Below are 69,641 nucleotides of genomic sequence, written 5' to 3' on the forward strand. Positions count from 1 at the left end.
CAATAACTGGATGGATTGAGATAATATGTTGTACTGACATTCATGGTCCCCAGAGGATGAAGCCTACTTTAGGGATCCCCTGGCTGTTTCTCCAGTGCCACCAGCAGGTTGACATGTTTGGCTCTTACTAAAATATCTCAAGAAGTATTAGATGGAGTTCCATTAAAGGTATAATATGTGTTATCCTAAAAAAAACAATGTATAGACTAATTCAAAAAATAAGCCCTCTCAATCATCACTTATGACCCACTAGAAGTCAGTGGTGGTGTCAGTATCTGCAGAGACCCTGACTTCTTTCTCTTCTATCTTGCATAACCTTGTTTTGGTCTTTCTCTTGCTTCAACTTTTCTGTTCTCTTATTGTTCTCTCCTTCCCTCCTCCCTTAGCACTCCTGTAAACACACAGCAGCTATTTCCCAGGCAGCATGTTCACTATAAGTAAATACAGAGGGCGACGAAATATGCAGAGTACATGAGAGACAGAGTGTACCCAGAGGCTAGAGGGGATGTTTATGGAAAAATGATTACATTAAGGATTATTAAATAGTTCTACATTTACCCAGTGGCCACAGGAATAAAAAAAAAATGCACCAACAAGCAACAATGTCAACCCAGGAACTACTCAACCTAGGAACTACACTCACATCAGCAATAGTTGTTATCAGTTTTTCATTGTATCTCTAAAATTCAGTGGAGCTGTTGGAAAACACTCAGGGACAAGCTGACATATCTTGCCTGAGAGAGATTCAGACTGTGGGAAGTATTCCTGTACTGATAGGACGCTAAGATTTGGATCAATACTTCTAAAACAAAAGAGGATTTGATCAAAAATAAGAAAAAGATGAGAATATTATTTGGCATAAATAGAAATGTAGATACCATGGGCTAGTTGCACATACAATACACTGATTTAATTTAATTTTTTTATTTTATTGGTTTGTTTGATAGGGACCATGCATATTTATGAACATTGTTGTATAAAAACACCATGTAAATATGCCAGAATTAGTTAAAATAACTACTTTCCATCTGCAGTCCCTATGCAGGTGACATAAGACTAACAGAGACAACCAGCAGTCATAGAGCGCTCATTCACTATACATTAAAAGGTACACATAATAGTGACAGTGACAAAACAAACAAGCTAAACAAAACAAAAATACATGATGCATGATACATGACAAAGACGTTATTCATCCACCTCTATACTACATTCGATTTACCAGTGAAAGTATATCGGTAAAGAAATGTGTGACTGTTAAAAGTGAGTGCATCTCTGGTTTTCTAGAAGCCACTGCTTTAAATGAGTTTTAAAAGTGTTGAATGTAGGACTCTCTCTTATTGGGAGGGGCAAGCTATTCCAGAGTTTACCTCCTATTATTGACAATACGTTTTGTCCAAAAGTGGTGCGTCTAAATGGTATCACACAGTCCCCTTTTACAGAGGCCCGTGTACTTCCTCCGCTTTCAAGTCTCCGAATGAAGCCATGCATTCTGAAATGAAGAAACAGTAAACTATAGAAATAAAAGAGTGACTACAGTATATCTGCTCTGCTGTGAGGACACCTGCTGGACAAATGGCTTAACTACCCCCTTTTAATGCAGCTTCACCCAGAACACAAATGCCTGTGTGTGTGTGTGTGTGTGTGTATGTGCATTTTGTCAGTAAAGGTGTCTTTAAATATGTCAGGGTTTTTATTGTCAGAAATTTAAAAACATGCAGTGAGTTTCAGGTAATTTTGGTCTGGTAAGATTGTTACCTACATATACAACAAAATATATATTATTTATATTTGCATGAAGTTATTAAACTGACAGACTACTACTACAGTTTAGTTTACTCATCACAAGGAGTACAGCTACAGTTGTATAATGTCCTTTGTGGCTCTGGAGGGACCTCTCTGATGATGTCATAGTGATGACATCAGGGTTATCTCAGTTTGGGTTTGAGATTAAAGTATTTAGCAGGAAGCCGGTTTTACAAACTGAAGACGGAGGTTTGAAAGAAGTAGGCATTGAGAAGGCAGGATCGATGGATTAAAAGAAGCTGATGAGTTGCATTATGGGAAATGTAGTATCCACAGTTTTTGCAAGGGACTAAAAGTCATAGAGGAATTGTTTTACTTTCTTTTTACTATTAGTATTTAGTTCACATCAATATTTAAATATAATCTGGACCGGTAAGAACTTTTTAATTTTAATTTTTGCCATTTCTTAATTTCCACTATCTTAAAGGTCACTTTATGAGGTTTTTTAACAATAATGTGAGTTCCCCTAGCCTGCCTATGGTCCCCCAGTGGCTAGAAATGGTGATAGGTGCAAACCGAGCCCTGGGTATCCTGCTCTGCCTTTGAGAAAATGAAAACTCAGATGGGCCGATCAGGAATCTCCCCCTTATGATGTCATAAGGAGGAAGGTTACCTCCCCTTTCTCTGCTTTGCCCGTCCAGAGAATTTGGCCCGCCCATGAGAAAGAGAGAGAGACATCATGGCTTGCAAACAAATGAAGCATGGCAGTTGGTCAAGGCCACACCCCCACCCTGCCCCCCCTCTCTCCTCCTCAATAGCATTTAAAGCTACAGACACAGAAATGGCACATCCTAAGTAAAGGTCATTGTGGGACTGGCTCTAGTGGCTGTAATTCTGCACCAAGGCTGAATTTTGGGAAAGAGACTTCAGATACAGTATTAGGGGACCACTAAGGCCTATATAAAAGAGACTTCAGATACAGTATTAGGGGACCACTAAGGCCTATATAAAAGAGACTTCAGATACAGTATTAGGGGACCAATAAGGTCTATATAAAAGAGACTTCAGATACAGTATTAGGGGACCACTAAGGCCTATATAAAAGAGACTTCAGATACAGTATTAGAGGACCACTAAGGCCTATATAAAAGAGACTTCAGATACAGTATTAGAGGACCACTAAGGCCTATATAAAAGAGACTTCAGATACAGTATTAGAGGACCACTAAGGTCTATATAAAAGAGACTTCAGATACAGTATTAGAGGACCACTAAGGTCTATATAAAAGCATCCAAAAAGCAGCATGTCATTAAGTTGAATGATGTGTGATATGTGCCTTTTTTCCCATATGTGTGTATGAGGACTCTACTGCGAACAAAATCTACCTCTGGGTACAAATATCAGTCCCTCCAGAAAAACATGATTATGCGATTGCATAATTCAATGCATAATCAGCCAAAGTCCGCATATTTATGCGGGGGCCGCACTTTTTCAAATACGGCGCACTTTTGCCACATAAATTGCCGATTTCCGCGCAAAATATAATTTCAGATTTCATAATCCCCGCATTTTCATTGCAAAAAAGTCACATATAGCTTAGCAGAAAGTTGAAAAATGTTGCATTTACTTCACACAAGAGCAGCCATTTTCCCCTGTTGCCATGGGAATGTTATGAAGTGACGTAATTACGCAACGTGAACATCATCGAAAAAGCTGCAAACCCCGCGATGAAGTTTTTGCAAGTTCCCGCAATTTTTGCAAGTTCCTGCAATTTCATCGCATAAAATTGCATAAATATCCTGCATATTCCATCGCATTTTTTAAGAAAACGTTCCACATAATCAAGGATTTTTGCCCACAACAATCACAAAAAAAAAAAAATTCTGGAAGGACTGAAATAAAGTAACTTGAACTTGAATAATGAACCACATAACGGGCTGATACATTCATGTTGTGTCACTCTAGGTTTATGCTAACTTTGGGGTGCCAGTTTTCTCAGTAACTGACTGAGATTTGGAGATTTGATAAAACTGTGTGTGTCTGCAGGTGAACAGAGAAATTGTTGCTGGCTTGCGGTACCATCAAGTGACCTCCAGAAAAGGAATTAAAGGTAAGAATTGAACAAATTCTGGTCTGGAGGGCTCACTTTCTTTAAACTCTACACCCCCAGATTTGTTTGTAATAGTTTGTTCACTTGAGGCAATTTATTAGACTTCACACAGCTCCCTTTGGAGCCGCAAATAGCTTTATAGAACTTATTATTATTATTATTATTATTATTATTATTATTATTATCATTATTTTTACATTAGTTTGTAGTATTCCCCAAGTGTCCATTGTGTATCTTCCTGTAGTGAACAAGGCGACGTGCATGGTGGGAAGTTACGGCCCAAAGAAAGAGGAGCACGAGTTTATTTGCCCGAATGATGAGGCACCCAAAGGCCTGATGTCACGTGGCTACTATCAGGTCAAGTCCTGCTTCATTGACGACGACAAGAACGCCTACTTGGAATGGGAGTGGAACTTCAACATCACTAAGGACTGGAAGGAATAGATAAAGAGAGAGAGTGAGAGAGATGATGCTACTCTTCCCTTCTTTCACTCCTATTCTTCACCTCCCTCTTTTTTCCCCCTTTCACCCTCCTCCATCTCGTCCTGTGAGAGCAGCCTTGCAATGGCCTGAGACGGGAAGCTCTACTTCTCCTTCCCTTCATCCCTATTCTCCTCTTCTACCTTTTCTTCCTTGTCTGATGAATGCAGGTGTCCGGTTTGGGACTTTACGAGAAAGAATCCCCCCCCCCCCCCTCTCTGCCTTCTATCCCTGCATTTATATTCTTCTTCCAGATTCTTCTACATCTATATCCCATCCACCCAGAGTAGTCCAGATGACGATGACAAGTCTCCTTTTCCTTTTAGCTACATGCCTACCCTGCCTCCATAAAGCAGCAGTGGCGCCTCTACAAAAGCAGGTAATTAAGGGAAGTCAGTTTGTGGCACAAAGGGCAATACTTGCCTGAGGATCATCATGTTTTTAAGTTTTCTCCTATCAAAGTAATCCAGTATTGGTTGTCCAATCCATGGGTACACTGCAAACAGGAACTGCTAACAGCTAATTTGGCATATTTTAAACAATTCCATAGGCTAAAAAAATGAGGCTCAAGTTGTAGTCCACCAGATAACTCACTGAATCAATTGCAACAGTATACTTCCTGTTTACATCCCTCAGGACATTATGAGAGCATGATTATCCCCCAAATAGAGGTATGAATAACACATACAAATAATAATAATAATAGGATTGAAAAAATCCAGTTGTCTCTGTTTTGTCCGTCTTAGAATAAATTAGGAAAAGATAAGAAGATGCAGTTGGAGATATTTCATCTGCTTTCTCATTTTTCTGTTGCGTCTTTCTCCACATTTTTCGGGAGTTAGAAATGTAACTGTAGGTGTCAGTTAGCTCATGTATTTTCTTTATGTATTTCTTTAGTCAAAGCATATATTTTTTATCATATGTCAAAGGGTATTGAGTAATAGCATACATCATTCAACATCAATTCTACAGGAAGTAAAGGAATGTTTTAGAATCCTATAAAAAGATTACCCTTTAATTCTCCAAATATTGTCTTTTCAAATCATTAATAAACTGGGATGAACAGATGGATCACCTCTTCTCACAAAGTGCACAACATGCATCTTTGACTTGTGTTTTGTCAAACTTAGACATGGTGTATTTTAACATTGCAGTTTGCTTTCAAAGCGTTAGTTTTCTCGAGTCTTTGTGGAGCGTTTCGAAAGAGCAGACCAATTATTGACTGTAACTGAACTGTGCATATTTTAGAAAGAGATGCATGTACTATTCATTCAGTAAAAATGAACAAAATTTGCCCTTTCAAAACCTCTCTCATATACTAAGGACACAAGATGTGAATACAATTCTGCTTTGAATAATAATAAAACATTTGAAGATGGTAGCTGAAAGAGTACTGTCTGAGAAGTATATAAAGGGATGAATTAATTCCCCTTAAAAAATAAGAAATATCATTATTGTGTTAAGTATTTGGATATGATATTGTCATCGTTGCTGAACATATTGAAGATTGAAATACCATTTGAAATTGTTGTGATCTAAGACTAACTGTAAATGTTGGCTTGTTGGGTGTTGCATGGTTTAGCAAGTTTCTCTCTTCCTTTTTTACGACTTTATTGTAAAATTTAATGTGATAAAAAAAAGAGATACTGACGCAATATCCAGATGTCAATGGTTGCCATATACATACTGCAGATACAGTATTTACAGGGATATTTTTGAAGGCACAGACATCTGAAAACATTTGTCTGTGTTTAATTCCCCAGCCTGTAACGAACAAGTGCTACATCCTCAAATATTGGTGTCAAATCTAGTATCCTGTATCTTTTAATAAAGGCAATTCAAGCAACCAATAAGATGTGTTTTTTAAAAAAAAATATTAGTCCTGCATGCACATAAAGCAATAGAAGTGCGTATTCACTTTCTTGCCACTTGTTGGATGAGAGCATCGATACCACTCTCATGTTTGTAAGTTGAAGATAGCTATGTTAGCTTAGTTAGCATAGTTAGTTAGGCTACTTAGTTAGCATAAAGGAAAGAGGGGGAAACAGCTAGTCTGGCTCTCTCTGCAGGAAACAAAATCCACCTACCAGCATCTCTAGTTTTGGTCTTGTCTCAGTCTCGATACACTCTGGTCTTGGTAATGACTTGGTCTTGGTTTAGGGGGTCTTGACTACAACACTGGCTCCCAGTCAAGAAATAGTCTGGCGGCTGGCACATAACCCCTCGTAAAATGGTGAACTGTTGTTTTTAAACAAGGAAGATATAAAATGTTCATTAGTGAGCTTTACATGTGCTGGCAGGTGGATTTTGTTACTTTTGGACAGAGCTAGGCTAGCTGTTTCCATCTTTATGCTAAGCTAACCAGCTACTGGCAGTAGCTTCATATTGTCCAGACATGACAGCAGTATCAATCTCCTCAACTAACAAAATGTTACTAATGAAAGCAAAGTGCATTCCCCAAAATGTCAAACTTTTCCTTTGAAAATCGAACAGGGAATTTCAGCTTTCCATTAACTAATTAATTAAAGTGATACTTAATAAAGTAGTCCACTTAATAGATATTTTATGAACATATTTTACTATAACACATGATTCAGTTGGTTTAAAACCAACCACATAATGCTGTACTTAACTACACTGTACAAATATTAAAGGTGCTGTAGGTAGGATTGTGAAGATCCAGGACTTAGCCAAAAGATTTGAACATCGACAACTTCTCAGTCCCTCCCCCCCTTTCTGATAAAGCCCAAAACGGTCTCCTAAGCCCCTCCCCCCACAAGGGAGAATGAATGCGTGTGCATGAGCAGTGATTGACACGCAGTTAGACACCCCCCCCCCCCAGCTCTGATTGGTGCATCTGAATAGGGAGCGGTGGATCGCACTACCATATCGTAATCGTAGGTGGTTCCAGAGGAGCCGGAGTTCTTTTTTTAATTACCTGCTTCATGTAGTTCTACTGGAACATAGGGTCAGTTTCAGCAAATATGTTTTATTTTATGTTATATAGTTTTATAAGGCTTAACTACTGCACCTTTAGGTAAAATGTTACACACATAAATGTCCTTGGTGACCATTTCAAATTTTTTTGGGATCTGGCAATCAAGAAATGTACATGAGATGGTTTTGTAAATCCTTTGCCAAGGCATGTAAAGAAAACAACACCCCACAGCAAAATGAATACTGTAACACTTTTTTCTCATTGTCTGCAACACTGTGGTGTTAGTGCTTCTGTGACCAGTTTAATGACTCACTGTGCCTTCTTAGTCCACAGTCAAATAACACTAAAGGTGTAACTTTGGTTTGAAAGGGGGGGGGGGGGGGGCACAAAACAGTGGGTGTGGGGGTCCTCCGCCAAAAAAATGTTTTCAATTGGAATCCCATTACCTGCATTTCTACATACATTTATATGGAATATGATGAAACAAAATCCAGGAAATAATTCAGTTGATCATAATGACAAATTCTTCCAGAAAGAATTAAAATAAACTATGTAAAAGAAAAAGATGTCTTACTTTCTTTATTGTTTAAGTTAGGGGACGCTCACTGAGATTTATAAATAAAATAATGAACGAAAGTGGGGGGGGGACACACACAAACAGGATTTTTAAAAGTGGGGGTGACCCCCTGTCCCCAGTGGAAATTTCGCCCTAGACTAAAGGTATTATCATTATAGAATCAAAGTTATACAACACACTTATTCTCACTCGGTTTTCAAATCAAATTAAGGGAGTTTGTGAAAAGTTTGAAATGTTTAGGTGATACATATAGATTAATAAAGATATAAAACATCTGCCAGTCACCACTCAGCAAAATAACTGATACAAGGAAAATAACTGATACAAGGAAAAAAACAAAAAGCAAAATCCTAGTATTACTATATTTTTATTTTATAACATTTTTATCCCCCATAGGTTTTGTCCTTTGATGCCATTCAGTCACTTGCAGTTCATGAAGAGTAGTTGAAAATGCGTTGACGTATGAGGATGGGTTTGGGAGTCCAGGTAATCCAAAGTGCCCTCTGAATCAGTTAGTTTTGCAGATCAATTCAATCTGCTTTAAATTGTCATGTTGTCCTACAGGACAGCAAAACAATACTTGAGAGCAAGGTAATCCACACAATCTAGCCAAGGGCAGTGTCTTTGACCGCTCTGATGTCACATGTCCATTGATAAAGCTCTTTGTCTATCTGTCAGTGTTTCCATCTGTCCTACTCATCTGTGAGCCAGTCCTCTTTGCCGGGCGTGGTCCCTGCAGTGGTTGTGTTGTTGCTGCTGAGCGCCTGCTCCAGCAAGGCTCGCTGGGCGGTAGCTGGCAAGTAGAGGAAGGCATAAAGCAGCGCCAGCAGCAGCAGAGCCAGCAGCAGAGGAAGGCCCCAGTCTGATGTCATTATAGGCTCATTACAGCGAGCCTGCAGGAATGACTTATTCTCCATCGTGTGCAGACAGATCTGAATGTGGCAAGGTGAAAGAGAAATGTCTAAGAAAAGTTTGAAAACGCAGAAAGCCAGACGAGCTTGTCTTGTAAACTCACACTTGCAGTGATCAGCTCAGGTCCTGTTTTCCTCCTCAAAATTGGAAGAAAACACTGTATCCAGACACACAAGTACTCACACCTGTAGAGGAAACTAGTTTCAGAAAAGACCTGAACTGGTATTTTAGGCACGTTTAGTGGTCTGGTTCCAGTTCCGCACCAAGCTTTTAAATTCCTCAAAAGATCCAAAGATTATAAAGGGTAAATCCTAGAAAGTCACCTTGGACAACATGGAGTCAGCAAAATCCAGAGAAATACAATATCCAGGCCGGTAATCATTCACAAATCCCAAAACAAAAGATGAAACACTGACATTTGGCAATATTTCCAGGTAATTGTTGCAATTTACAGTAATAGTTAGAAGAACAAGAGAATATCCAGTTTTGGATCAAGGGAAAATAATAGATCCTTGTTGTTGAAAGAGATCATCATGGATGTCTTGAATGTCTGTCAGAGAAGCGTCTCTCTTCTTCGTCTTTTCTGTTATCTGACTGAATCGTTGTATTTGATTTCCACTGAATCTGCGTAGTGCCCCCTGCATCTCCTTGTGTGTGTCTGTCTGTGTGTGTGTGTGTGTGTGTGTGTGTGTGTGTGTGTGTGTGAGATGTTGTCATAGTGCATGCAGGTAAACATGCAAATCTGCCACTCGTTACGTAACAATAACCAGAAACCCAACAGACACAACGCCACCTTTGAATCCTATTCAGTAAAACCTTCATCTCATTTACCGCACACACACACACACACACACACACACACACACACACACAGTGGGAAGCAGATTAGGTTATGAAATTCCAATTATATAATAATTCTTTATCTTCTAAAGCAGATAAAAAACAGCATGTTTAAGGCACAGTATGTAAAACAATCAGAACTTTACTAATCATTTGTTAAATGACCTCTTATGAGGTCATAGCGTGACAGAATTAGCATGGAGAAATTATTAGTATTTGGAACATGCTGAAAATATGGATGCACAGCATGGAAGATGATTATAATGTAGGAATGGTTTGCGAAGTTTCTACTGACATTTCAATACTCTTTTTTTGCTTTGACTGAACCTGTAGATTATGTAGACAACTGCATTGATAGCTGTGAAAATTAAAAACTATGTGAGCACTGACTGACCCAGTTTGTGCATAAGTCATGTGCATAATTCAACATTTTAATAAGGTCTGAGTTATACATTTGTCATATCTTTTAGTGTTTTTTTGAAGAAATAGTGCAGCTGAAATAGCGGAAAAATATTTGGCATACTGTAGAAGTGATATCAGTGATGAACCATGAAACTGAGTTTACGTAAACATAGCAGAATTTTATCATCATTTACTGGTCAAACTAAAGTTTCCGGGCTGCTACATCTTCTATATGACAATAAGTCCTCAATATAAGGTCTATGCACTGTGGCACAAAACTGAAAACACAACAGCATTTCATTATCTCAAATACCACATGCTCTCAATGCTGGATGGAGTGAGTCATCAGTCTCAGGTCACAATACCAGGGGCCCTGCAACTGCATGGGGTATCTCAATGCAATGCAGGCAAAATAATGTTGTTGTAACACCTATGCTACTTTTTGGATGCTTTTATATAGGCCTTAGTGGTCCCCTAATACTGTATCTGAAGTCTCTTTTATATAGGCCTTAGTGGTCCCCTAATACTGTATCTGAAGTCTCTTTTATATAGGCCTTAGTGGTCCCCTAATACTGTATCTGAAGTCTCTTTTATATAGGCCTTAGTGGTCCCCTAATACTGTATCTGAAGTCTCTTTTATATAGGCCTTAGTGGTCCCCTAATACTGTATCTGAAGTCTCTTTTATATAGACCTTAGTGGTCCCCCTAATACTGTATCTGAAGTCTCTTTTATATAGACCTTAGTGGTCCCCTAATACTGTATCTGAAGTCTCTTTTATATAGGCCTTAGTGGTCCCCTAATACTGTATCTGAAGTCTCTTTTATATAGACCTTAGTGGTCCTCTAATACTGTATCTGAAGTCTCTTTTATATAGGCCTTAGTGGTCCCCTAATACTGTATCTGAAGTCTCTTTTATATAGGCCTTAGTGGTCCCCTAATCGGCCCGTCTGAGTTTTCATTTTCTCAAAGGCAGAGCAGGATACCCAGGGCTCGGTTTACACCCATCACCATTTCTAGCCACTGGGGGGAACTCACATTAATGTTAAAAAACCTCATAAAGTGAAATTTTCATGCCATGGGACCTTTAAACAAAGTATAGTGTATTGTTCTTTGTTAGCCTTATCCCAATCTTTTATCCAAGTGAAACAATCTGAGAGGGTGGAACTGCCCACAACACACTGACATATGAAACATGTCATTCTAAGTGATTATGGGGTAAATTATTAGGCAACTACAACTAGAGGATACTTACAAGCACAAACTGACCAGAGCTAACCATATGAGGACAAATAATGGAGATGGTTATTTCGTTATTTTCGTGGTCTATTACCAAGAAGCAGATTTATTGAATTACTGAATCATTTTTTTTAGATCAAAACCCGCAAATCCCCGCAAATCTGTAACATTGACTGATGAGGTTTTACTCAACAAAGTTATACAATACTGTAACTGAATAATTCAACTTCTTGAATAGACACCAACTAGGACACAGAACCACCACCAAAACTTCACACAGATAAGTAGGCTATAAGTGTGATCTAATATTCTACAAAATAACTCAAGAAATGAGTGTTATCAATTACTATTTTAGTATCTTAGACAAATATGATTGAGAAGATATAAGTGTATTTATTTATTATTATTGTAAATAAACAGTAGATATTGTGAGCCACACTCCATACCAGTTGGTGGCGTTAATGCACTAAATCGTTGTTTGCCAACCGCCAATAACCTCAAAGAAAAAGAAGAGGAAGCAGAAGAAGAAGAGGAGGAAGAGGAAGAAGAAGAGGCTCCGCAGCCCTCTGCAGCCCTCTGCCCAATCAGTGGTTTTGTTTACATTTGTGTTTCCTTATAGATGTACGCTTATATTCGGTATGTTGAAAAAAAAATCCACATATTAGTCTTGGCTGGTTGTTGTTCGAGGTAAGTTTTTGAGACAGTCGCACTACTATGACGCTAACATGTAACGTTATAGCTAGTTATCTTATGGTATACAGTAGCTACTAGCAAACCAACAGTGCTTGCAACCAGTGCATAAGTTGCTGCTACCTAACCAAAAAGTTGTTTTCCAGACTAATTGAAGAACTGGTAGCTGGGGTGGTGGTCGCTACAGGGTATTAGGGCTTTACGGCATAAGACACTTATTATTAGACAGGAAGACTACCTAACCTCAGGCACAAGAGAGGCTACTACCAGCTAACGTTACCTGTTCCTCTCACAGTCTTTAACGTGTTAATGTTTCGCAGCACTGTGGTTAAGACACTTAAACAGACTTTGTTTGTCAGTGTTTTGTTGTCAGTTATCAGAGCTGTTGCCAGCCTTTTGATTTTTTTTAACCCCATCCACTGCGTGATTCCACTAGTGGAAACTAAGTACATTTATACAAGTACTATACTAACGTTATACATTTAAAAACTTGCACATTATTAGAGTGTTTACATTTTATGCTTCTTCTATTCAACATGTCAGAGGGAAATATTGTAGGTTTTACTCTTCTAACAGCTACATTTGTTTAAACCTCTTTACTCTGCATATCAAAATTGAACATTATTAGTTTAAAAAATATGACACATTGTGACAGTAACATATCCAACAGGATATGAAGTAATTCAACTTAGCTTTATGTTTACTAGCTACAACATGAAATGCTGCCTACACATTAAGGCATCAGTAATAGTAATGCAATATATATCAGATTGAAAGAGAATATTCTCCATAATAAACACATGTACTTGTCCCCCCCCCCAAGTGCATTTTGCTGAAAATATAATAAATATATATATATTTTTTTTTTTAAAGATTATTTTTTTGGGGGCTTTTCCCTTTATTAGATAGTGACAGTGGCTAGACAGGAAGGGGGATGACACGCAGCAAAGGGCCGTAGGTCAGCTTCGAACCCGCGCCACTGCAAAGGCCTCAGCCTACATGGGGCGAATGCTCTTACTGGGTGATCTAGAGGCTGCCCCAAATTTTTTTTACTTTTAATAGTGCTTTTACATTGTTGTATTTATACTCCCAAGTTTTTTGAATGCTAATTGTAATTGCATCACTGTCTGATTCAGTTATCTGCAGGGCTGAGTGAGTTGTGTCAGTTAAACGCTGCACATGATGACCTCAGAGTCTGCCAGCCTGGAGAGCCTGCGCGTGCTGTTTCAGAGCGATGACTACATCGTGGTGGACAAGCACTGGGACATCCGCATCGACAGCAAGATGTGGTACGAGAAACACACCGTGCAGGCGCAACTTCGGCACCGCTTCCCACAGCTGGCAGACCCTAGCACCTACTATGGATTCAGGTCGGAATCGCACTTATTATACAAACTACATCACATACATCACGCTCATAAAGAGTGATAGTCTCATCATGTTTCTCTCCCCTCAACAGGTTCTGTCATCAGTTGGATTTCTCCACGAGTGGGGCTCTTTGTGTCGCCCTCAATAAGGCTGCTGCCGGCCGGGCTTACCGCTGCTTCAAGGACCGCACCGTCACCAAAGCCTACCTCGCCGTGGTATGGAACACAAACGCATTTGACACACATGCACACAACAGAGTTATTACCATATATCTGTGGGTCTGTCTTTTTCTCTTTTGTTTGAGAATTCAAAAGGAAATAATGTATGTGAATTGTTTTGCTTCTTAGGTACGTGGCTTGGTAGAAAAAGAGACACAAACTTTGGACTTCTCCATTGGCAAGAACTCCTCAGAGGGAAAAACACACATGATGTGTATTGAGGGAACAGAAGGTGTGTCTGTGTGTGTGTACAGTGTATATATACAGTTCAAGATGATTAGCAGTGATGGAAATGAATTGTTGAATACTTGATGATGCAGGCTTGGCATAATTGAACTATATTTCTTTACTTGCTGATCTCCCCCCCCATCCTTGTCCCGTCAGGTTGTGAGAACCCCAAGCCTTGCCAAACTGAGCTGATGGTTTTGGAGTATGGGTTCTATGATGGAGACCCTGTCACCAAGGTGCTACTGCAGCCACTCACTGGTAACAAAACTCATTTACTTCTTTTCATATAAGTGAAATTACACGTCTTCTTTTCACCTCATTTAGAAAAAAAATCGTAAAAGTTAGTATTTCCGGAAAACGGTCATCAAGTTTTTAAGTTGAAAGATTGCAAATGAAGAGTCAAACACTGGAATATATAACGGACGTGCTGCTCGATTGGGGAGCAGTGGCACTTGTGTGTAGAGTGTCAAACACATGGCATTTCTGGAATTTAAGCTCATGTTGCATAGAAAGATATTCAGCATATTGCTGGTGTTCCCACCCTTACTTGAAATGATCATTTTACAGACATCAACTTCATCAATTCTGTCATCTTTCTTTGTGAAATAAAGCCACGTTTTTGACTGTTTGTTCCTCTCCGCCATGACTCCTTCTTGTTGCAAGTTTCCAGCAGTGAAGATGCATGACTTTGACGTCATTGTCATTGTCACTGTTGGATAAACATGCCGACATTGATAAAAGAAATTGATGAGCTTCCCTCCTACCCCCCTTTTCCCCCAGGCCGAACCCACCAGTTAAGGGTGCACTGCAGCGCAATAGGCCACCCTATCGTTGGGGACTTTACCTACAGCTTGGGAGCGGACGACTCAACCTACCGGATGATGCTGCACGCCCACCTCCTCCACATTCCCCTGGAACCTGAGCCCCTGCTCGTCTCTGCTGGAGACCCCTTTCTCCCCGCGGTGGATCCCAAGTGGCTCCCACAGCGCTCATTACGGACACTGACGGCCACTGTGGAGGCGCTGCTGGACCACAGGGTGGAGGAAGACAGGAAGATCAAAGAGGAGAAGAAAGAGAGGACGAGAAGGGAGGAGGAGAAGAGGAAAGGACGCAGGGAACAGAGGATTGAGGAGGAGAGTGAGGAGCAGAGGATGCAGTGTCAGCAGTGGCTGAGTGAATGGGCTGGAGACTGATGTATTATTTTAATTGATTTAAGTTGTTTACTAAGCAAGGCCACGTTGAGCACGCATGCTCCATCTCACTGACCACTCGCGTTTGCATTGAGATGGCATACATGGAAGTGAACCCGTACCTTAATTCCCTCACAAAGCAGTTACAAACATTATGTTAGAAAACAATAGTGTCAGCATGTGTGCTGCTGCTTTCTTAAACAATTCAAACAACTGGGAGTTGCCGACTATAACCAGAGCCACAGAGCAGTTCCACAGCAGTAGCTGAGAAATAAGTGCTTTGCTCAAGTTTATGTTGACATGTAAGGGGTTGGGTTGATGCCTTACATTTATTGTAATATACATGGTGACATTTTTTTGTCACACGTCTGTGCTGTATATGGTCAGATGAACATACAATATGTCATTTTCTGCCACTATGGGATATCAATCAAAAATCACAAAAGACCGAGCAATGCTGTCATTGCAGTCAGTTTCTCCCGGTTAGGAATTCTTCTTTTCAAAAAATATGGACCCGGTGATTTAAACCAGTAAAACACTGAATAAAGCAGTTTCAAATTAAAAATCAGTGTTCAGTGTCTCCGATGCAGTTTGGCTCGTCAGCAGAGAACTACCACAGTTTGCTCAGCTTGTTTCTTTGATAACTTAAGATCCAGGGTTAGGTATAGGTATAGTCTGAAAAACGATCAAGATCTAGTGGCTTAAAACTGGATAAAAAGTAAATTTATGACAGCCTCTGGCAGACAACCACAATGCTGATGCATGCCCAAATTGGATATGACACTATTGACACGCACCGTGTACTTGATTAAAATTACAGATTTCTCTGGGTTTGAATATTGTTGGAAAGATTTTGGGTAATGTAAGTACACAACTTGACAAATATACAACATAGGTCTAGTCATTTTTAGACATTTTAATGCGGCCATTCTAGCTATTATATTTTTAACTCTGATTGCGGACCCTCAGCAGCAGCAAATGTTTTTTGTCAATGTCCAAATGCTGGTAAGTTCATGTGTGTTGTCACATACATACGCTGCATGGCTGTAACCTGTAACATACATGGAATCTACCCTGGATGTTTCTGTGCCTTTTGTTGTTTGTTGATTATTTTACAGCTTTAAATTAAACTGTTTACCTTAAAAAAAAATTTAACAACAAATGTCTACAATTTATTATTACTTTGTTCAGTACTAATATAAAAAGCTAAATAAATGGTTGAACAAGAATTAACCCTCTCTCTTAAATATTACTATTTCATCCAATTGGACTGAGTATCCTTTGGAGTACACATTATACTGCCTACATACAGTATGGTTGTTGAGCCCTGAGGCACACATAGCTCATCATTATTCCAGTGGCACACCTGTGCCGCTTCAATCCTGCATTACAAGTTGATGTCCTCTTGTTCTGTTGCAGCACCATGAGACAACTATTGTGCTAATTGAATCTGACAGAAATGTGTTGAAATCACACAGAAAACAATAATGAAAAAGACTGAACAGCGCATCTCTCTGCTTCTAAAATAAGTACAGTCTACACTGCATTGATCTGGATTGAATATGACATAAAATGTGTAGTTTGCTGTTGAGATTGTTGGCCTCAGGGGGTTAATAACACAGAATCCTTGTTAATGCTGTATGTCATCCAACTTCTATTAGGACATTGTTACTGAATTTCTGCTTGGGTTGATCCTGCAAATATTCCTAAAAGTTAAAATAACAATGACTGAAAGATATTTTAACTAAGCCCATGGAGTAGCGAGAACTAGACAGCAATGCTCATATGCTGTCTTTTTTAAACTTTATTCTTGCACTGCTATAGTTTTTATATTACCATGTTTACATTATTCTCTTATATTGTCCATATTTAATGCTGGTCTCTACACTTTATCCTTGCACTATTGGACTTATTTGCCCTACCACCATGACACACACTGTCATACTGAATCACAGGGTCAGTTTCTGCCCTGTCACTGAAGCGTCTCATTATTATACATCCCTTAGTACATTCATGTGGATTTTTTATTTTTTATCCCATGCTATTCATGTGGATTAGCTTTTTTATCATCCTGTTTGTGATGTATGTGAATGTTGTGTGTGATGTCTTAAGCTATTGGGACCTTGAATTTCCCCTTGGGATCAATAAAGTATCGATCTAGAACTACATTACCCATAATGCCCGGTGCTCTGTAGAAAAACGTCTGCAGGTTACCGCGTTCTATTTACCTCGCAACTCGGTGTAACACGCCCCCTGACCTCGGATTAACGAGCTCGGAACTCGTACAACCTCACAGTAGCCCGAGTTCAAAATCCAACATGGCAGCCCCCCTGTATCAATAGTTGCGAAAAGCTGCAGTAACATAAAGTTATAAGCACTTCTGTCTTATTTGTGTCACTAAATCAGTCGTTCACACAGGCATGTTCAACTTCTATCTGTGGACATGTTGTTACGCTGTTTGCATGCACAAAAAACGGCGTAATGCGTTGTTATCAACTGGTATTGCTACCAATATCTAACCGGGCTAGAGCTAATGAAAACAATGAAAATCCGACTTTTAAATAGAACGCGTTCAACTCGGGTATGACGTCATTCCCAGCTCCGGCTTCCGAGTTCCGAGGTAAATAGAACGCGGCATTAGCCACAAGGAAGCGAAGCACTGTCTATGGTAGCAGAGTGAGGGAATACCAGCTGTTTTATTTTACAAACCGGAGTTTAAAAAAGTGCTCTTTAGGTTTATTTTAGACGTGCAAAAGGTTGGAAGCATAACATAACCTCGTTCAAAATGAGCTTCTCGGTTTTCTCGTATGATAGTTTGGTTCATGCTGTATCAGGAGCAGTGGTAAGTTAGCTTTAACGTAACGTACGTTACTTTCACTATTAATGTAAGTGATTGTGTAATGGCAATGGCTATAGCTATATGGTTAGTGCTCGTACGCTTTAAATCTCCCACACAGCATGTTTTAGACCTGATAGCGCGACATACCACTATAAATAGACTTAAGATTTTTTAAATCTTGAAATGTTTAGACAAACATTTCCATTTGGCAATATATGGCAATACATTTAACGAATTTAATAGTGTTTTATGGTAATTCAGAAAATACAGTATATATTCGATGTTAGTGCGTGTTTTGTGCTATACATACTTTAAATTATTAGATTTCTCAATGGAGTTTGATGTAAGTTTTCTTCCATATTGAACAAAAATGCAATGCATACTGTGCCTCTTCCCTGAAAACTGATTGTAGCCTGTTTTAGGGAAGTGTGACTGCCATGTCAGTATTCTTCCCTCTTGATACTGCCAGACTGAGGCTACAAGGTAAGAAATTTGCAGTTAATATAGTTATTAATGTAATGTAGTTACTCAAAACTAGTTGTCTTTTCTTTGTGTTCAGTGGATGAAAATAGGAAGGCCCAATCAACTCCAGCCATTCTGGCAGAAATTGTCAAAGAGGAAGGACTGTGAGTACAAATGTTAGACCAGATTTGATGTAGTTTCTCACCAGTAAATTCTTGATTCTAGCTCAGTTCAGATATGAAAAAAATATATGAACACACACACACACACACATCACAAGCACCTCTCACATTTCCAGCTGACTCGAAAAAGGTGCAAAGAAAAGCAAGAGTAGGACATGCTCCTGTGCTTGCTCTGCAGACTAGCTCCATACAGAGGCTGGTTCCCGGTCATTTGCAGCCTGTGCTGCTCCAACTTTGTCTACTTCTACTGCTTCCACGGCCTCAAGGCTAGCTGGCTGAAGGGAAAGCAGTCGGCTCCAAGCACTGACTTAATCATAGGCATTGCTGCAGGTAAGAGGGTCATGTTTATCATAAAAGCCTTGTTTTAGTGGCTCGGGACAAGAAAGTCCATCCAATTTTAGTTTTGAGTCCACATCCATTTCTTAATGACTTTATTTGCATCTGCCTTCTTGTCTCTAGGTGTTGTTAACGTACTGCTGACCACTCCTTTGTGGGTGGTCAACACCAGGCTGAAGCTTCAGGGTTCCAGGTTTCGCAATGCAGACATACGGCCCACCAACTACTCTGGCATTCTGGGTAAATGGTTAATGTCTGAAAATGCTTATATGTTCTTATAAGATACTCTCATTCAGTATTTATCACCACATATAGTATGTAACATTTAGTGCCATACCTGGATGCTTTTTGGTTAAGACCTCTCTTTCTCTATTTTTTTTTTTAAATTAATGGTTGATTTGCTCTTGTTTTTCGCAGATGCATTTGCACAGATTATCCGTCACGAGGGTGTGGGAGCACTGTGGAACGGGACCTTAACGTCCCTGCTGCTGGTGCTGAACCCTGCCATCCAGTTCATGATTTACGAAGCCCTGAAGAGGCAGCTGAGGAGAGGAGTTCCCAGGGAGGTGAGTGAGGAGGAGAGAGAGAGAGAGAGAGAGAGAGAGAGAATTAGGAGAAAGATCAGAGCTGTACTTTAGAAAGATGAGCGATATATGAGGAACAAAGTTGGACAATTTGAGTTGAAAACGATTACTATGTTTTTTTTTTTATTATTCATCGCATCATTTTTACAAGAGATTTTACATTTTTGTTGTCTAATAACAAATTATTTGCATTGCCATTTCATTTTTTTTTGAGTGCATTGTCGAGCACAGTTTTAAACTAATTCAAAAAAAATCTATATAGAATAATAGAATACAATTTTCTTGCACAAACACAATAACAAAAATATTGTTGGCAGTGATCCCTCAAATGTTGTTATCAAAGAGCAGTGACAGGTAAAATTTTACAGGTAAAAAAAATTATTTACAATTAAAAATGTCAGTAACAGTATATATAGAATGAGAGCATGTTTTGAACATTACTGGAAATTGAAACATAAAATATAAACTATTTGAAAAGCCCAAAATATGTCTAAAAAGGGTTAGTATTCAAAAATACACTGTCACTGAATACCCTGAATATAATATAATTGATGTTATAATAATAATAATAATACAGTAATAGTGGCATATCATGGTAATAAAGTAAATATGCACACATATGCACTTAACCCATGGAAAAGTGAAGGAGGGAAGTTACGCCAGGTCATCCCATCATCTGGATGAGTAGACACTCGATATGCAGTAATTCTGTTCACATGATTTTTTGCGTGGCTTCAGCAGAGGCGAGAGACTGTTGAATCAGGTACTTAGCCAGGGGACTTGGAGACCAGATTCACAATAGAAATAGGAGACTCAGAGACCGTTAGCTTTAACCATAAAGTGTCTTCTAATAAATAATTCGAAGGAAAAGGGTAGTGGGTCAAACTTTAACTTAGGATTCTTCCCGTTCCGGAGTCCGTTGGCCTTCTCGTAGTCTTCTCTTAAAACAGCCTGTGCTGTGGGGGTTTTGAGCAGAGAGAGATGTCAGTCCATTTTCCCGGCCGATGTCTCCTTCCCAGGCGCTTGATGAAAAGCCACAGCGGTGTTGCCTGCTTGGCCCTTTGTTCCCAACTCTTTCTGCCTGTACGGACTTGAGCTGGCTCAGTTAATGCCTTCCCTGATTTACTGCTGGGCTGCAGGTGTGACCAGCGCCATGTGCCTAGTGGCTGCAGCACTTGCACTCACTCACCCACCTCACCAGTTAGTGGGGACATTTAAACCCTGTAAATCCTCTAGACAAGCATACTATATACTCCTCAGACCTTTTGACTACCACTACTATTATGAAAACTTGCACAAAAATGTAACAAGTTTTCTTCGTTCCCCTCAAGCTGTCATCTGTTGAAGTCTTCATCATCGGCGCTGTTGCCAAAGCTGTTGCCACCACTGTTACCTACCCACTGCAGACTATACAGTCCATTCTCAGGGTAGGTTTTGTGTGTACAGTATGTCTAAAGCCTGGGGGTTTTGTTTACACATGCAAAATGAGATGCCTGGTTGATATAAATGTATCATTAAAACCCTCCTCAGAGTTTTCAAATGTTTCTACATATAAATCCATCAGAATGGTTGATAAGGCTATAATCACAAATACAAATTCTACACATTGGAGCTTTAAGAGCACATATATTTGCTTTTGTTTTTAAATCACTACAGTTTGGTCAGTTCAACGAGTCAACGGACGAGTCAAAACTACTGTCCAGTCTAAGGACTATCAAGTGTCTATTGGTCAACAGAGTGAGGTGGGTATGCAGGCACGCAAATTACATTACATTTAGCTTATCTGAAGTGTATTTACACAAAAGTCTGACAACATTATGGAAAGGATTTCTAAGGAGGTCTACCTTTCTGTTAAAGAGTAAAATCCTTTTTTTAAACATAAAAACATCCTCGAAATTGCGTTAGCTAAATCCACCAGAATCTATATAAATAAAAAAGTAATTTTGCTGCTGCTGACTGCAGCGATCTCGCTTAATACTGGACCAATGTCAAAGATTGTTGTTCCCATCAGTCACTTAGGCACAAAACATAGGAAAATAGAGTCCAGGTTGAGAAAAAAAACAGTAGTTACACTTTAACATTTGTCTTTTTAACCATTCTATTCTTAATTATGTCCATAATAATGCTGCTCTTTCTCTGGCTTTTGTGTACGCAGAATGATATATGCAAAACACCTTCTGCATGAATAAATGTTTATAAGACTTCTACTCTTTCACATGTTCATAATTAAAAGGTTTCTTTCTGTTTTAATCGTGGTTTCCTTCTACAGGAAGTATGGCATGTTGGGTCTTTTTAAAGGCCTGGAGGCCAAGCTGCTGCAGACGGTGCTGACTGCTGCACTCATGTTCCTTCTCTATGAGAAGATTGCCAGCTGCACCTTCAGAGTCATGGGACTGAGCAGCAACCACTACAAGAAACGATAGCTAGCTTCACAACCACGGATGTTTGTCCACATTTAAAGCACTGACTGACTGTAGTGATCACTGCTTACACGATGATCCCCACGATGGGGACTTCAACTTTCGGGAAATACTGTCGCTTTCTTAAAAACAGTAAATCTTTAATTGTGACCTTATCCTACAAATACTCTACCAATAAAACATTACACACTTTAAGTAGACCTCTCGCTCTAATTCTACTGATTTTGTTTGTCTTTAAAACCTTGAGCTGCAGCTGAGAAGTCCATCTGCATGTGAGATGACTCTCCAACTCTGGTCCCTGGGCTCCTTCCTCTACAGTTGGTCAAGGTTAGAACAGACCAGCTCAATCTTCTCCCGTCTGCCTGGGTTCTGCCTCAAAACGGCTTGGAGAGACAGGACTAAGTTACTGCATCACTTCCTTAAGTTTTATCTTCCATGTACCAGCACAGTGGCCAACATGACATCACCGGGTTCTGAACAGAAACGAGAGAGTCATTACTGGAAGGAGTAAAGTGAGTTTCATTAGAAGAGAAATGAAACCAAATCAAAGCTGCAGATCCTGCAGAGCCTTTCACCAGTCTGACAGAGTCTGGAGAGACAGAGAGAATTTGGATTTCAAAATAAATTAGATATTTCATTTTTTATTCCTTCCTTTTATGGGGGGGGGGGTGTCTGCGTGTCAATCACTGCTCATGCACACGCATTCATTCTCCCTTGTGGGTGGAGGGGCTTAGGAGACACTCTTGGGCTTCAGCGGAAAGGGGAAAGGGGGGGAGGGACTGAGAAGTTGTTGATGTTCACATTTTCTGGCTAAGTCCTGGATCTTCGCAATCCTACCTACAGCACCTTTAACATAAACTGGGGGCAGGGAGTTGCCCGAAGATGAGATGAAAACATGAATACGCAGAACACAAGGTCAACAGACAGATTTATATAGAGTTAACCCAGTGGATTTCTTACAGCATGCTAAAACTAACAACTGAATGCACGACCTCAATAAAAAATGATCATAACTTTCTTCAGCCCTTTTCTAAACACTTACAAATGAATGGAAATTGATTCAAGAGATTTAAGATATTGAATCTCTTTAGCTAGTATGGCATCTATTGATGCCAGAAAGAAAAGAAAAAGGTCCCGTGGCAGCATTTGTGAAACCACAAACGTAATAGTTTTAACTAAAAATACTTGACTACATTTTATTGATAATACCTGTTTATTGTTACTGAGGCCATGTTTTGAATGCAGGAGTCAAATGAATGAAACGCATGAAAACCTGGTAAGATATGAAATTATGTGACAAAAAAAAATTATTCAATCTGTTCATTAAAATGACAACGACGGCAACTTTGAAACCGTAAAATAAGAAAACTATCTCATGAACAAGCAAGATTCTTCATTGTAAAGCATTTTTTCACATAAAGAAGGTTAAAATGAAGTATTATTTTTCAGTTTTGCAAATGTGTGAGCCTTTCAGCTGACTTGGGTCACTGTCCTGCTCTCATGTGTGCTCACTTTATGTCGTTGATGATGCAAAAATGCACAAACGGGAATGAATTTCATTAGAAGCCGAGAATAAAACACCGAGGCTTAATTTCTATTATGCTTTTCAAAGTCCAAGACAACAGAAATTTAAAATGGTTATTTAATATTATTAATATAACGTTTTATATTTTTTTAATTCCAACCGAGTTAAATTAAATACTATAGTATAGTGCATTAAATGTTCTCCTAACTTTGAAATATATAAAAAAAAAGATATATATATAAAAATCCAGAAATGTACCATTGTATATTTATTTTCTAGGACTACTGTAACTGTATGTTAATATTTCCCAAAATACACTACCTCATATCAGACAGCATCAGGTCAGACTGGTGTCCTAGCACACACCATGGGACACACCATAGATATGGGGACACACGTGGACTAGTAGTGATTGTGAAGGGACCAAACGTGCGATAGCTCTAAGCAGCACCGTACCGGAAGGTAGATCGTTCATCCTCATACTATACAGATCGGAGGTCCAACATCTAACGTGACGCGGCGGTAGCTCAGACTTTCACAATTATATAAACGCTCCAGCGGCTGTAGCTCTCCCTAATAACAAATAGTACTAAAGTTAAACTGTGCCTTTTTCACCACCATGGCTTCAACAACCACTAAAGAAACAGAGAAGCACTGCGTCCTATGCTGCCAAGAAGTCAATATCTTCGCCTTGGGAAAATGCGACCACCCAGTTTGTTACCGCTGCTCCACCAAAATGAGGGTCCTGTGCGACCAGAAGTACTGCGCCGTCTGCCGGGAGGAGCTCGACAAGGTGCGCATTTCTCCTCTACTGTGCCTCGGGGATGGCGCCTGGTGGTGCTAACTAGGCCGCATCGTTCTGGTATTATTGTACTAACAATAATTTGTATGATAACATCTAAGGCGGATTCATAATAAACGAAAAGCATTGCTGGTAAATAATAAATAGCGACCAGCGGTGTTTACCAACTGTTCAGACTAATATGTTTTTTTCTCGCTGTCATTAGCTTAGCTAAGGTAAGCTAACATTAGCAAGTCCAATGTAGGTTAGCTAGTTAGAGTTAGCTAGCTAAACGTTGACAGTGTCCAGCTAGTCCAGGGGGTCCCAAAGTGGGGTCATTGAGGGCGGTTCCAGGGGCTCCCCAGCAAAAAGGGAAATAATTTATTTTCACTATACCGTTAATCCTATCCATAAGTAACACAATGACAGAATGTACGACTATTTTTGGTCTTGGGATTCTTACACTTTCTGTAATACAACAACTAAAAGCACAGCTTATCAAATAAGGGTCAATTGTCTAACTTTTGTCAGTTTATAGGTCCTTGGCGTGAACATGTTTGGTAAATCACCGTGCTAGTCTACCCGGGCGTATCCTGTTTAGCTTAATGTGACAATGAATTTGTGATTCAGTGAACTGTCGATGCAATTAGCTAGTAGAACATGTTCACCTCTCAAACAAACCAGCTTGTGTACGGTAAATAGTTTAGCTGGTTGTTAGTGTCTGTTTGCTGGTCACGCATTCCTTGTGGAAATCGTTCCTCTCAGAAACGGGTGGGTAGCTAAATACATGTCAGGCAACCTGTCAACTCTGACAGTGTCATACCAAAAGGGCCTCGCTACCTTCCACTCCCTTCAAAATATCGCTAGCTGTCAACAACGTTCAAATATAGATATTGTAAAATGTACAAGTACAGTACCGGTCAAAAGTTTGGGGTCACTTAGAAATTTCCATTCCACTCCATTATAGACAGAATACCAGCTGAGGTTGTTTTTTTTAACCAGGGCAGCAGTTTTCAGATTACATTATGTGCTTACATAATTGCAAAACGGTTCTCCGATGTTTTCTCCGTTAGCCTTTTAAAATGATATCAGATTAGTAAACAGAATGTACCTTTGGAACATTGGATGAATGGTTGCTGATAATGGGCAATGTAGATACTGCATTAAAGATCAGCCACTTCTTTCTACAACAGTCGAGAACCCTTTTGCAGTTATGTAAGCACATAATGTAATCTGAAAACTGCTGCCCTGGTTAAAAAAAACAACGCAACTGATCTCAGCTGGTATTCTGTCTGTAATGGAGTGGAATGGAAATTTCTAAGTGACCCCAAACTTTTGACCGGTAGTGTATATACAACCTGCTGTACTGGCTGGGATTCATAAGGTGACTGCATTCCCATAATTCCATAGGATGCACTACCTACGATCTTTATAATAGGAGCATCATTTTCAGTCTTACCAAACTCTTACAAGTAATATCGTAAAACCTGCCTCGGAATAGTGCTGGGGTTAAATAATCGATTCTCCAATTAAATTCATTCTTTTAAATATGTTGCTCATTGCTCGTACAATTTACAGCATAAGTTATCTGAGAATCTTTTTTTAACCAAGCAAAATTTGTATTGTAACTGAATCAGATCGGGAATTTATTGGGGATACCCAGCCCTACCTCAGAATACACTTTTTTTCAACAGTGCACTAAAGCCTTACTATCCCTCCACTTTCCCACAAAGTGTGTGTGTGGCATGAGATGTTCAGCAGTTTTTTATGTTCCGACTGTCATGTTTTTCTCAGGTGGTGTTCGTGAAAAAACTGGAGGCCTTCTCGTCTCTGCCCTACCAGCAGTTCCCCTGTGAGAAGAAGCACAACATCTATTTCTGTGATGAGAAGATCTTTGCCCAGTATAGGTACTGCTCTGCTCTATTCTCTATTTTTATGATTGTCTTATCCATAGACTGTTGTTCGTTTTAAGTTGACAGTGCCAGCAACTACAATCAGTGGTGACTCAACCAGCAGTCAAGTGCTGGTAACATTTGCCTGTGTCTGCGGTACTCCCTCTTTGGTGACATCATTTAAAATGAATACCACGGTCACTGAATAGAAACTGTCGGTGTAAAATAATGAAAACAAGATTGTAAATGTATGGTCAAAAATGAACAGTGTGTTACATTCATTCTTTATTGGTAGCCTCGATTTCTTTAATGCCTGTGTTTGATTTTTCAGTGGAACGTTTTCCGTGGGAATATAACTATATATAACGAATATTGACTTTATTGCCCTAAGTAATTTCTCTTTGTTACCAGGAGCTTATTTTGTTTGGTTTTAATCATGACTGTAGTTTCTGATTGTGTGTGTGTGTGTGCGCGCTCTAACTCGACACTGATTGAGTTTTCTTTACCAGGCATCTGCTGTTGCCAGAGTGCCTCCGCTGTTCAGAGCCGAAGGTCTTCTCCAAGTTTGAGGAGCTTGAGCAGCACATGAGGAAGCAGCATGAGCTCTTCTGTTGCAAGCTCTGCACAAAGCATCTCAAGGTATACTCATCTCCAACCAGCTGATGCAGGGGGGCTTGTCAAGTCTTTGGTCAGAGTCATAATACCACAGAGATACAGCCCTAGCTCAAGCAGTCCTTACAGTATTAACATATCGATCAGAATGCGTGCGCTAAGTAGGTTGACCTATTCATTCACTATTAATTCATTTCTGCCAAAATTTAAAACGCACACTAAGTACAACTGAAAGTGTTTTGGCATCAGGTTAACAACACCACGAAAGGAAAAATTATTTTTTTATATTGATATTTCAGAATTATGAGTGAATACGGATTCATCTAATTGTTCCCAGCATCAGTTGTTTTGTAGCTATCTATAATTATCTTTGCAATGTGATCTACATTATGTATTTATAGATGGAAAGATATATTTTTGCCCCATTTATTTATTTAAAAAAAAGTATCTCGGTCCTTGATGCACTGGAGCACTGGCTTGTAAATAAAGTAGAAACTATTGGAACATTTTGATGACATGTTATGTCTAGATTTGTTCTTTAAACTTTACCTCTCCCACCAGATCTTCTCCCATGAGCGTAAATGGTACAACCGCAAGGAACTGGCACGTCACAGATTACATGGAGACCCAGACGACACCAGCCACAGAGGACACCCGCTCTGCAAGTTCTGCGATGACCGTTACCTTGATAATGATGAGCTGCTTAAACACTTGCGCAGGGACCACTACTTCTGCCATTTCTGTGATGCAGACGGTTCCCAGGAATACTACAGGTGTGTATAGCTTAGTTTTACACACACACACACACACACACACACACACACACACACACACAGAGAACCCCCATTTGGTCACTATAGGGGTCGCTCTATAGGTCAAGGCAGTTGTTATAAATTTAATTTTTTGAACCCTGCTATCAACAGTGATTACCCGTACCTGAGCGAGCACTTCAGAGAGAGTCACTATCTGTGTGAGGAGGGCCGCTGTGCCACAGAACAGTTCACCCATGCATTCCGCTCTGAGATTGACTACAAGGCCCACAAGGCTGCAGCACACAGCAAGAACCGAGCAGAGGCTCGACAGAACCGCCACATCGACCTGCAGTTTAACTACGCCCCGAGACAACAGAGGAGAAATGAAGGTTGTGAGCATGTTATTGCTCTGTGTTTGTGTCTGTGTGAGAGAGACTTATGTTGATATAACTGTAGTTTGAAGGTGAATAAACTTTGTGTGTGTGTCTGTGTCTCCTTAGGTACGGTGACAGGCGAGGACTATGAGGAGATGCGTCAGACTAGAGGAGGAAGAGGAAGGCCTCATGGGGGACAGAAGAGCTGGAGATACACCCGGTAAGTCTAGGTTATCATTGCTGTGTGATTGGATGGAGATTTATGACTGTGTATCGCAAGTAAGCATCAGACCCGCCACTTCACATGTTGTGGGGTAGACTCATTTGTATCTGTGCACCAACAGGAAACAGAACATTTGCACAATAGACAAATATGTGAATGCTATCGTGAGCCTGACAACTGGACTGCCGAGCATCCAGTGCCATTGTTGAAGAGTGAACATGGAAAATATTTGATGAATGGCTGTATGATGTTGTCACAACTGAGTGCCACAACCCTGTACTGTATTTTCAATTGCCAAGTGCCAATGCAAGTAACTATGATTGGACGATATGAAAATAGAAGTGATCGCCCCAAGCCTAGTAGCTGTTACAGTCAAATTCCCATCAGTTCTCTGTCATTTTGTCACATATTGGTTTCCTTTTGCTTTTGAGTTTTGAATTTGAATGTGTGTTTGTCCATGTAGAGATGAAGAGGACAGGGAGGTGGCAGCTGCTATGAGGGCATCCATGGCAAAGCATAGACAGGAGGAGAGAGGAGCCATGCAGGAGAGAGGAGCCATGCAGGAGAGAGGAGCCATGCAGGAGAGAGGAGCCATGCAGGAGAGAGGAGCCATGCAGGAGAGAGGAGCCATGCAGGAGAGGATCGCTCCCAAACACTGCAGAGAGGAGAGGACGGAGAGAACAGAACCAGAAGAGTCCAGACACAGGACCGGACACATCAAGCCAATAAGCAAACCTCCAGGTGGAAAAACGAAAATATTAAAAGTATACTTGTTGTTCTGGGTGTGTTGTTTTTTGCATTTACCATTTGGTTTAGTTGCACAGCTGTCCCCTAAATAGTCTTGTTGCATCATGGGATGCCAGTAATTTAGCTGTAACGGCAAATACAAGTATTGCAGGAGCAGCAGAGAGATCATCACCAGCCAAACCCTCAGTCTGCTGACGTATTTGTTTCTCTTTAACAGTAAGAACGATGAAGACCGCCAATCTAGGTGATGAAGAAGACGACTTCCCAGCTTTAGGAGCCAGAGCTGCTCCAGCCATGTAAATTTTTACGCACAGTACAAACTGCAATCCTCATCATACACCATGGTGTGCTGAAATGTTCAATTTCTGTTGTTGCTGTCTTTCTTTCCAGTGTAAAGCCATGTCATGCGACGCTAACAGCAGCCCATGCAGCTCTGAAGGAAGACGACTTCCCTAGCCTCTCAGCTGTATCTGTTGCATCCCCTATGACCCCAGCTTACTCTGCCCAGCCTAAGAAGAATTCCTCTTTCCAGGAGGAGGATTTTCCGGCGCTCGTGTCCAAAATCCGGCCCCTCAAACATGCAGCTGGCACCAAGTCTGCTTGGTCCAACCATACTGCTGTAACTAAACCCAACACTCAACCCCCACCGTCCTCAAGACCTCCTCCTCCTCCTCTCTCAACTTCATCTTCTGGTCCTCAGCTCCTCTCCTCAAACTCTTCATCTTCACGGAGGAAGAAGAAGGTAGGCGAGAACGGAAAACCAACATCTACCCGGTCTCCTCCTTCATCTGATGATGATAACAACGGAATGACTCAGCAAGAGTTCCGCTCAGTGCCCACCATGATGGATATCTCCTCTTTGCTCACTGTTAAAGGAGGCAAGAGCAAACCCTCTGCTGTGACCACCAACCCTTCAAATCCGACCCCCAACACTCCCCCTACCTCCAAAGCCAGCAAGAAGAAAAAAATGCAGAAGAACACGGCTGATCCCTCTACGTCTGTGTCTTCAGTGTCAGGGACGACACAAACTGTGGTTGCAAACTCAGTGGAAACAGCGGCACAAAAGGAGAACGTCCCTGAGAAAAGTTGGAACAAACCCCCCTCCAGTGCTGCGACAGCACCACTGATGAGTGGATTGGCTAATGGCCACCCTGAGAAATCACCACCCATTAGTAAGGAGGCAGTTGCAATAACCCTCCATCCCAAGCCAGATCCCCCTCTTGATCAGGAGGAAGAGTTCCCTGCTCTCATGACCAAGAACCCACCACCAGGTACAGCACTACATAATATCCACACTGTTCTATCTATTGTCTTTTTTTAACAATTTCTTTTCTCCCCTTATCTTTTTTTACTTAATATCATACATAATGCCTTACCTTACACATTAAGGTCAGTTGATGTGGTCATCCTGTTGCAGTAGTACAGTTGTAGCTCACACACTGTGTTAATCTCTCAGGCTTCAAGTCCTCCTTCCCGCTGAAGGCCTCAGCTCCTGCCCCATCCCCAGCTTTGCACCCACCTCCACCTGGCCTGGGTATCTCAGCCACTAAACCTCCCCCTGGATTCACTGGGATCCCCCTCAACAGCAATGTGGTGGAGCCCGCTCCGTCTGCAGTCAACCCGTAAGATAATCTCCCTTTTTATACAGGATCTCCTTTTGGTTTGTCCGTTTGACTAATATTTTGTTGATCTCAATGTTGGGCTTGTGAGGTACTAAGTGGGTGAATGCATGATTTAAAAAAATAAAAAAAAATAAAAAAAAAATATTGCATTGTGTCCAAGGCCCCCCAAGGTGTCAAGCAGTGGTTACCTGGTGCCAGAGGACTTCCATCAGAGGAACCTGGAGCTAATCCAGTCCATTAGAAAGTACCTCCACAACGATGAGTCAAAGTTCAACCAGTTCAAAAACTTCTCTGCACAGTTCAGACAGGTACTTGCCACATTATAATCAAAATTATGATCCTGAGAAGTATTTTGTGACGTTCCCATCATTAATCACAATTTTTACTCTTGGAATTGTGTACACAAATTATTATAACAACGGATGAAGTTTGTATTCTATTAATGTTCTAATACAGAAAACATACTCATTAGTTGGTAAATGTGGATACAAAAACAGATATAATACTACAGTTTTGAAGCCCCAAGTAAATAGTTACGTGTCGATAGCTTGATGGCTTCCTTTACCCTTCTCCTGACCTGCTCACTTTGTTCCCAGAGTGTGATATCAGCAGTCCAGTACCACAGCAGCTGTAAGGACCTGCTCGGAGATGACTTCAACCGCATCTTCAACGAGCTGCTGGTGCTCTTGCCAGACACTGGCAAGCAGCAGGAGCTCCTGACTGCCCAGGCAGACTGTAAGGCGCTGGAGAAGCAGTCAGGCACTGGAGGAGGAAAGAAGAACAAGAACAAGAAGAACGCCTGGCAGATGCCGACCGCAATGGCTAACGCAGCAGCTGAGCTGGACTGCCAGGTGTGCCCCACTTGCAGACAGGTACTGGCCCCTAAAGACTTCAACTCCCACAAAACCCTGCACACTGGGGAGAATGAGGAGTTCCCTTCCTTGCAGTCAATTAGCCGTATCATCAGCTAGCCCCTCGTTTTCCTCAGCTCCGTTTGCCATTGTGGGTCAGGATTTCAGTTGCCCATGCAGCAGCCAGTGTGGAAAACAGCAGCCTGTTTGTTGGGGACCATGTCCCAGTGGAGATTGGGGCTTATAGCTCATAACAAATTGGAATTTAAGATGGTTTATGGTGTTATTACTTTCTAAGGGGATCATGTTGATAGGTTTATGTGGATGGTTTCACAGTTTAAACAGTGTTGCCCCGTCTCAGCTCTTATTTCCACTCGCATCCCTCGAGGACGTCTCCAGCTGGCACTGGCACCGGCAACGTCTAACTAGAACTGTTGATTTATTTAATGAAAGAGGAGAGACAAGCTAAGGCCTTACTTGAATGCTTGCTTCTTATTACAAAAATTGTATTGATTTACATTTTTTACCTTGCTTTGTGTTTTCACTTAGACCGAAGATGACAAAATGTATTTTGTTAACATCAAAGTTGATAAAGTATGTATGATATCGCCAGCGGGGCTGCTTGGTTAAATAACAAAATAAACACATGTTCGGTTTAACTATTTAGCACCATATTTATTTAAGTGTAGTTTAATTGTTTGTTTGTTGCTTCATGCAGAGGAAGGCCTGTTGAGTGTTTGAGTGAATGGATTGTTAGCGTTGTGTAGGAGGAGTTGACAGGAAAAAAAGCTGCTTCAGAAATCAGAACAAATTTAGGTTGACTGTTTGAATGTTTTTTTAATGTATACCATTTTCTTTTATTCTGTTCACATCACTCGCCATTAGATGTGGTTAATCAGCTGATTGATGGGCTGGCTATTTAGTGGTGTTGCACAAGGTTTCAAATGGAAACTAAACGATGAAACCGTGAATTGCGTATTTTCGCAGTTGCATGTTCAAATAATCTATCTAGTTTTAAAGCATCAGTAGGAAAAATGACACAAACCACTGAGGTTACCAGTAACTCTTTCTATTTGTCTCAAGGTTTTATTAAGGTATACATTTTGTTATAATGAGTAATAATGAAGAAATTCCTAGTGTTATCATAATGCTTGCAACACAAAAAAGCAGTCATTCCCCTACTCACTCTCCACTCTGCCTCCGTCTAATTCCAGCAGTGACACACTGGGCATGTTTACTCTGTTAAGGCTCTGACGCACCAACCAGACGGCCGACCATCGACAGAAAAGGCAGTCGGACTGATCAGTCAGCTCCCCGAGGTCAAAAAAGTGCCTCGGAACACACCGAAGCGATGTCGACTTGAGCGTACGTTCTGACTCAATACGTCTCCATAACAGCAGGCGGCGCTAATCTGTATTGTCGCCCAAAAAATGAAAAGCGGAAATGACGGAACATCTGAGACGGAGACATCTGAACAGAGCACGCTGTCGTCAGTCATTGTTTTCATCAGAGTGTGTTGATAGTAGTCAAGAATGATCGTTGTTGTCATCACTCGCTGAATGGAAGAAAATATACGATGGCTAGTAATAATACTGGTGTTGTCAGCTCCGGTTTTCTCGTGCACTTATTCGCTAGTCAAGGGCTAGCACTCCACCAATCAGATTGGTCACTGAGTCCGACTGCCACACCGGCCGATTCAACAACTCAAATCGGCCAAAATGAACTGACGACGGCACGGAACACACCGAACGGACTCGAGTCTGACCTCGCCAGACTGTCCGACGGCCGATAATCGGGTTGGTGTGTCAGCGCCTTTTAGAGGGGGACTAGTTCCATCCAGTACAGAATATGCTCATCTTCTCTCTCAGGACCCTTCGCCTGCTCCGCTGCCCACCTGGTGTGTGTCTGTCCTGTGTGTATGTGTGTGTTTGTCTGAATGAGTGTGTGTGTATATAGAGTTTGTGAACATCATACAGCAGCTTACTCTATTTTATGTCTGGCTTCAATAAAGCTGTTTCTGTCAGCACTGTATGTTTCTGTATCTTTGTTAGGTAGGGGGGTGTGTGTGTGTGTGTGTGTGTGTGTGTGTGTGATAATAAGACATACTTGCCACAGAACATAAACTGTGTGACTTTATAATCAATTACGAGTTATGTAAATCAACTGTGCCATGTATTACAAAATCATATCGGAAAAAGCAAAACCACAGTCTATCACATTTTACCTGAAACGTACTGTACTGGTACCCAGAAAACCAGAATAATACACCTTAAATATGGAAGTCTTTGGCTAATATCTTGGATTATGACTGTCCACAAATGACTGTTATGCATTCATTTTTTCTAAGTGACCATCCCATGTCTAGTTGTTGAACTTTTTAAATCATTTAAACATGCAATAACTGATTATAACTCACAATACAGTCTATGGTTCATAGCTACAAGCGGTCCCTTTCACATTGTTACATTGTTTTCCATTATCCACTTGATAAGTTGTTATAAAATATTGATTATAGCTGCTTCAAATATAACACAAGTCTTTACACATTAAAGTCAGGCACAGAAACAGGCAGTCCAAAACATGTTTTCTTTTTTATTCGAGTGACGGTCAGACTGCAGTCCAGAGACATTCAGGTAATAGACAGTGACACACATCTCTGTACACAGCGTTTTTACACTGAACACCATCAGAACAGGAAGAAACAACTAAAACGAAAACATGTTAAAGGGGTATAGCACGCTACAAAATCAATGTTTACTTGTTTGTTGGTCGATGGGGGTTACTTTTTTAATATCAATATTAAAGGGGGAGATATTGTAACATCCATGCAATGTATTAATACTGGAAACCACACAACTGATGGCACCCGCGTTACTTTTATAATCTCAGTCTAACAAAACGGCATGATCACATAAAACTTAGGTTTTAGTGCTGACGGCCCCTTTAAGAGTGGTCAAACAAAGTATTTCCAACAAACAGTGCATTCTAGTTAATAAATAATCATATTTTTATATTTTCAGTAGTACAGGACAAACCATACCCTAGACGGCAACACAAACAGGTTCCATTTACTTCAATAACGTACTGAATTTTACAACCAACCAATACCACAGTAGCGTACATGGGCCAGAGCACAAAACAGAGAATGCTTTTATTATTTGTATCTACCACACTGACTGAAGAAGAAACTGAAGCACTGAGAACAATAATACAACCTGACCTGACAGTACCCCAAACGACCTAATAGTACCCCAACTGTACTTAATACCACCACCAGTACCCCAGTCTCACCTAACCACAGTTAACAGGTCACTAGCAGCCCAGTAATACCCAAGATTCAAAGAACTAATACTGGCAGTTTTTTTTCTTCGTATTTAGCATAATTGTTCATGCTTTAAGAATTATAACTTTAATGTTGTGTCAGAGTTTCATTATCGTGGACTGGCATCCGGTCAATTTGAACATTTCATGTCTGGAGTCGCTGCAAGCTGATATTCATATCCTATTAGAATCAACCAAAAACAATGGCTGTTTAAACATTTCAGAAACCAATTGCTTCAGGAAATAGTTGGCGGGTAATGTTCACACAACTTGTGACCCACAAGATCATGAGGTTGAGATAACGTCACTGAATAAACAGTCATTTGGGCGTATGGTTGCAATTCTGACTGGGATTAATATAATAATATAACACACAAGAAGGAATCCTGTCAGCTGCACTGATGGCTGGTAAATCTCACTTTGCAAAAACAACTTGTCAACTTAAGAATTACATAGTATCCAATATATAATGAGATCTATACAACAATTTCATGCATTATTATCATGATTACTTTTAAATCTCTGAGAGCCACTGCTGCAGTACTATTCTCTTGTCTGCAGAGGGTGCTGTTTACACAGGGTCAGTTGGAATAGCAGGCAAGGCGTTTCGCAGGTCAATTACATCACTCTAATATACAGTTTTATATTTGGCTCTGTTCGTCAAAAAACTCTTACTTTCATACTTTGTAATTCATATATCGTGACAGTGACACTAATAATATATTTAGCAGAAATACTATTTTTATTCTGGGGAAATAATTAAATGGTGTAACAGACTTATGATTTCCTCCTTTGCACTAAAACTTTGACAAACACATGTTCAAGAAAATAACTTTTCTGCACCACAAAATTCAATTAACTACCCACATTCACACATTTTCACACCCAGACCCACACGTCTCACATGCATGCTAATGCATGTACACTTGTTGCACATGGACGCGCTCCTCACACACTCACACACACCACAACTACAGATTCGCTGATGGCGAGTGTACGTGAACGACGACACAGACACTGCTACACACCAAAATGGTTGGTATGGTTACTATCTACATCAGGGCCCTTAGTGACCAACATCCGCCCAACCCTATCCCTGTCACAATGGCAACAAATGCTGACCCTTCCAACTTAATGGCAGGATTGCAGGATCAATTAATTAGCCAGCTAGCGATCCTTAACATCCCACAAACAGATATTTTGCCTGAGACTGCACCGAATAACCGCCCTGGCTAAATATAAGCTCATCTGTTGCCCCCCTGCTTTGTGATTACATAAAATCCGATAGACATTAACAACATAGAAGTAATGTGGTAATCAGAAGACAGCAATAAGAACACAGGGCAGTTTGGCAGCTTCCTAAACGTAAACATAAACAGACCTGACTTGCCCAAAATCTTCCTACTCGCCCCATTTTATACACACAACACCCAATATAGGACACTGTCTCAAATCACACACTACATACATTCCCTGGTACCATGGACGGATTATGGGACAATGGACCCCTGGGCACAGACCCACCCCCACCCCTCTTGTTGTCTCTTTGTAGTTGTTGTGTGACTCTTTGTAGTTGTTTTGAATCTCTTTTTGGTTGTTTTGTGTCTCTGTGTAGTTTTTTTTGTCTCTATGTAGTTGTTTTGAGTCTCTTTGTAGTCATTTTGCGTCACTTTATAGTTTTTTTTTTGCATCTCTTTGCAGCCATTGTATGTCCCTTTGTAGCTGTTTGTGTCTCTTTGCGGCTCTTTTGTCTTCTTCTTTATGTTCATTTTGTGTGTCCTTGTAGTCGTTTCATTGACTTTCCAACAAGAAATGTTAAAAATCACTTCAAAAAGAGGCTCTGGCCCCCTGACCCCTTGGGCCTGTGCCGCAAAAGGCCCATTCAATAATCCATCCATGCCTGGCACAGAAAAATAAACTGAAAAGTGATCAGGGTTTCCCCAGTGAATCGTAAAGAGTGATAAATCTGGAAAGTTGACCCTCGTACACAAATACTAAAGGAATATTTAGCATTGTGACACAGTTTTCCTCTAAAAATGTGTTTAAAGTAATGATTGCACTACACCGAGGAAGACCATAAATGCTTGAAAAGATGATATAAAAGCTTGCTGACCAATACTAAATCTATTCATATTGTTAAGTTTTTTTTGTGGATGAAAAGTTCTCTCAGGATCTGTTAGATTCAGATATCATTTCCATATCTTGCAAACTTTGCAGGGTAGCTGAATCAACGTCAGATCAACAATTATAATATGGACATTTGCCTGAGATTTGTAAGTACAATTCAAAGACTGGTATGTTATTTGAGACAGTGCCTCAGTGGGTCTTATCTGACGCTAACTAACCTACCTACAGTACAGTATATACCTACCTAGAGACCTACATGTGAGATATTGCACTTAGTCACAAAACGTTGTTTTTATACAGCATGTGGAAATCTACTAAATTAAGACACTGTCTGAGACGCACAGTACAGTATGGCACTTAGTTGATCTCTAAGTTAAGAAACATGCAGATTCAACACACATGATTACTTTTAACTGCAGCAGGGAAAGTGGGAGGAACGACTAGACCGTACTGTAGCTAAAAAAAACAATTTCCCCGTACTGTTTGGCATGAAAGGGGATTTTGACACTTCGATGAATGGAAAGAATAAGATGAAGGTGCTGCATGTGAGTGCCCTCTGCACTATTTGTTTGCCGATACTGCTTTGTGGTGGAGTCACTCACTTGTTGATCCCTTCATCTCTTTTGTTGTCAACATAGTGTTTAAATACTGCAAAGTGGCGTCCTCTTTTACATTTCTTCCTTTTGTTTTCTTTTTCTCGCATCTGTTCTGATCCGAGGAACACTGGATTTGCGAAAGTAGGGAATTGAATTGAACATACAGGTCAAGAAAAGAGCAGATAAAGGTTGGAATGTTAAGGAAGGAAAGGGAACGATAGGAGGGAACAAAAAGAAGAGGCAGTTCTTTTTTTGTTTTTTTCTTTAACAATTGTTGAAAACTCCGCCCAGATCAACACATAAACCACTGCAGGTGTAACATCACAGAAAGCAATTTTCTATCACTTTCCTCTTACCCATCTCCGGACCTTATTCTTCCACCATCAGGTCTATCTTATCTAGTAAATGGGAACCTGGTATGTGGGTGCTGCGTTGTTCTCGGTGAATGGTGGGCTCTGGTAGGTCTCTGTGGTCTCAGTGGTAGCGCCAACCGGTGAGTTGGAGGGGTAAGGCTGGGTGGGCGCGCCGCCATCCATGTGCTCCGTGGTGAACAGAGTCATGTCTGTGCCAAGCAGATACTTCTGGACCGCACGCACTGTTAGACCAGCCTACAGGGGCAGCAGGGGGGAAGAGAGGGGGGCAATAGATGAAAAAGTTTGAGGAAAAACCAACCATGTATCTTCTGCACTAGTTCAGTTTTCACAGCCAGATAGTTGTCAGCCATGTTTAAGAGCAGGATTTTAAAGTACTGTAGTTTGTTTTATATACAGTAATGTAAATAAGTACCTCTAAAGAAGTAAAGTTACCTTGACATGCCTTAAAGGAAACGTTTGACATTTTGGGAAATGGGCTCATTCACATTCTGACGATGAGTTAGATGAGAATATTGATACCACACACACATGTCTGTCTCTTAAATATAAGGTGGTTAGCTTGGCTTAGCTTAGCATAAAGACTCGACACAAGTAGAAACTGGTAGCCTAGCTCTGTCTGAAGATAAATCATTAGGCAACCAGTGGAGAGTCCAGGAAGTTACTGGTCCCAGCCACAGACTGTATATTAATGGACATCGCATGTGTGACGTCACCCATTGGTTTGTGGAGATCTGCTATGAGTCGTCGACTTTGCCGTTACGGGCGCAGCCATCCTGGTTGCGGATGTGACGATTTTAGACGAGAGGGAGGAGTGAGGGAGGAGCTGCTTACACTCTACGTTACGTTACACACTTTCACTGGCAATCACATCATAGCCACGCCCTAAAACACCCCCTGCTTTATCGCCGATTTTAAAATCAACGAGACCATAATTCAAAAAATGAACATCATTCTGTGTTGCAGAAGACTTAAAACTAGCGATTGAGACCGTAAACTCATTATGAAAATGTTTACTGAGGTAATAAATCAAGTGAGAAGTGGGTCACTTTCTCATAGACTTCTACAGAAACCGAACTCCTTTTGCAACCGCACGTGTCGCCCCCTGCTGGAATTCAGATAGAATGCAGGTTTAAGGCACTTCCGCATTTGCAGCACTTTGCGGAACCGGATGCGTTGTCCATTAATATTAACGGTCTATAGTCCCAGCCAAGGTATAGTCCGGCACATAACTCCGTAAAATGGCCAATTGTTGTTTTTCCACAAGATATAAAGCGTTCATTTGTTAGCTTCAGAGGTGCTGAAAGGCAGATTTAGTTACATTTGGACAGAGCCAGGCTAGCTGTTTTCTCCTGTTTCAGTCTTTGTGCTATGCTAAGCTAACCTGCTGCCGGCAATAGCTTTATATTTAAAGGACAGATATGAAAGTGGTATCGATCTTCTGATCTGACTCGCTCTCAGAAAGCGAATAAGGGTATTTCCTAAAATGCAGAACTATTCCTTTAAAAAACTAAGTGTAAATGTTTAGACAATGATGAAGACGCCTCTAAACGCACAAACCTTGTTAACTACTGAAAGTAGGTGCAGCATGAAAATATTAAGCACGATTCAGGAGATGCATGGCCAGTTTGTCACCTTAAATTTGAGTCAGAAACAAAGATTACTGTTCATAGTTTAGTCCATGGATGGATTATCAGAAGGACCTCCCAGGCACAGGCACTGTGGCCCAACTGGTCAGGGTGCCTCTAATCCGGAGCCTCACTTTGAAGTGTTAACTTTCAATTTTTCTCTTTGGAAAGTCATATTGCTCAGTCAGAAGTGCGCATGTCCTGATCATGTTAAGGTATCTCTGTTGAATTTAAAGATATTGACATATTTTAGAATATAATATACATTTTGTGTGCAGTATTTAGTGTAATACAGTATCTGAGGAGAGGAGCTTTAGAAAGGAGGAACACAATCTCCAGCGTGACGGTCAGGTGCAGTTTTAAGTCATGGTTGACCTGCCAGATGTGGCTGAAAAATATGTAAATATAATGAAGATGGGGTTTTTGCTATTAGGGTAGGAGAGGGCCTTTCCTGCATCTGTGCCTAGGAGCCCATTGTCTCATAATCTGCCCATGATTTAGGTGAGATTGTACAGTTATTCAACAGCTGTGTGTGTATTCTGCAATCCTGAAGGACAAACCTAAGATCAATGGGCAAAACATCTATTTTGTAAGGTTCTGGAAAGGTTCATGTCAGGGGGGCAGTTCACCTATTTCCTGAAGTGCTATTTATCAGTCTAAATTGTCTTGGTGTGAGTTGCCCAGTGTTGGAGATATCGGCTGTAGAGATGTTGGTCTCTCCAATATAATGGAATAATACGGCACTCGGCTTGTGGTGCTCAAAGTGGCAAAAAAAAAAAAAAAAAAATACATTTGAAAAAACTAAACAGCAATGTCTCTCTTCAGAAATCATGACCTGGTTACCCAAGATAATCCACAGGCCTCTTTGTGAGCAGTTTCACGTAGGAACATTTTCTTTCTACAGAACTACACCCGCCAACCGTATCGCCTCGCAGAAGGAAGCCTGCTCATGGATGAGAGGCTTGTTCTTGTGACAGCGTGAGATGTAAACATTAACGGCGACCTCCTCGGCTGAGCTGCAACGTTGGCTAACTCACCTGAGCTCCCTCGTCCATGAGTAGATGCACACTTCCTTCAACGCGGTAATACAGTCGGCGGGTGTGGTTTGGTTGAAAGAAAATAGTTCCTACATGAAAGTGCTTACAACCAGGTCTGTGGATTATTTTGAGTAACTGGGTTATGATTTCTGGAAAAAGACATTACTGTTGATTTTTTTTTTTTTAAGTATTTGTTGCTGCTTTGAGCACGAAAAAGCAGCTTGATATTTGCTGAAACTGACCCTATGTTCCAGTAGAACTACATGAAGCAGGTCATTTAAAAAAAATCCAGCTCCTCTGGTACCACCTACAGCCTGTAGTGCGATTTGCAAAAATCCACAGCTCCCTGTTCAGATGCACCAATCAGGGCCAGGGGGGGGTGTCTAACTGCGTGTCAATCACTGCTCATGCACACGCATTCATTCTCCCTTGTGGGGGGAGGGGCTTAGGAGACCGTTTTGGGCTTTAGCAGAAAGGGGGGGAGGGACTGAAAAGTTGTGAATGTTCACATTCTTTGGCTAAGTCCTGGATCTTCACAATCCTACCTACAGCACCTTTTACCCTTACACTAACCCTAACCATTGCCTAATCCTAGTGCCTTCCAGGAGCACTGGGTGACTCACACCATAACAATCTAGATAAAGATAAATAGCACTACAGTCTAGGGTGAACTGTCCCTTTAATGTTTCAGTGTCAATTATTATTAAAGGCTGATCTGCACTTATGAGGAATACTCCTAACCCAACCAAATAACCAATGAGCCTTTCCACTATACACTAACACTATACAGAAATAGGTAGTTCATTCTTTTAAAAGCGTTTTGTGTCACTATAAAACATTGTGTTGCATTTGTTTCCATTGCTGTGTGTGTGTGTGTGTGTGTGTGTGTGTGTGTGTGTGTGTGTGTGTGTGTGTATATATATGTGTGCTGCTCTGTATGTCTCTGTAGTGGCATGTTCTTACCCAGGTGATTATGGAGAAGAAAGAGAAGGCGATTGCAGCCCGGGCTGCATCTGCCCCCTGGTTGAGTGGCAGCTCATCAGCCGTGGTTCGAGACCACTGATTGGCCAGGAAGCAGAAACTTACAAAGTACAGGAAGGCCCAGGAGCCTGCCAGAAACCAGTGGAACGATAACACTTTGTTAGAACAGAAGAAAAAAAAAAAAAGGTAATTTCCAAGTTAGCTTTAAACATGAAACACAATGACCTGCAGGTGCTGCTTTTTAAAATCCGGGGCCCGCTGAAGCAGTTCTTTGTTCCCTTTATGAATGAAAAACACTCTCATTTCTCTAATACCTTTCATGTAAGTTAACAGGTTTCATTTCTCTTGATGTCTTGTGGTGCAAAAGAGCAGTCATCTAAAACGAAGAAGCAAGCCCAGTTGGGCTACTTTTTTCTTCTTCTTCTTTTTTGGCATTTTGGGGAAAACCCAGCCTTTATCAGTCAACTATGAAATGCCCAAAGTGCAAATGTCTTGTACTTCCTGACTATCTGGACGTTATGAGAAAACATATTTATCTCAACTCTATGTGTTTGCTTGTGTGTGTGTGTGTGTGTGTGTGTGTGTAAATACGACACACTAACACAATCGCCTCCTCACCTGAGAAGCCGATCTCAAGCATTATAGCCTTCTTCCTGTCTTTGACAGAGCTGATGGAGGAGAACTTGTAGTCGAGCAGGAAGAAGAAGGAGCACGCCATCAAGCCCACCAGGCCCACGAACACACCGTAGTTGCACGCGTCTGCGTTCTTATTGAAGACGCAGTGGAGACGCTCGCTGCCCATGTTGACATAACCCTCGTTCACGATGGAGGCGAAAACCACCAGGGAAAATATCTGTGGACAGGGGAGAGAGTAGAGGAGGAAAGAGGAGGTGGAGTAACGTACGGATTATTGCCTAAACAATCAACATGTCTCTCTCTCACTCCTTGTCACAGGCTCACTAGAAACAGGATTGTGGCAGCACTCTTCCAAAGCGTCTCTTTGAGCGTGCTGCTCAGACCAAAGGCATTAACCTAATTCCCCCCCCCTTTCTCTCTGACTGACTGAAGAGGTGGATGCTTCACTTCCCCTCAAGAATCACATCGTCCTGAGGCGGTGTGTGTGTATACCAAAGCAGGAAGTGTGATAAAGGTTGCTATAGCTGATGCTATAAAACTTTTTTTTCACCCCTGTTAGTTCATCCCATTTTCGTGAACAACACCCTTCTTTAGGTCTTATCTGTAGATCTGTATTTCTTCCCAGCTCTGCTACACCGACACTGATCAGCTGACTAACACTGGGTGGCAGAATAGGGCCATGTGACACGCACATGCAGAAATTCACCCCCATTGGGGGGTGTGGGTCATGTGATGGTGGAGGGACACACAATGTACATTGTAAACTGATCACATGTGTGGATATAATCTGAGCAGACACACACTCAGATGCTTTTAGTGAATCAGCATGATAAAGCTGCTCATGTATCGCAGCACTGCATCCCCAAATGGAAAGAGAAACTTTCACTCATTTCTTTGCATGTTCTAAAAAGTGTGTGTGTGAGACATTTTTTAACCCAGTTAAAGGGAAATTCTAGGCAAATTCAATATTATTGGCATTATGATATCTCATTAATCTCTTCTGTAATTGACTTTTTAGTCTACTCCCTTTATCTTGTCTCATCCGCTTTACACTTAAGAGTTCCTTGTTACTTCATTAGTCGACTTTTTGCAGTCAGCTGTAGGATTTACAGTACGTGAAGATGGAGAGAGCAGCAGCATTGTTGTAACCAGTGATTAAAAGTCACTAAGTAACTTAAAATAGTAATGTACTTAGTAATGTACAATTTTAAGATAATTGTACTTTACTTAGTAGTTAGTAAGTAGGATTCTTTTTATACTTCTGAACCCGAGGAGGGGAACCTCTGGATTAAACTGCCTAAATGTAGGCCTATATAAAGTAATTTAAAAAAAAACATCTCCATCTTGTTCAGCTACAACACTTGCATCAGTATTAACAATCTTATAATGTCATATACTTAGGGGCCAGTTTTCTGCTTAAAAAGTACATATACTTCCGATACTACAAGTTCATTTTGCTGATAATACTTTTGTACTTTTACATGAGTAGGAGACTACTTCTTCTTCCACCACCGATTATAACTACACATGAATATACTGCATGTGATGTGGCATGAGGGGAATAAATACACCAACAAGAAACACAATTAATTAATTACACTTTAAAGCATTAGCCCAAATAGTTAAACAATTATTGCTGTACGGGCTAAGCTGGATTTGTCCTTCATAATAGGCTCACAGCGTGTCCAGAGGGCAGTAGTAAATCATGTAGTAGGCCCCTCTATCCTCCTCCTACTAGAAGAATCCAAATCATATACTGTATATTTAATATGTGTACAATAAATACATCCATGGGTGGCTTTAAGGATGAGGTTTTTTTGCACACATCTCACGGCCTCGGTGTGTTTCTGAGATCCCCGCACTGAAGAAGACCTCCGTGGCCCTGCGTGCGTAATGATGATAACGGACCAATCACAGGTGGGATGACGGACGACGACCGTTTAGGGTAAATCAGCAATATCATTATCTGAAAATATGATTGGCGATATTAAACGAAGAGGGCGTGTAGGCCTATAGTAAATAATACGGTTGTATTTTAGATAAAATAATAATAGTTGTCATGAATAACAGGAAGCAGGAGGCTGAGGCTGTATGGATCTTTCTCATTTTCTACACAATCCGGTCCGGTCTGCTGCACATCTGTATTTCTAAAGCACTGCCAGAAGATTTTTATTTTAAATTTTTTTTTAAATGAGGATAGGTGAGGATAGGTCGGTTTCTACCCAAGAACAAAAAAATCTGTAGTAAAATCAGTTTCATGGTCAGGGTGTCAGGCAGCCACCAGGCCTTGGTTACACCCTGTACATTTCTTTGAAGATATACTCCGATATAAACATTCATTCCGCGGTTTCCATTTACACACCCTGCTTATCAATTATCGCTGGATTTCTGGGGTCTATATTTGCAGTGAGAACACGTCACTGATCTCGCGCAGCAACAACAGACAGCCCCCACATACACACACACACACACACACACACACACACTATAACAGCAGTGCCGGGAAAACCCGCTCTCACCCAGGACAGCACTCTGAGGATGGTCTGCGGCTGTTTGGCGAAGGCAATCGGGTCGATAGTGGACCCGGCCCGGCCAGCTCCGAACGATCCCACTCCGTCCATCTTCTGTCGCTCTCTCTCTTTCTCTGTGCGCTTCTAGCGGCTCCACGCTCCCGGCTCCACGGCAGGATGGATGCGCTGCTGCTCTCTGCTGTATAGACGGGTCCAGCGCGCATGCACAGGCGCGCGGGCACAGAGGAGGACGCCGCGAGTGGACGCGTGCATGACAGTTGTGAACGCGCTATGGACTGTGTGGTGAGATAAGCTATTTCAGCAAAATGTTATATTATCATGCCAATAAGGAATATCATAGGCGATTATAATGATAGGCGTTAGAAATGCAACAAAGTAGCCTATGGCCACTCACTGTCACAATACAAATCGGTTTTCTGGTACAATCATTTGGGGCCATGTCTATGGATAGGGCCTTAAAGGGATTTAGTGTTATGCTTCCATAATTCATAAGAGATACATAAAAAAAAGAAGAAAGTATATATATATATATATATATATATATATATATATATATATATATATATATATATATATAATGGTCAAAATCAAAGCAGCAGAGGCCAAGATATCCTGACTTTTAGTATATGGATCAAGTTCTAAAAGCACTGGCGTCATTTCCCATAATGCAAGTTGTCTTTTGAGGCAAATTTGTGATTTTGGGCTACATAAATGCAATTGACTTATCCAAGAGGGGCCTTCTGTTGCAACAAGTCCTCTAAACTATACAGTGATATAGGTTGATAATTCCTTATAATAATAATAATAATAATAGTTAATTCCTACCTTCTAATACCACCAACGCGAGCCCTGGCGGTGGCAGGAAATACGACCCACAGGAGCGTTTTACATCCTCATCTAAATTAAAGAGGTTACCTCTTTGTCTAAACCGTAACTGTCGCAGTTTTAAACACGTCGTTAACGGTGTGAAGCGTTCGCAGTTTAGACCCAAAAACTGCTTATGTTTAGAAAAAGATTGTGATTTGGGTTCAAATCAGATGCTACTTCCGATGACGCATGTGACGCGGAACTTGACGTAGCTCCGTTGGTTCTGTAAAGTAAAAACAAAAAAGCGCTTTTTACTTTAAATTTTAAATTGGACACATATCCCGATCTCCTGTTTGACCTAATCACCCCCACTTATGCGGAATATAGCGCTCTTATCATACAGTCACTAGAGGGCGCCGCCATTATACACTTACTGTAAATATGAGTCGTAATTGCTGCTTGAACAAACGACTTATGTGGGCGTTTTACAGGGGAGGATGGTCTCATTTGGTGCATACATTGAAATAAAAGTGTGTTAAACCAAAATAACACAAACCAAGCATAAACAGGAGCCAACAGCTCATATCTTGCCCAGGGCCCCCCTGTCAGCTGATCCGGCAATGACAACAAGTCACAGCTGTAGTACATGATTATTTAAAATGTGGAATGTAAACTCCCCTCAGATTTCTAAAATCCCAACATTTCCAGAATGAAAAAAGAAAATAGTCAACATGACCTGATTGCCCTTAATTGCAGATACAGCCCTGGAGATGTTACAGAAGTTAAATAAAGAATTGCACTCCATCTAAATATGATGCACATGAGCCACAAGGACTGTCGGCAACAAACAATATCAAATCAATATACTTAGTGAATAATCCTCAATCGTTCATTAGCCACAATAGTTGCTAATGAAACATCTGGCATGGATAAAAGTCTCATGATGATGTACTTGTGCCAAATACCACAACAAAGTTGTGGTATCCTAACTGTAATATCTTAACTGTAATATTAAGTTACAAGAATGCTTATCTGCAAGCTATATCAGTTACTTACCTATGAGGAATAATAGTTAATTTCCTTATCCTGTTTCTGAAGTTAGCTGCTAATAAGGGATGTGCCAGAAGGAGGAGCTACTACATTGAGTTCTGAATCAGAGTACGTTCCACTGACCGGATGTTGACTCTAGTTAAAAAAGACCAAAGAAGTTGTTGCTAGCAAGAGACATGTGAAAGTAACTAAGTGACTTGTAAAGATGTCATGCCTGTCCGTTTGCATTAGACTTGCAAACAAAAGTATAGTCAGAAGTTGCTTATCATGGGATAGTCGCCAATTACTGCCTCAACAATGACCATTCGGCTCAACGCTAAACTGTCTCAACATGACATGATGAGCATCAGTTGGTAGTAATAAAGTGGTCTTGGCATTGTTGGAACCCAGTGGTATCATTTTCACTACTAACATTACATGAATTCTGTTGTGAAAATGGCAAACTGGCTGTGATATACAATATCATGCATCCATACATGGCTTACACCACTAGAGGTCAGTGACATCTACTTCAAAAGTCAATATCTCAACAGTGATGTTAATGCTATTCGGTGAAGTATCCCTTTAATTAAAGGAGATAAACACACGTAGTATTGAAAAACAAGTAATTCAAATGACGGTTGAGGATGAATACTGGTTGTGTGTGTATGTGGAACAAATGCAAAAACCCTTTATAGGATCATGATAACAGTAACATGATAACAGTAAAACAAACAGCAGCAGCTGAGCATTAAGACTTGTTTGAGTGTGTATGTGTGTCCTCTACTGGTTCCTTAAATAACAAATTCATAACTAGTGTCTATTAATAACACACAGACAGATCAGGTCACATAGCTGAGGTGCTGATATCAAAGGCCCTTGAGTAGAGGAGGAAAGGCTTCCAATGGCGCTGCACAACAAGGTGTTTTAATTATCCATTAGTCTGCTAATCTATTATCTACTTTTATGGATTTGTATTACATGAAACATCAAAATCACATATTTCCAGAACCCAAAGTGTGTCTTATAAAGAGCTTATTGTGTCCAACCAACAGCCAAAAAGCTATTTACAGTGACATAAAATAGAGAAACACAAGTGAATTAGAACTTTTGAGAAGCTTTAAGTAACACAATATAATGTTTACTTAATGTAATGACAAATGATCAATCATGAGTGTAAATAGAAAATGACCTAATTACCTATTCAGCACTAAATTATGCAAATAAATTAACATACGCCGCAAGTATACCACCCAACAACACAAACAAACAGTGATATTACAGTGAAAAAACATTCTGTAATCATCATCATTACGTAAAATATATATCCCTAACATACTGCTTTAACAGACAAATCAGGGCTACATTGGTCAAAAATATGTTTTCTATTTCACACAAAACTTGCCAATAACCGGAATTAAGGTTGATGAGTTTTGGTTCTAACCAGAGAGGGATACTTATTCGTTTTGTATCTTTAATTTTTTTTACCATCAGTTATTTCAACTGATCACAAAACAAGAATTTGCAATGTACCACATGGCCTATCTCTCTTCACGTAAAGTTTCTCCACAATAGAGATGTGAGCTCCACCTTTGTGGTGTTCCCACTCAAAAGTTTTGAACTGAAACAAAGAATTTCTCCTCTCAGGTCTCAGCTCAGTCCTCGCATCTTCCATCCATCAGTCGCAGGAACCATCTTTCCATCCATCTTTCCACCTCTCATCCACACGGGAGCAGTCGAACTCAGGCTTGCCCAGCCGAACGTTGACGTCATTGTGAATATGACAGAGCCACTGAGAAAGAGCATGGCGACTCCTGGTGTCCGGCTGATTGGTTTTCAATCTGCGGAGATGAAATGGTACTTTTAGAAATGGCCTGATTCGGTCTAATCACATCTTAAAATGGAAGATCTGTTTGCTTGTGCTGAAACAACAAGCAAGCAAATAAGATGCTCCAGGACCTGAAATGTGACTTTCAGCCTGCATATTAAATCTAAAAAGGTCTGACCTGCCCCTAAGGTCTTCTGCACATTCATCACATGGGAAGAATTTGGAGAAAAGGTTGATGAACTGCCCCATCTCTTGCTGCTGGGTAGAAGATGGTTGATCAGGGTAATACGCTGCCATAGTGTGCAGGAAGGACCAGGTGTTACGCCCCAACTCTCCCCTGTCCAATGGACACTGTGGGTCTTGTGGCTCCACCTCTGCAGCTTTGGTGTCCTGACAGAATCATACAGACACACACAGGACACTACCATCAAATACAGAAGAATGTGACTGGGGAAAGGGTTACTTCGCTGAGTTTAAACAGAAGGGAAGAAGTGGTCTATACCAGACTTAGATTAGGTCACACAGGATTGAATGCTACCTTACAAATAGTAGGAAATGGTACTGGCTTATGCATAGAATGCCAAGACAAAGAAGATGTAGAACATGTAATTTTTGCATGTGAGAAATATAATGATAATAGAATAAACTGGCAGGAAATGGAAGGAGAGAACTCAATACATGATGTACTTGAAGAAAAGGGTATGACAAGGGAGTGACTTGAAGCTTTATTTATTTTTCTTAATAATACTGGTATAATGAAAATAATATAAGTTTTTTTGTTTTTCTTTATTTGTTTTGAATTAATTCAAGCCTAGACTCTATGAAGTTCATGGTATTTCACACTCCTGTACAGTTGGTGGCGGTATAATACAAAAGTAGTAATCTGCCAAAAAAGAACACGAACACACACACACACACACACACACACACACACACACATATCTTTGTGGGGACCCATCATTGACTTAATGCATTCCCTAGCCCCTTACCCTAACCATCACAACTAAATGCCTAACCTTAACCCTTACCCTCACCCTCACCATAACCTAATTCTAACCCTAATCCTAAAACCAAGTCTTAACCCCTCAAACAGCCCTTTACAGTTTTGGAGTCCAGCATTTTGGCCCCACAAAGCTGTCCGGACCCCACAAGTATACTGGACTCCCGGTTTTTGGAACCCATGAATATAGTTAAACAAGAACAAGAACACACACACACACTCAATCATTTGGCATTTTAAAAAGGGAACAAGCAGGGCAGCCAACTGCATTCTGTGGTTCATGTTGATTTGTGGTCATACACATTCCTCATATCCTGTCCTACAGGCAGGCTCTTTACCACAGCCAGACAATGACTATTTGTTTCAGAGATCAGGACCAAACAACTTGATAATTGATATTAAATGCCTTATTGGGCCAGATGTGGGGACACTTTTCTTCTGCACAGTTGCTCCCAGGGGCCTCTGGCATTACAGGAAGAAACCCTAATTTCATAAACATGGGACATTGCGTCATGACGTAACAAACTTTCTGCTAAAGATCGGTGGAGAACAGCACATTGACAATTTAAAACAATCTTAACTATATTCTGGTCAAGTCAAGCCAAACTTTACTACTGTGAAAGTAATAGTTCTACAGATCCTCCAAAAAAAAAAACCCGCCTTGACTTCATGTCACCTGTACAGCAGCTGCCGTCTGTTTCTTCTGGATCTTCATCCATGATTTAAAGTCCGTACAAGCTCTGCATGGCTTCTTTTTCACACCCCCGGTCTGTTCCTGTTCTTTACCGGAGCTGTCCTCCGGTGGTTTAGCGGCCACTGCAAACGGAAAACCTTCAAACCCGGTCGGGTTATCGGCAGATGATCCTCTCGGTCCTGTGGGCGCAGCCATGTTCGCTTTCTATATTACCCAATAACTCTGACTGACCTATCCATACACCATCAGGGATGTCCGGGCTGTTAAAATGCAGCTACATCTGACTGGACACATTATCGCTTTTTTAATATTTGACTCTACCGTGCGGACATTGTCATGGTCAGGCTGCACAGTTCCCGATTGATGTGAGCGATAATAACAGAAACATGGGAAACTATTTGCGTTACAATGAGTTCCCTTGTTTCTTCCGGACTTGTTATGGGCACGGAACGATTTCCGGTTGGTTGGTGTCAGTCATCTGTGCATGCCGCGCAGTGTTTCCTCTGTCAAAGTGTAAATGTATATCCTATTACAACATTTTAAACGGTTGACATTAGATGTGTTTCATGCGGATGTTAATTCAAAGCTAGATGTGTTGATTGGCTGTTTTTTAAGTCCCACTGATTAGCCAGTTAGCCGGGTGGCAGCTAACAAAGCTAACAACTGTGGAGTGACACGTTTCTGTTTTCTGTTATTTTCTCTCATTGCCAGCAGTAGCTGTAGCACACCTGGACCGCAACAATGGGGATCTTGGAGAAAATCGCGGAAATAGAGAGAGAAATCGCTCGGACACAGAAAAACAAAGGTAAGAGAGTGCAGTCGCTAGGCTAAGTGTTAGCTACACCATGAACGAATTTGTAGCCATCTCTCTTTTCTCTATCTGTGTGTCAGCTGTCAGTGTTGTGTTACTCATTAATCTCACAGAAATTCAAGGAGAAGCCCGCTAATTGACACCGTAAGCTTGATTACAGTTACCACCACAATGAAAGGAGCAATGCCCCCACAACATGTTATCTCCAAGTCATAGTGAATGCGTTCAAATGAATTAATCTAAACTCCAATGAGGTGGTTGTGCTGGTATTACAGGGTTATAGCAACCGTTATGCACTTCTCCCCTACATTATTGTGGAGTCAGGGCTACTATTAATACATCTTGTGTCACAATTTCCTTTTCTCATTCATTTCTCCAGCCACTGAGTACCATCTGGGTTTGCTCAAGGCCAAGCTAGCCAAATACAGAGCTCAGCTCCTGGAGCCCACCAAGTCAGCGGGGGCCAAAGGCGAGGGCTTTGATGTCATGAAATCAGGAGATGCTCGTGTTGCTCTTATCGGTTTCCCCTCCGTGGGTAAGGTACGTCAACGTGGCTGGTAATGGGTTGTGTTTTCTGGTCTGGATCTGGATAGTCAAAACAAAATGGTCTTTTTTACTTTCATAAACCACCGTGTCACAAATAACAAGAGTACTTGAACCAAGCCAACATTGTTGTCACGTTTAAAGGCACGAGAAAGACAAGTGAAACGTAATCCAAAGATTCAACATGTGCTCGTGTAATTGAACCCTCTGTTGTTTACTGCAGTCCACCTTCCTTAGTTTGATGACATCAACAGCCAGTGAAGCTGCTTCCTATGAGTTCACCACTCTCACCTGCATACCTGGTGTCATAGAGGTACACACATTCCCACCACTAACAATCTTAAACCTTGTTTAACAATGTGCCATTTACACTGTTATTTGTTGCTCTTCAGTACAAAGGGGCCAACATCCAGTTGCTGGATCTGCCAGGAATCATTGAGGGTGCTGCCCAAGGTATGCCTAGGCTTCAGGGTTTTGTATTTTCTTTGCTAAAACCCAAATTGAGCAGCCGTTGGATGTCTGTCTGTTGTATATCTATTTTATTATTATGGTGTTAATTACTAATGAATGATCATGTGTTGGTTTTCAGAGTAATGATTCTTTAATTTTATAATTTAGATGCTGGCACTCATAGTAATGAGAAAAAGCGTGTTAGTGATTGTTATACACTGACCCCTATTTTCCACCGGGCGTGTCTGCGTTGCGCTCCGGAGGCACTGCGAGCAATCGCGGCCATTCAAGTGCTTGATATTCCACCGCCCGCGCCACAGAAGCGTGCGTGAAGCTGCTTCTCCGCTCCACTAAATATACGCGCTAGGTCACGCTATCTACAACACCATGAGCGGTGAGAAATTCATCTTGGAGGTGGAAAAACATAATAGAGATCACAAATCCGTTTTTATCAGGACAACGCCAGAAAAGAGAAGGCATAAACATTTGACTGTTCTGTAAAGTACTTGTAGAGACAATAACATTTGCGAGTCAGGCAGGCACATAGACTGTATATAAGAATGGACCAACAGATCCCGTTGCTCTGGACGGAGACCAGTGAAGGCCATTAGAAGCACTTTTCCGGTGAGCGCTGAGCGTTACTGGGCAGCCTCCAACTGAGAGAGACGACGTAAATGTGTCGTGAGCAACCTGTCTGAAAGTTGGAAGTCTTCTGATAGCTGTGCAAAGAGAAATCTCAATCATTCCCAATCTTGCAGAGACGGAGAGCGTAGGTATATGTAAGGAGATAACATGGACACAGGCTAATTATTGCTAACTAAAATGCTAGTTAACATTAGTAATTAAACTTAAACAGCTAATGTAAGTCCAAACTGCCTGCGAGCTTCTCCTGTACTATACGGTAATTCCTCTACTATGCGACAGTAAGTCGCGTGGTTATGACACAATCGTTAGCCTATTTTTACAAAAACGTCTGCTACGGAACCATAACGTGAGGTACAAGGTAATGGAGCCTTTTATACATTGTCGTGTTTCTTTAGAAATAAACAATGGACAAATAGAGTCTTTAAACGCATCAGATGTAAAGTTATTCGCTGTCAAAGTGACGTCAAAATGAATGGCAGTCAATGGGTCGGGTGATCGCTTTGTAGCATCAAAATGGCTCCATAGGAGATTCGAGCTCTGAAGCGAAGCTTACCCCCTTGGGCAGGCATAGTCTCGCTTTGCCAGACCTTCCTCCACAGCGCTGTGGAGGAAGGTCTGGCTAGTCCACACAGCATTCTGGGATGGGAGAAAAACGTGCTCTGGTTTATTGGCATTTTTTTAAACCAATCACAATCTCCTTGGGCGGCGCTAAGCACCGGACAGAGCCTCGTGGCCGCCGCAAAATAGCCTCAGGAAGGAACTTGTTTTGGTGGAACATGTGTACGTTCAAAAGTTGTTTGTCGTGCGAGAGAAAACTCAGATTGGACAGATAGTCTAGCTAGCTGTCTGGATTTACCCTGCAGAGATCTGAGGAGCAGCTAACCATAGTCCTCAGAAATCCACCGGAGTCTAAAATTCCAAAACAAAGAAAGAGGAAGGTAACGGACATCCGGTCGAAAAGAGTGAAATCCGGCGGTATTCCCGGCGGCAACAGAGCAATCCCGGAAGTGGAACGTCGTGGATATAGACTAGGCAGACAGGACGCTCCGTGGGATGGGCGCATGGTGGAGGATGGAACAAAACCATGGCGCAGCCGGAACGCAGCACAGACGCGCCTGGTGAAAAATCGGGGTAACTCTTTGACTTTTTATAGGCAAGGGTAGAGGTCGGCAAGTCATTGCTGTTGCCAGGACAGCAGACGTCGTCATCATGATGTTGGATGCCACCAAAGGAGATGTTCAGAGGTGTGTGTGACTGATGCCCACTGTGTGTGTGTGTGTGTGTGTGTCAGTCTGTTAGAGTGAGTTTGAGAGGCATATAAGTAATTTTATCAATTAATTCTTGCCTTTTAATTTCTTTTCTTTTTTTTTTATCTTTCTAGAGAACTTCTAGAGAAAGAGTTGGAGACGGTGGGCATCAGACTCAACTGCTCGAAACCAAATATTTATTTCAAGGTACATTTTCTATCATCATCCTCAGCCATAAATATCAACAGCTAAGTTGTTGAAACATCATTGCAAATAAAATGTGTGTCGAGGAAAAAAAATTGACAGATGGTTGCAGTAGATAAAAAATAGGAAATCCACCGCTTAAAGACCCTGTGTATATGTCAATTTCAAATAGCTGTAAAAGTACCATGCTCTGGCATTAAAGTGATGGTTCGGAGTAATTTCACCCTAGGCTGCTTTGCACCTTGACCTCGAGCCAAACAACCCCCCATAAGCTTTTTTCCCTTGTTATAACGTTGGTCGAGTTAGCGTTATCAGCTGGTTAGCTTAGTGCAGGCGCTAATGGATCCACGTTTGTATCTCGTACATTACCCCACTAATAATGCCTGGAATGATACCAAACTTCTACAGTAGTACAAATAGTTTCTGTACTTATAAAACGAGGCATTAGAAAGTTTGTAACTACACCAGAAGTATATTTAAATAACACTTGCCTGATGGATACTGCTATCGCGCGAGATCACGCACAATCAGGCACAGAGCACAACATCTATTGCCGGAAGAGACTACAAAGCAAGAAGCGAGAGAACAGCGGAATAGATCAAGAAAATGGCAAAGTCAGAGGTGAGCATCGAATGCGACGATGAGTGGCTCAATTTCGAAGGTCGCCCGTACCTATTCGTGCCTGAATACAAGGACGAGGAGCTACAACTAATGGAGGAGAATCGGAGAGCTAGCTAGCTAGCAAGCAACGCTAGCTACCAGCGCTAGCAGCAGAGAGTAGAAGCCATCAGGAAGTGCTATTTAAATAAACTCCTGGTGTACTTACAAACGTTCTAATGCTTCGTTCTATGAGTACAGAACCCATTTGTACTACTGTAGAAGTTTGGTACCATTCCGGACATTATTAGTGGGGTAATTTACGAGATACACTCTTGGATCCATTAGCGCCTGCACTAAGCCATTCGGCTGATAACGCTAACTCGCCCAATGTTAGACCAAGGGAAAAAAAAGCTTATGGGGGGTTGTTTGGCTTGAGGTGATGGTGCAAAGGACCCTAGGGTGAAATTACTCCGAACCATCACTTTAATGGGCTTTGCTGCTAGCAGAGTAAAAAACAAACAATCCACAGTAGCTTGTCAGCTCCAGGATTGAATGCTGGAATTATAATACTAAACTTGGTAAAAATGTGTGATTTATCTCTCTATGTAGCCCAAGAAAGGTGGCGGCCTATCCTACAACTCCACAGTTCCTCTCACCCACTGCTCGGAGAAGCTTGTTCAGCTCATCCTTCACGAATACAGTATCCTTAACTCTGCCAGCATCAGAAGTGGCAGAGTACAGTAAGATTTATATGATTTAATGTCTCGTCCTCTTCCCCTTTTTACCTTAGGCCTTTTCAGACGTTTTGTCATTTCAATATGGATTTGTTAATAGGTCCCATTAGTATTTGGTGGATTTCTTTAACCCCTTCTCCTCAGAAATCTTTAATGCAGAAGTCCTCTTCAGGGAGGACAGCACACCAGATGAGTTCATCGATGTCATCGTTGGGAACAGAGTTTACATGCCCTGCCTTTATGTATGTCAGTCTCATCATCTGTGTTGGGTCAAAAGCTCGTACCTCAAACATGTTAAAGACTGGGAAGCTAAGTCCGAGGATGTTTTTCTGAATTTTTTTTTGAACCCATAGAAACTCATTTGTGAAGCGAAAACAGAATAATCACTATATTTTAAGTTCTGATGTTTTGGCAAATCCCCCTTTTGTCTGTTTTTGTAATTTTTTTTTTTAGCTTGGGTACATTTTGTTTGGGGTCTCCTTGTTCTCCTCATAATATTTTCGGTATTCACAGGTGTACAATAAGGTGGATCAAATCTCCATCGAGGAGGTGAACCGCCTGGCTCACAGACCTAACAGTGTTGTCATCAGGTCAGATATCTCTATGCGTGTGCGTGAATTACCGTAGTGTCAGTTGGAAGCTGCCATCTTACTCTTTTTGTACATGGGAGTTAAACAGATTCCTGCTTTTCTGTCTACATGTATATTCCAGTTGTGGGATGAAGTTGAACCTGGATTACCTTCTGGAGAGCTTATGGGAATACCTAGCTCTGATTTGCATTTACACTAAGAAAAGAGGAGGTACACACACTTCCCTCATTCACTCAGACTGTCACAAGCACATGAATACCTAATAAATTAAATGTGTGTTCATTTCTTCTTTTTCCATTAGAGCGCCCAGACTTTAATGATGCAATCATTATGAGACGAGGAGCATCTGTAGAACATGTGGTAAGTAAAACGCACATGAATTCACACATATACTCAAGACCAACATTTTTTTGGAACATTTGTACATGAATAATAACACTCGAGTAAGCAGACCTGAGGCCTGCACTACGAAGCAAGATTTGGCGTTAACGAGGTAAACTTCAGGTTCAACCCAGGGTTTTGTGTATCACGACGGTGGATCACTTGTTACCGGGTTAAATCGCCGTGGTAACTTATGCTGAACACCTAACCTGCTCGGGAGCAGCTTACGTTGGAGATCAGAGATCAACCGGTGTAAAAGCACCGCCTGCTGACCAATCAACACTCGGTTGATAACGGCGCCACCGTTCTTAAAAGATCAGAGAGAGAGAGAGAGAGAGAGAGAGAGAGAGAGGCGCTCAGAAAAGTTAAAACATTTAGAGACAGACAACCCCGTTAACATTCCCTGTTGGGTATTTTTTTTGAAAGAGATTTTCAGTGGAGGAAATTAACTATATTTGTCAGCATCTTGAGCCGTGTGTTGCCAATGCGACACATCGGTTTGAATTATGTTTTTATATTTTTTATTTGCTCCCACGATCGCGTACCACTGCCAGGGTCCCAACTGAAATAATAGGCTAAAGCAACAACAGTTTATGGAAAGCACAAGTGTAATTCTGGTCAGATCTTGTGCCTGACTGATGGGGAAGTGATATTGATAAGCGTTGTGATTTACGCATATACAGCATCGGCTATTTTTTGCCAGCTTTCCTTCCTGTTTTAGGAAGCAGCGACTGAATTGCGTTTTGCCTGCAAAACCATGTCTGTGTTCTTCATATTTATGTAGAATTATAGTTTGCTCTTCTTATGTAAAATATGCGACTCTGGTAGATGTTTGCGATTGGTCACGATGTGCAAACACCGCCTCTTTTATGTGAACGCGCGCCGCTGGATTGGGAAACCCTGGGTTGACTGAACTAGTTGTTGACCACCGTCGTGACACAGCTTATGCGGCACCGCGGCTGTTAGGGTTAGTGAAGCCGAGTGACTGAAATAAATCCAGGGCATGTTGATCTTGACTCGTAGTACAGGCCTCAGCTTTAATCGTATGTGATGCGTTTGCAAATATGCTTGTTTTGCTTTATCCCCCACAGTGCCATCGAATCCACAGAACCTTAGCCGGCCAGTTCAAATATGCCCTTGTTTGGGTAAGTTTTCAGTGGCAATGACCTTTAGAAACTTTAAAAACAAAGTAATTTGCCTTTAGTCCCATGAACTGTCTGAACTAACTTCCTCATGTTCGCCTATTGATTAACACAAACAAAGACTGTTTGTAGTTGTCATGGGTAGGTTGTACCTTTTTAATGGTGGCCCTTATACTCTAGGTGTAGTGGTACACAAAGCTCATGCAGTTTTGTGGTCACAATACAGTATGTTTTTGTACAGTTTTTCAGAATGAAAGGAAAAAAAGAATATGTGCTTTCATTTTGAACAAAAACAGCACCAAACAGTAGTTCATGGGTTATAATTATTGCTGTAAAATATGCATATCAGATAAAAGGTTTCAAGGGGTTCCTAACACAAAGTTAGTACCTTTTTACATTGAAAGTTTAGCGAATTAGGACATTGCCAGAATTCACCACTGAACGTCTTTGCTTAGTTATACTACATGGTAATTCCAGCCACACTGCAAAAATTACTAAAACAACTGTACTTCTGTTATAGCATACATATTAACGTTGCAATTTTTTCTTTTAGTGTTGATGTGTTAATGTTGCTTTAATCCTACAGTGGGTTGTGAAACAGAAATGTATGCACTCACTCACAGTTGGAAATATAGTTAGTACAGAATGTATACTTGATATTATATATAGTGTGGCACTGGGACACAGTGTATGCACACACCGACTGTAAACAATGTTATTGTACTGCAGCATCATTGAATGTCCATACTCGCACCATTCACTGCAGTAAAAGCAGCTCCAGCTCAAAGAATCATTGAATTAGGTGTGTGAGAGGAAAAGGCACTGACAATAATAAGCACCATATTCAGTGGCCACTCAGTTGACCTTCCTAGATTAAAATCACCCTTTGAGCTACAGCTGTGTTTACTGTGCCATGACACATGAGAAGCAGAGTAGAGCGGATGCAGAAGATCTCAATTTCACTCTGCAGTGATTCACTACATTTGAAACCCAAACTAACAAAAAGGACTGAACTGAACTGTGTCGCATGTTGGTCTTCCAGGGAACCAGTACCAAGTACAGCCCTCAGAGGGTCGGCCTAACGCACATCATGGAGCACGAGGATGTCATCCAGATCGTTAAGAAGTAAAACACGGTCCTGATCGGACAGAGGAGCGACGGAGCAGGAGGAGTCCCAGTTTTCTCGGAGGAGTTAAAATGGAAAAAAGACCCACTGTACAGTAGATATACAGCAATGAAAAATTAGCCACCGTTCTTATTTTATATATTAAAATTAACAAAATGCATTGAAGAGACAGAGCAGACTTGAGTTGGCTGTGGACAGGAAATGGTATATTTTACCTTTTGATTATAAGAAGATACATTGATTGAGAGAGAAAATGGAGAGGAAAAGAATAAAGCCCATAAAATGTTTAATCATACCTTTTGTTTGTTTTAATTTTATAAGTTTCACCTTTATGTGTTATTGGTGTATTTGAACTGTATCTCACCTGGATTGCCTTCAGTCACATGCTCCCCTCTAATTCCTGGACCTTTTTTTTTTTTTTTTAATCCTTTGCAGGAAGCTGCTTTTTGCCTTAGATTTATGGACCTCAGTGTTCATAATAAATAAGTAATCATGAAATAAAAAGTCATATGAATACATACATACAATACATTAAAGAATATGTGAAATAAAAAAATTCAACCCTAACTCAATTCAATTACTTATGAAATGTTATTTCATCATTCGTATTTTTAAAATATGACGGTATTTGTAGTTCATTTTTATTTTAGATAAGAAATTGGAAAAACATTTGAAATTGCAAATGTTTAAACCTGTAATAACACATTTTTTGGTCACTTGGGGGCAGCGGGAATTGACATCTGGCAGTTAAGGAGCAACATTATTTATTTGGAGTGGTGTTTCCGGCCCCCTGGAGAATGTAAGTCCAATATTCTCTTTTCTTTTAGTTCTGTTTTTGTCTCCACTCACTTCTGAGGGGAATATCTGACTCTTTTTAAGCTCTTTGGCTAGCTCCGCTATGTTTAACAGATAGCTAACATGAAGTTGCTAACTTAAAGCTGTTGGCAGTTTGTTACTAGGCAGCTAGCTAGCTTAGCTACATGTTGATTTTTCAGAACTTGATGCAATGCTATGAGGGCGGTGAGACTGAAGCAGAACAGTGAAGTTGTGGGTTGTAAAACAAAAACAATGACTGGAAAGATGCTAACGGCTAAAGCTCTGTAGGGCTGAGGGGAGCTGCAGAGAACATTTTCCAACTTTGGCAGATAAATGTGGAAACAGCCCTTTAAGTACCAAACTGCACATCCGCCAGTCCGTACATTGAGGACAAACATCCAAGCAAAAGTTTCTGAGTGGAGGGCGACTTTAACTAAGGCTGCAAAACTCCCCAATATGAAAATAAATATTATAAAAATATAACGTTACCTGGGCCATAAAGTATATAAAAAAACCTAACACTTTACTTGAAGGTATCTACATAAGAGTGTTAGGGTCCTGACCCAGGGTCCTGATCCAGGGTTAGGTTCAGGACCCTGATCCAGGGTTAGGGTTAGGGTTAGGGTTCATGTGTCATGACTGTGTCATGACACATGAACCCTAACCATAACTTGTCATGACAAAAACTGAAAGACACTTACTAAAAGAAGTGTTGTGTCATAAACGTTTATGACTTGTTTATAATGTTTATGACACGTCCATGACAGTGTCATGTCACTCTTATGTAGATCCTTTAAGTAAAGTGTAACCAAAAAAACATAAAATGCACTGCTTGGCCTCACTGTAAGACTGTGTGGTTTAGAGTCCCTCAGATAAGCATCCTGCAACCTGTATCCCTACTCAGCTGTACAGCAGGTGAGGGGCAGCCACCTCCAACCCCTCCCCACTGCATCCATTCCTACTGCCCAGCTGTTTGTGTCCTGCTTCCCAATGCTCTAAGGCAGGCTGACCAGAAAGTATGACTCCCAGCTAATGCTCCCCATTCATTTGCACACGCACAAACACAATAGCACCATTAAATATTCACAAGCATCTCTTCGGGCTAGGAGAGGGGGACTGAGTGGGAGGCTTTACGATAGAGAGAGAGAGAGAGAGTGGCTGTGAGTTTACACCGCTGACCTTCAAAGATGCCTTAAAGATGTCTCGTCAGAGTGAATCATGGATGGAGAGATTCTGCTTTGGAATAACCTAAAGAGGAGAGGAATGATGGAGGGATAATATTGTGGAGGAAGAGAAAAAAACTAAGGTACACAATACACACAATACACACCCATTGGACCAATGGGTGTGTATTGTGTGGAGCAGGCATGACACTTGATGCTGCTTGGCTCCATATGGCATGGCTAAGAGTGAGTTTGTGTGTGTGGTGCCAGTGCACATAAGCAAGGACCGGGAGTTTAATTAGAGTTTTTCATACGCCTTGTTTTCATAGAGTTTGTATGCCGTCATGTTATTTAAAGCTGTAAGCTGAATTTCTAAAAGTGAGTTTAGTCTTAATGAGATAAAGTACTTTGCAGACTTGCCACTCACCACTTAGCTCATTTTAAACAGATACATTGTATATTGTATATAGAGCTGCAGTGATTATTCGATTAATTCAATCAACAGATAATCAACTATCCTTGTTTGAGTCATTTTTCAAGCAAATATGCCACAAGAAATTCCTGTTTCAGCCTCTCAAATGTGATAATTTCATATTTTTCTCTGTTTTATCATAGTTATCTGAATATATGAAAATTAGTTTGCCAATGTCATTCATTTATGCAGCACAACATGGTTAAATGACTCAAACCTAAATTTGCTATCGTGTTGTGTTCTAGGTCTTAAATCATTTTAAACAGGTCTTAATTGTCCTACATCCATGCAACACTACCTCTAATGCTCTCTTTTTTTATTATGTGGTGTTATAGTTCTTTCTTTCGCTAGTCCAAATATAATTTTGCTGTATAATGACTACAAATGAGACCTTGTAGTGTTATTGGTGCGAGTCTCTTTCAGATTGTACCACAGACATAAAACGGATTTTATTCTTCGGCTATGGGGAAGTGCAAGTTTAGCGGCTTGAAAAAAAACTGAATTTAGGGCTTAGTTGATGTTGTGATAAAGGTCTTAAATGTAATTCATAATGGTCTTAAAAAGGTCTTAAAAAGTCTTAAATTTGACTTGGTGAAACGTGCAGAAACCCTGATATAGACAGTCCCAATCTGCCGTTGTTTGTCTTTAGTGCTTTCATAGAATGCACCACCATATATTGACACATATGTCTTATTAAATATTAAATATATTACAATTTTTAACAGTGATCCCAAAGCTAGCAAACAAATATCTGATCAAATGCTGTATACTGTTTTAGTCTAAACAAAACTACCCTGGAAAATTGCTATGCAGGTCTGGGACATTTACTGTTGGATCCCAGTAAACTATGTGATCATTACAAAAAAACTTTTTGTTGTTGAATGAATACATATAATTCTACATTTTCTGGCTGATAGAATAGAAAAGATACCAACCGTAAACAAAACACACCAGCATTTGAGACGTGGATCAGGACCCTGATTACTTTGTCTCTCCTGCCCTCTTCTGCTTCAGCCAGCTCATTACATGAAGCTGCTTAGCTGAGCTGAGAGTCCAGTCAGGTTATCACAGTGAGAGGTCTATTTGAACACTGAAAAACTATCAGAGGGAAATGTCTGACCTTCAACTAATTGTAGACTCACCCAGGGGTGAATATTAACTTTATGAGATACCATTAAACTAAAATTGGCCAAAATTGAAGAGTTAAATTGATTTGACAGTCACATTTTTTATCCCTATGATTATACAAGGAAGCCTAGCTATGGGCCACATTCTTAGTGTGGACCACTACTGGTTACTTGCTACTCTATGGAAATAATATCCTAGGAAGGACACACACATATTATGACACTTTACATTATAGATGTGGAAACCAGTTTGTTTTATCGTAAGGATGTTTAGATTGGGACTTTATGCAGTACAATACACAGTATAATACGTGTTCTTTTCGCTTTTATTTTTGGCACAATGTGGAGGGAGCTTCTTAAAGCTTTAGTGCGTAACTTTTTGATATCAACGAACATCCATTACATTCAAGCCATTGCCAAATGAGTTGCTACAAAGCTAACTAAGATTATCAGCTCCACAAACCTCTCTTTGTATTTCGCAGTATGGCTATGTTCAGAAGATTGTGGCGTCCGGTGACTTACCCGCGTGAAGATAACTACGTCTTCTGAAGAGTGCATGTTTTTTCAATCCTCCGTGTCCTCCATGGCTACATGCAACTGTGTGAAGGAGGGGTAGAGAGTGCTTGCGCGGTCACGGAAGGCTTGTATCATGTGGACGCGCCGACAGTTTTGTTGTCATTACTTAGAATTCCTCATGGGGGGCGACAGAAACGCTCTATAGCTTTAACTCGGACTGGTTTGCTGGGTTGCGTTCCCCTGTCCATAAAAAAACATGTTTCATAAGACAAAGAGCAGATTTAAGTCTACGGTACAGTACGTATGCTGAACCTTTCTTTATTCAGCCTCCCTACCAGATTAGAGTTTTACTGCTTCATGATTAAGGTTTTCTTCTCTGCGCACCAAACTAAAAATTCATTCAGTATTTCAAAAGACTCACTTCAGACCTATATGAAGCCTACAGTACATTCTATAATCAAACAGGCAGAACAAATGGATAAATAGTCTTGTTTTCGCGTGTGTGGACTGAGCATGTACTTACAAAAGGTGAAGGCTAACAGACTGCGGTGTACTACATTTACCATTATGTTAAGCTAAACTCTTTTAAGGCCTTTAACAAATGATCAGGTTGTTTTCTGTACATCTTGTGCACTGATGTTTGTCCAGGGGATAAATTAGCTCATTGATGTTCATAAAGAAGCTATACAGAGTAACACTAATCCGGCACTCACTCGTTCATAGATTCCCACGCAAACACAACTTAAATTTTGTCCTTTTAAAGAGACAGGATGCATCATCAGAAAGTAAACCACCATGCAACAGACATAAACATTCAGAGGTTTTACATACACCGTGATTCCTAGTGGCCACTTGCTACAAGTCCATTGAACGTTCAGTTTGAAAATTGAAAACAATTCAGGACAAAACCTGAAAAGTAATCCTCTTAACACAAGCATAAGTGTGTGTGTGTGTGTGTGTGTGTGTGTGTGTGTGTGTGTGTGTGTGTGTGTGAGAGAGAGAGAGTGTGAGATACCTTTTGTAGCATGTGTATGTGAGGAGTTCTGATAAGGCTCCCTAACAAACACACAAATGTTTCACAACCTATTGTCACTAAAGGGTTTTCATAACAAATCACTCTTTAGGCTCTGATGTCGGGATGCCAGTGTGGGAGGATGATAGCTGTGTGTGTGTGTGTGTGTGTGTGTGTGTGTGTGTGTGTGTGTGTGTGTGTGTGTGTGTGTGTGTGTGTGTGTGTGTGTGTGATTCTTACATTAACGCACAATGGCTCGCACAATTGTTTACTTAAGCACTTGCGTGGGGGGGAAAGGCAGTGCATACACACACACACACACACACACACACACACACACACACCCCATCTGTACAGTTGTAGCATGTTTACTAAGAAACTTAATCGCTGGACTACTGATGCATGGGTTTATGTAAAGAGTAATCTTTTACCTGCACCAAATCCTTTCTTTTCTCACTATTTTACATCTTACTGTAGAGGTACAGCTAATCACTGAGGGCTCAATGAAGCAATATAGGGTATGTTTACCATCGAAGGCCCATTGTGTGTCCAGATGGGCCGTGTTATTTTGGGAAAGGTGTGTGTGTGCAGAAGGCTGGATCCAGAAGAGGAGCAGGAGACAGTGCAGACAGAAGCCAGTAGGGTAGACAGCGAGTGAGTTTGTCAGACGTTTTGGTGGATATAAGAGCTCTAAATCTCAACTGTCACTCAAACAAACAGATGAGGTAAGCTAAACCAAACCCAAACACTGCCTGTTATTATAAAAATAATGTGTACTGCCATGAGAGGGTATGGCAGCTCATAAATTATATTTTTAGAATTTGTCGTCTCTGTTTGATGGGCTTGTTGTAGCTCAGGTGGGGTTATACTAGCAGTGATGCTCAAGCAGCCCAGCAGCCCTCTGAGGAAATAGAAAAGGAGTAGAACTGGGAGTTAGTTCATGTTGTTGTCAGATAAAATGGTGTTATCACTCTTTTTTTTTAACAACAAAGAAGAATCTGTTTACTTTATTTGCAAATGATATTTGTCACTGCATGAAAGTCTGCTGAAACTTGGAAGAGTTATGTCTTTGACACTGTGTTTTGGCATTAAACATGTATTAATTGGCCTTGAAATTGTAGGTTTAAAATTGTTTATAATTTTGGTCACACTTTCAAACTTTAAAAGCTCATAAAGGCAAAGTTGCTACATAGCTAAACTACACATCACAGTTGCGTTGACGAAACTCAGAGGAAGGATAAGTCTTGTTGCTGTTGTTGACAAAGACTTCACATCAAAATACACAACAGTTGCAATAACAAGTATTACAAGCCATTTTTTGCATTAGTTGTAGTTGATCCTGGGGAGTTCTTTATGTTAACAAGGTATTACAGTGATTTAGTTTTGCACTTCAATAAAGTTGGTGGACTCACAAGAAACATTAAAAAATAATGATCAAAATCAAAGCCTCAGAGGCTGAAATATTAAAGGTCCTATGACATGCTACTTTTTGGATGCTTTTATATAGGCCTTAGTGGTCCCCTAATACTGTATCTGAAGTCTCTTTTATATAGACCTTAGTGGTCCCCTAATACTGTATATGTAAAACAAACAGGATTGGTGACAAAGCGCAGCCCTGGCGGAGGCCAACTCTCACCTGAAACGAGTCCGACTTACTGCCGAGAACCCGGACACAGCTCTCGCTTTGGTCGTACAGAGATTGGATGGCCCTGAGAAGGGACCCCCTCACCCCGTACTCCCGCAGCACCTCCCACAGTATCTCCCTGGGCACCCGGTCATATGCCTTCTCCAGATCCACAAAACACATGTAGACCGGTTGGCCATACTCCCAGGCTCCCTCCAGGATCCTTGCGAGAGTAAAGATCTGGTCCATTGTTCCACGACCAGGACGGAATCCGCATTGTTCCTCTTCAACCTGAGGTTCGACTATCGACCGAACCCTCCTTTCCAGCACCTTGGAGTAGACTTTACCGGGGAGGCTGAGAAGTGTGATACCCCTGTAATTGGCACACACCCTCTGGTCCCCCTTTTTAAAAAGGGGAACCACCACCCCTGTCTGCCACTCCTTAGGCACCTTCCCAGACTTCCACGCAATGTTGAAGAGGCGTGTCAACCAAGACAACCCCTCCACACCCAGAGCCTTAAGCATTTCTGGACAGATCTCATCAATTTCTGGGGCTTTGCCACTGTGGAGTTGTTTAACTACCTCAGCAACCTCCACCAGGGAAATTGACGACAATCCCCCATCATCCTCCAGCTCTGCCTCTATCATCAGAGGGCGTATTAGTCGGATTTAGGAGTTCCTCAAAGTGCTCCTTCCACCGCCCTATTACCTCCTCAGTTGAGGTCAACAGCGTCCCATCCTTACTGTACACAGCTTGGATGGTTCTCCGCTTCCCCCTCCTGAGGTGACGAACGGTTTTCCAGAAGCACCTTGGTGCCGACCAAAAGTCCTTCTCCATGTCTTCTCCGAACTTCTCCCACACCCGCTGCTTTGCCTCTTTCACGGTAGAGGCTGCAGCCCTTCGGGCCCTTTGGTACATTGCAACTGCCTCCGGAGTCCTCTGGGATAACATATCCCGGAAAGACTCCTTCTTCAGTCGGACGGCTTCCCTGACCACCAGTGTCCACCACGGTGTTCGTGGGTTACCGCCCTTTGAGGCACCTAAGACCCAAAGACCACAGCTCCTCACTGCAGCTTCAGCAATGGAAACTTTGAACATTGTCCACTCGGGTTCAATGCCCCCAGCCTCCACAGGGATGCACGAAAAGCTCCGCCGGAGGTGTGAGTTGAAAGTCTGTCGGACAGGGGCCTCCTCCAGACGTTCCCAATTTACCCGCACTACCCGTTTGGGCTTACCAGGTCTGTCCAGAGTCTTCCCCCACCCCCTGACCCAACTCACCACCAGATGGTGATCGGTTCACAGCTCCGCCCCTCTCTTCACCCGAGTGTCCAAAACATACGGCCTCAGATCAGATGAAACGATTATAAAATCGATCATTGACCTTTGGCCTAGGGTGCTCTGGTACCAAGTACACTTATGAGCATCCCTATGTTCCAACATGGTGTTCGTTATAGACAATCCATGACTAGCACAGAAGTCCAACAACAAACAACCACTCTGGTTTAGATCAGGGAGGCCGTTCCTCCCAATCACACCTCTCCATGTGTCTCCATCATTGCCTACTATGGAGTCCCCGACTGGAGCCCCATGCAGGACTCCACTCAAGGTCTCCAAGAAGGCCGAATACTCCAAACTCTTGTTTGGTGCATATTCACAAACAACAGTCAGAGTTTTCCCCCCCACAACCCGCAGGCGTAGGGAGGCGACCCTCTCGTCCACTGGGTTAAACTCCAACGTAGCGGCGCTCAGCTGGGGGCTTGTGAGTATCCCCACACCCGCCCGGCGCATCACACCCTGTGCAACTCCGGAGAAGAAAAGAGTCCAACCCCTATCCAGGAGTATGGTTCCAGAACCGAGACTGTGCGTAGAGGTAAGCCCCACCAGATCTAACCGGTAGCGCTCCACCTCCTGCACAAGTTCCGGCTCCTTCCCCCACAGAGAGGTGACATTCCACGTCCCCAGAGCCAGCGTCTGCTGCCCAGGTCTGGTCCGTCGAGGCTCCTGACCTTCACTGCCACCCATATGGCAGCGCACCCGACCCCAGCGGTTCCTCCCACAGGTGGTGGGCCCATGGGATGGAGAGATAGGTGCCACGTAGCTTTTTCGGGCTGTGCCCGACCGGGCTCCGTGGCAAACCCGGCCACCAGACGCTCGCTGACGAGCCCTCCATCTGGGCCTGGCTCCAGACGGGGGCCCCGGGCTTCCTCCGGGCAGGGTCACTCCATCTCTACTCACTCATAGGGTTTTTGAACCATTCTTTGTCTGGCCCCTCACCTGAGACCACTTTGCCTTGGGAGACCCTACCAGGAGCACAAAGCTCCAGACAACACAGCCCTCAGGTTCATAGGGACACACAAACCTCTCCACCATGATAAGGTGATGGTCCCCAGAGAGGTATACTGCCACTAAGCACTGGCATTATAATTCACTTGTAACAAAACATTAGGGTCAAAGTCAGCATCTCATTTTCAGCTCTACTATTAACAGTGCATCCATCCAAGTCTTGGTGTTTGATCCTCTGTGGCAGGTCTTCAGGGTTTTAGCAGCCGCTGGCAGGTCTTCAGTGTTTTAGCAGCCGCTGGCATCTCTCCATTGTCAAGTCACGGAGTAATCTGGCAGCAAAGGTTAAGACCTGAATGAGGCTTAAAGGCTTACAGGAAAGCTGAGTCCAGCCTCCTCATCCTCCTGTTGCACCTTCTCTGTCTGAAAAGACGCTCTTTCCCTTGCTGTCACTTTGTCCGTCATTTTACTCCTTATAGTTTTCGTAATCAAGTAACATGTTTCCAGTGGCAGAGTAATGTTGACTATTTTCTGGGTGTTTTGACCCTCATAACATATTTTATTATAATCAAACGTGTTTAGGGATGGCAGTGTTGGTCTGTCTGTCATTCAGTCAGTCTACCGCTTTGGTCCATACTGAAATATCTCAAAGACTATTGGATGGATGGATGTATTGACATGAAATAACCCCCTCAGGATGAATTAGAGCAAGCTTGGTGGGATCCCCTGCCTTTTTAGCTAATGCCATCGGCAGGTGAAAATTTCAATTTGTCCAATACTTTATGACCAAATACCAACAAAACTGATGACATTCTAATCGGCATCAGATGTACTTTGTGTTAAGTGCTAATTAGCAAATGCTAAATTAAGATGGTAAACCTGGTAAAAATCAGCACGTTAGCATTGTCTGTGAGCATGTAGAGTCTTATTCTTGTTCAGAGTTAGCTGGCTCGGGCTGTTTCTTTCTTATGAGGCTGTTATTTTGTGTGTGTGTGTGTGTGTGTGTGTGTGTGTGTGTGTGTGGTTGTTATTTTGTGTGTGTGTGTGGCTGTCAATCTCTAGATAGTCTTTCCAGATGATTCAGAGTAGCACCTGCATTCAGTGATCGCATGCAATCTTCATTATGAGACATACCTGTGTGTGTGTGTGTGTGTGTGTGCGTGTGTGTGGTGATCGCATGCAATCTTCATTATGAGACATACCTGCGTGTTTGTGTTTGTTTGTGTGTGTGTGTGTGTGTGTGTGTGTGTGTGTGTGTGTGTGTTCATAGTCATTAAATGAGCCTGTTGGCTGTGCTCTGCTCAGGTTGTGTGTCGCTGAGTGCGTCTGCTGAAAGCGTGTTGTCAGTGATTGACACGTAGATGAAGAGACTCTCCCCTTCATCTGTCACTCTCTCACTTGCTCTCCTTTGTCCCTCTCTATCACTCTGTCATCCCTCCATCTTCTGTTTCTCACTATAACCATCTTTCTCTCTCATTTTTTGTTTTCTAGTTCTGTTGTTCCCACCCCCCCTTTACTTTTAGTTCATTTTTTATTTCACATCCTTTTCTCAATTCCTTTCAGTGAGTCCGTGTCTGTCCCTCTCCCTCGTTTCATTCCCACTTTTTTCTGCTCAGCATCTTTTCAGCATTCATGTAATCTGCAGTTCATTCATCAGCAGTTTGTTGATGCACCTCTCTCTTTGCCTCTGCCCCTCCTTTCCCTCCTTACCTTTCCCCACCTCCTCCATCTCTGTCATCTGCTCTCTTTTCATTACCAGTTCACTCAGTCAACAGACCACATCAGCCAGACAGCAGATACATATCACACATATCAAATAGATCTCTTTGTGTGTCTCACCTCCGACCAACAACCTTCACTGTGTGTTCATCTGATGAGACGGGAAGGCACTTTTCAACTTTCCTCTGTGCCCCTTGCTGTCTTTATCCCCTTATCTCAGTCTACAGTTAGACGATACCAACAGCTGCTGTTGTTGTTATTGCTGTGCAGCCTGCAGACAGTTTAGAGTTTTGTCATGGTCACTGCACCTGGGGATACGTGATACAGATTTCTGCTCAGATCCCATCTCAGGTCAAGACTATTAGTCCTTCCAACTCCCGCTGGCGAAAAGAAAAGTTAGAGGTGGACCTGTTAGCTGTAATTGACATAAGTGATGAAGACCTTTCATCTGTTTTCCGTAACTTAAAAATAAATAATTTAGTATTTCCATAGATAAATGCCTGTATTAACTATTTTATTGTATCTTGCTGTAGGTTTGTTTTTCTTTCTTTTGCCATTTGCTCTCTATCCTCCGTGTGCTCTGTGGTGTCTGGCTGTTAACCCCTGACACTAGCCCTTATGTATAATATATTGGTTGGGGAGCAGCCCAGGGCTGGGTTGACCCTTTGTGATATATTTAGAGCTCCCTGCGATGAATGTTTTATCTATGCTGC

At 41.4% G+C, this 69,641-nt stretch overlaps 7 protein-coding genes across 10 annotated transcripts in view; 5 read left to right on the forward strand and 2 right to left on the reverse strand.

The window, feature by feature from the left end:
- arhgdig (Rho GDP dissociation inhibitor (GDI) gamma) overlaps positions 1-6,179 on the forward strand; it is a 31,233-nt gene extending 25,054 nt beyond the window's left edge. Inside the window, exons 5-6 of the mRNA XM_078270435.1 lie at positions 3,794-3,857; positions 4,102-6,179. Of these exons, the coding sequence (XP_078126561.1) occupies positions 3,794-3,857; positions 4,102-4,301 (264 nt within the window). The 3' untranslated portion in view covers positions 4,302-6,179. The remainder of the gene's footprint in view (positions 1-3,793; positions 3,858-4,101) is intronic.
- A 5,572-nt stretch (positions 6,180-11,751) lies between these two features.
- On the forward strand, positions 11,752-16,166 carry rpusd1 (RNA pseudouridine synthase domain containing 1). The gene is made up of 6 exons (XM_078270433.1): positions 11,752-11,930; positions 13,070-13,303; positions 13,393-13,516; positions 13,649-13,751; positions 13,904-14,005; positions 14,528-16,166. The coding sequence occupies exons 2-6, from the start codon at positions 13,113-13,115 to the stop codon at positions 14,938-14,940; spliced, it is 933 nt and encodes a 310-aa protein (XP_078126559.1). The 5' UTR covers positions 11,752-11,930; positions 13,070-13,112; the 3' UTR covers positions 14,941-16,166.
- A 1,387-nt stretch (positions 16,167-17,553) lies between these two features.
- Positions 17,554-21,955, forward strand: slc25a17 (solute carrier family 25 member 17). Its single transcript, XM_078270432.1, has 9 exons — positions 17,554-17,779; positions 18,199-18,259; positions 18,336-18,402; positions 18,599-18,750; positions 18,880-18,996; positions 19,174-19,322; positions 20,672-20,767; positions 20,997-21,082; positions 21,610-21,955. Exons 1-9 carry the CDS (start codon positions 17,723-17,725, stop codon positions 21,761-21,763), a joined length of 939 nt encoding a protein of 312 aa, XP_078126558.1. The 5' UTR covers positions 17,554-17,722; the 3' UTR covers positions 21,764-21,955.
- A 1,722-nt stretch (positions 21,956-23,677) lies between these two features.
- Positions 23,678-33,165, forward strand: znf598 (zinc finger protein 598). The gene is made up of 12 exons (XM_078270428.1): positions 23,678-24,078; positions 25,861-25,973; positions 26,468-26,597; positions 27,132-27,343; positions 27,494-27,711; positions 27,823-27,916; positions 28,383-28,660; positions 28,884-28,962; positions 29,057-29,937; positions 30,123-30,288; positions 30,449-30,596; positions 30,885-33,165. The coding sequence occupies exons 1-12, from the start codon at positions 23,905-23,907 to the stop codon at positions 31,257-31,259; spliced, it is 2,868 nt and encodes a 955-aa protein (XP_078126554.1). The 5' UTR covers positions 23,678-23,904; the 3' UTR covers positions 31,260-33,165.
- A 541-nt stretch (positions 33,166-33,706) lies between these two features.
- On the reverse strand, positions 33,707-44,571 carry syngr3a (synaptogyrin 3a). The gene is made up of 4 exons (XM_078270434.1): positions 44,356-44,571; positions 41,819-42,053; positions 41,183-41,328; positions 33,707-37,791 (listed from the first exon to the last, which is right to left on the reverse strand). The coding sequence occupies exons 1-4, from the start codon at positions 44,455-44,457 to the stop codon at positions 37,582-37,584; spliced, it is 693 nt and encodes a 230-aa protein (XP_078126560.1). The 5' UTR covers positions 44,458-44,571; the 3' UTR covers positions 33,707-37,581.
- Positions 44,572-46,762: 2,191 nt separating this feature from the next.
- gfer (growth factor, augmenter of liver regeneration (ERV1 homolog, S. cerevisiae)) lies at positions 46,763-50,099 on the reverse strand. The gene is made up of 3 exons (XM_078269376.1): positions 49,708-50,099; positions 48,210-48,421; positions 46,763-48,044 (listed from the first exon to the last, which is right to left on the reverse strand). Exons 1-3 carry the CDS (start codon positions 49,918-49,920, stop codon positions 47,882-47,884), a joined length of 588 nt encoding a protein of 195 aa, XP_078125502.1. The 5' UTR covers positions 49,921-50,099; the 3' UTR covers positions 46,763-47,881.
- Positions 50,100-50,142: 43 nt separating this feature from the next.
- Positions 50,143-58,493, forward strand: drg2 (developmentally regulated GTP binding protein 2). 4 transcript variants are annotated; one of them, XM_078269372.1, is made up of 14 exons: positions 50,143-50,238; positions 50,440-50,530; positions 50,916-51,076; positions 51,303-51,392; positions 51,472-51,532; positions 53,328-53,418; positions 53,556-53,628; positions 54,835-54,925; positions 55,104-55,201; positions 55,473-55,549; positions 55,671-55,759; positions 55,851-55,909; positions 57,022-57,075; positions 58,115-58,493. In XM_078269372.1, exons 2-14 carry the CDS (start codon positions 50,467-50,469, stop codon positions 58,199-58,201), a joined length of 1,095 nt encoding a protein of 364 aa, XP_078125498.1. In that variant the 5' UTR covers positions 50,143-50,238; positions 50,440-50,466; the 3' UTR covers positions 58,202-58,493. The 4 variants fall into 4 exon arrangements, with proteins under 4 accessions (XP_078125498.1, XP_078125499.1, XP_078125500.1 ...); XM_078269373.1 differs by having other exon boundaries at positions 50,160-50,238; positions 50,437-50,530; XM_078269374.1 differs by having other exon boundaries at positions 50,164-50,244.
- The last annotated feature ends 11,148 nt before the right edge of the window (positions 58,494-69,641 follow it).

Source organism: Sander vitreus, chromosome 15 (genome assembly GCF_031162955.1).
Source record: "Sander vitreus isolate 19-12246 chromosome 15, sanVit1, whole genome shotgun sequence".
Lineage (NCBI taxonomy): Eukaryota > Metazoa > Chordata > Actinopteri > Perciformes > Percidae > Sander > Sander vitreus.

Excerpts from the sequence above, each read along its gene's own strand:
- slc25a17 (XM_078270432.1), top strand. The coding sequence starts at position 17,723 with ATGAGCTTCTCGGTTTTCTCGTATGATAGTTTGGTTCATGCTGTATCA. Across the intron at positions 18,260-18,335 it reads TGCCAGACTGAGGCTACAAG|TGGATGAAAATAGGAAGGCC; the intron begins GTAAGAAATTTG and ends CTTTGTGTTCAG. Across the intron at positions 21,083-21,609 it reads CTATTGGTCAACAGAGTGAG|GAAGTATGGCATGTTGGGTC; the intron begins GTGGGTATGCAG and ends TTCCTTCTACAG.
- syngr3a (XM_078270434.1), bottom strand. The coding sequence starts at position 44,457 with ATGGACGGAGTGGGATCGTTCGGAGCTGGCCGGGCCGGGTCCACTATC. Across the intron at positions 41,329-41,818 it reads GCTTGAGATCGGCTTCTCAG|GCTCCTGGGCCTTCCTGTAC; the intron begins GTGAGGAGGCGA and ends GGTTTCTGGCAG. Across the intron at positions 37,792-41,182 it reads TCTTCTCCATAATCACCTGG|GCTGGTCTAACAGTGCGTGC; the intron begins GTAAGAACATGC and ends CTGCCCCTGTAG.
- drg2 (XM_078269372.1), top strand. The coding sequence starts at position 50,467 with ATGGGGATCTTGGAGAAAATCGCGGAAATAGAGAGAGAAATCGCTCGG. Across the intron at positions 51,077-51,302 it reads GTTTCCCCTCCGTGGGTAAG|TCCACCTTCCTTAGTTTGAT; the intron begins GTACGTCAACGT and ends TGTTTACTGCAG. Across the intron at positions 57,076-58,114 it reads TCAAATATGCCCTTGTTTGG|GGAACCAGTACCAAGTACAG; the intron begins GTAAGTTTTCAG and ends TTGGTCTTCCAG.
- znf598 (XM_078270428.1), top strand. The coding sequence starts at position 23,905 with ATGGCTTCAACAACCACTAAAGAAACAGAGAAGCACTGCGTCCTATGC. Across the intron at positions 24,079-25,860 it reads GCCGGGAGGAGCTCGACAAG|GTGGTGTTCGTGAAAAAACT; the intron begins GTGCGCATTTCT and ends TGTTTTTCTCAG. Across the intron at positions 30,597-30,884 it reads TCTCTGCACAGTTCAGACAG|AGTGTGATATCAGCAGTCCA; the intron begins GTACTTGCCACA and ends CTTTGTTCCCAG.
- rpusd1 (XM_078270433.1), top strand. The coding sequence starts at position 13,113 with ATGATGACCTCAGAGTCTGCCAGCCTGGAGAGCCTGCGCGTGCTGTTT. Across the intron at positions 13,517-13,648 it reads CCAAAGCCTACCTCGCCGTG|GTACGTGGCTTGGTAGAAAA; the intron begins GTATGGAACACA and ends TTTGCTTCTTAG. Across the intron at positions 14,006-14,527 it reads GCTACTGCAGCCACTCACTG|GCCGAACCCACCAGTTAAGG; the intron begins GTAACAAAACTC and ends CTTTTCCCCCAG.
- gfer (XM_078269376.1), bottom strand. The coding sequence starts at position 49,920 with ATGGCTGCGCCCACAGGACCGAGAGGATCATCTGCCGATAACCCGACC. Across the intron at positions 48,422-49,707 it reads AGACGGCAGCTGCTGTACAG|GACACCAAAGCTGCAGAGGT; the intron begins GTGACATGAAGT and ends TGATTCTGTCAG. Across the intron at positions 48,045-48,209 it reads GCAGAAGACCTTAGGGGCAG|ATTGAAAACCAATCAGCCGG; the intron begins GTCAGACCTTTT and ends TCATCTCCGCAG.